Raw genomic sequence first — 72,089 nt, forward strand, 5'->3', positions numbered from 1 at the left:
TGAATCCGGCGCAGACCTCTTCCTGGCACCTATGGCTATCTCACATGTGTGAGTTCCAATGGAGGATACGCCCTAGATCAGGAGATAGACGGGCGCCAAATCTGGCTTGTCTCACTGCCCACACCGCGACAAAACTGATGCCAAACCCTGTCAAACGTCAAAGTCTCGGTTGCCACTTTTTCCAGGGGGTGCCTTAGGTGGTATACCACATTTTTGGTATAGAACCTAAGTGGTTTTGGTGCCATCTTCAAGGTGAACACGGTTGGTCTTTGGATTAGGGTTAGAATTTGACTTAGAGGGAAATAGAGAGCTCTAGCTCTCTCTCCACTTGGAGATTTGAATTGGGGTTTCTCCAGGGGTCTTTGTTGGGAACTTGTTCTCAAATGCTAAGAGTTAAGAACAAGGCAACATAGAAAATGTTAATCGTTAATGTCCTTCGTCCTCCGAAGCATTATTTCCCTTAGGACGTAATGACTTGCGGACGAAGGTTATAAAGGACATACCTTCATAAATTCATCAAGCAATGACGAAGAATGAAATATAAAGAATGTAGAAGAAAACATGAACAATCATTTATTATTATTGAGCATAGACAAAAATATTATTGAACTACAAGTGTACCTTCAATCGGAAGGAAATGACAATACGAGCGCGACGCAAAAAGCGAATGCCAAGTCAGCGTGAATAGTACGGGGATACTGTTCACCTATTTATAGACACGGGACACAGCCCTTACAAAATTACATTCATGCCCTTTACATTTGATAATAACTCTATAGTAGTCTATCGAGGTCTGAATAGCCTTTTCATCTTTAAGTCGGTTCCACTCTTTGCTGTTACGCCGAAGCTTTCCTGCTCGACACCTTCGGCTCTGTATCAAGCTTCGTATTATTCCGGTCTACTGCAATGCCGACTTTAGTCCGAGGGTACCTGTTCACACATTGTACTACAGAAATACTGTTAAATCCTGTTTTTGAGGACCTTCGGACGCCGAAGGTCCCCAACAGTAGCCCCTCGCAATATTAATTTGTTTGAAATAATAAATTTAGATTGCGATATGGACGAAGGCTTTACGCCGAAGGTCCGAAAAAACACCTTCCCTTTGCTAGAATAGCAACATTCAATGACAAGTGGGGTCTTTCAACTTGCAACGCACCGAGCGTATAAATACGACCATACCGCAAACTCATTTTGCACGCTTTCTGGCCAACCACTCCCGCTCACTCAATTTTTAGCTCCTGTGCACTGTGATTTGCTAAGCTTTTAGCTTTGAAGCTTCGGCTTTGAAAACAGTTTTTTAGTGTTTCCGAAGATGTCTGAAGCTGCTAAGAAGGCTGCTGCTGAGATGAAGCTGAGTCTTGATGAAGAGAAGAACTTAGGATTTCTTATAGCGATGTCGAAGACCAACACAGAAAAAATCACCAAGGAGATTCTGGAAGGGCTGTCTGAAGATACTGGTGACAGTGAAAGTTATGATGTGGACAGTGGTGGCGAAGACTCCGAAGATCGCCCCTGGCGACCAAGCCATTCAGTTTATGGTAAATCAACTATCAAAGAGAATCATCTTGTTAACATGAGAGGAAGGTATTTCCGGGATTTGTCCGTTGTGAGGGCCGATGAAGGGGAGAAGACTTGTCCACACCCCGAAGAGAATGAAGTCGTAGTGTTCCGAAGCTTTTTGAAGGCTGGGCTGCGATTGCCCTTGAGCAGCTTCGTCGTGGAGGTGCTGAAGATTTTTGAAGTCTATCTTCACCAACTTACCCCCGAGGCAATCATAAGGCTGAATATCTTCGTGTGGGCCGTGCGAAGCCAAGGTCTGAAGCCTGATGCAAAAAGTTTCTGCAATATGCACGAATTATCATACGAGACAATACCTTGGGGTAAGGAACAGTATCACAATAACTTTGGCTGCTACAGTTTTGTTTCTCGGTCTGGGTCAAGCTGCCCCGTGCCAACTTTTCGGAAAAGATGGCCCAGCGGCTGGATGACAGAATGGTTCTATGTAAAAAATGATCTGAAAGCACGAGAAGATATCAAGGGTATAATTATGCGCCCTATTTGGCAAAGCTTCGGCCTTCGCAGGCCGAAGGTTGAAATGAATGAAGCTGCCGAAGAATGCCAGAGAGCCTTCGGCATTGTCTGCTCTTTTATAGGAACAAGGGACTTAGTACAAGAGCACATCGCCTTCAGGGTGTGGCCGCTTGCAGAGAAATGGGAAATGCCACAAGAAACCATTAAAGAGGCCGACGAAGGTGGACTTATCAGGTTTAAGTACACTTTTAAGTTTGGAGACAAATTTATTGAGCCAGATGATGAGTGGTTGAAAAGCATTGATAATTTAAGTGATGAGCTGCTTGGGACCTACTCGAAGGCCGAAGATACTGCAATGTCAGCAGCCTTCGGAGGCCGAAAAAAGAAGAGGCTGAATCGGGTATTTGATGCCATCGGGTTTGTCTACCCTGACTATTGCTATCCCACCCGAAGGCAGAAAAGAAAAAACACAACCTCTGCAAAAGAAGAAACTGCAGCTGCTCCTAGCGAGCCAGAACTGAAAAGGAAGAAGATAAAGGTTCTTACGCATCGGCCGCGCTATATTGAACCAGCTTCGGTGCCTGAGTTTACCGGAGAAACTTCTTCGGCCACCGAAGCTAAAAAACCAGCCGAGCCAACTTTGCTGCCAGAAGTTGCAGAAACGGCCGAAGTGCCAATAAAGACAAAATTGGAGCAATCAAAGATTTTGTTACCAGAAACGAAAGAGAAGGCCGAAGCGCCATTCACAGAAAAAATGGAAGAGATAAAGGAAACAACTGAGGGCTCCAAAACATCAGAAGTTTTGAGTCCTACAGCAATCATTGGGACAGCAAAAAATGAAAAAGTGCCAGCCGTAACTCCGAAGAGAAAAAGAATGGCTAATGTGCTAGATGTACTAGAAACGATCAAATCTTCGAGCACACCTCCGAAGAAGGCTGCTGTTACTCCTGAAACAACAGTTGAAACTTCTGGTTCTAAAATTCCAGAGCAAGGGGCTGAAGCCGAAGCTGGGCCCTCAGAGCCCGCAAAGGAAAAACCCTTGGAAAGTGAGGCAGAAAAAATAACAAAGCCAACTTTTGTTGAAGAAACCGATGTTGTTGCCCCCGAAGCATCCCCCAAAATTCGTGATTATATTTTCCGTCATGCTTCGGGGAAAAAATTAACAGAAAAAGAAGAACAAGAGGCCCATCACTATGCCCAAAAACTGAAGTATCCAAAGGGGGCGCTAATATTTAATGGCAGTGGAGAAGAAGACTTCTTGTATTGTCTTCCCGACAGCAAGGAGATTTCTGTCTGCCGGGAGATGAGCAAGAGCTTCGGATTCCCGACTTTAGAAGACGGGCTCTCGGTGCTGTCGAAGAACGATCTGGCCGACAGCTTGGCTTACAATAGTTTAAAGGTGCGACAAATGAAATTTTTGTATTTTTCGTTGAGTCCAAAATTTTTCGTTTGTTAAAACTTATTGACACACACATATTTCTTTTTGCAGGGCCTGATACTTAGCAATGCCCTCAGGGCACAGAAAGATGCTGAAGACGAAAGTTGTACTATAGCCCTGAGCAACCTTCGTTCCGAAGTAATTGAACTGAGGAACGAAGGTCTCGAAAAAGACAAAATATTATACTCATTGATAAATAAAATAAAGGAGGACGAAGCTGCTTTTAAAAGTCAAGCTGAAGCTCAAAAACGCGAAATTGAAGACCTTCGGAAACAACTGGCCAGAGCCAAGGAAGAACGCATACTTGAAGAAACAAAGCGTGAACTCAGCGATCAATGGGCAGATCACCTAGAAGTGACTGTTGAAGAGCTTCGTTCGTCCAAAAAGAGATGCTACAATAAATCTATAGATTGTGTTAAGAAATTAAAGGCTAGCTTCGCCAAGGTTGGCGCGTTCTCAAGTGAGGAAAACTTTTCGAGAGGCAATCCCGAAGGTGCTATCGAATGGATTGGCCACGAAGCTGAAGCCTTCGAAGAAATCTTAAATAGCCGAGGAGATATATGTGCCTTCTCTGGCGCCAGAGGGATTGCTACTATCTTAGAGAAGAAGGGCTGTGAACATGTAAAAATTTTAGCACAGTCCGAAGCTGCCTTGTCCTTTGAAGATACAAAAGATCCTTCGGCCGAAGCTAGCATAATTGGTGGAAAATTTTTTACCGATATCTGGGATAATGGTGGCCGAGAAATGGCCGGAGAAATTATTCGAAGAAGTGAGAAGGGCATTCACGATGCTAGAGAAGTAGCCGAGGCTGCTGACAAGAGCGCAGAGGCCGAAGGTCCATTAGGTACTAAATAATAGTTTTTATCGTGTTGTAACCTTTAGGCTTTAAGATTTGTTTGCGATTTTGTAATAGCAATGTAGCCGTGTCCTGTCCTTCCTCAGATCCTACTGAAGTATCTCCGGGTGCTCGGCCTAGGGGTGATGATGAAATTAAAAAGATGGCTGAAGCTATTATGGATGAAGTTGTCGATCGACTGTTGAACGAAGCCGCAGAAGTGGTACTTAGGGAGGACTAAATGCTATTGTAAAAACATTTTAAATGTAACATGTGTAATATCTTGTAATCCTGTATGTAATATATTTGTCTTATTTTTCTTTATGGTTCAATTCTTTACGATGCATGAAACTTTACATACGTACCGTTTTTGAGTCTGGCGAAAAAACACCTTCCCTTCTTTTCATGCTTCGTGAAGAAGTATTACCATTTATCACAACAATATCCGAAGTATCCCGAAAAGTGTTGAAGCTTCGTAGAAACATTCCTCAAGGCTATACTTCAGAGATCAATATTGTTTCTCCTTGTGACTTGGCATGATTTGCTCCTTTTTCAAAGCGTTTTCCCGAAGATTGATATCATATCTCTTTCTTATGCCACATGCAGTATGATGTATGATGCTTATGTTATGCAAAATGATGTGATGATGTTATGCTATGTAAGGTGATATTCCGAAGGTACACGCATATCTGCGCGATAAAACACAATCTTTTTTGCGAACCAGCGTTAACTTTTTGCTATAAGCCTCCCTTAGGAGCTTCTTCGCCTTTTACTTCAGCGGAATCAGCGTTGACTTTTCGCTGTAAGCTCTGCATTCCCTTAGGAACGTCTTTGGAGCTTCTTCGCCTTTTACTTAGGCGGTATCAGCGTTGACTTTTCGCTGTATGCTCTGCATTCCTTTTGGAACGACTTTGGAGCAGAAAACTTACACTGCGCTCCCTTCGGAACGACTTTTTGTGACTTCATCAAACTTACTCTGCGTTCCTTAGAACGACTTTTTGTTGCTTCGAAGAATTTTCGATAGTCCGAAGGTCCTTTTTATTATCACAAGCCTGTGAAGAAAACATATTTTTCTTGTAGGAATCAACGAAACTAATTACATGAAACCTAATCAATGTTCTTTATTACAGAAAATAAAACTGAATGAAAAAGATTGCTATTAAGGTAGGATATTTGTCAATAGATGTGCTTTGATTCTGGCACAGTGCTGTTGACCGTGCGAGCTTCGGACTGTTCTCTGAAGTCCCTTTGATGCGGAGCGTATTGGCTCCCTTCTGGCTGCTGGCCTTGCTGCAACGGAGGTGGAGGCAGAGGCTGTTGCCAGGAAGCTTGAGGCTGACTCGCCGAAGCAACAGAGACTGCAGGATGGTTGCCCACATATTCTGGGATGTAGGGCGAATGATACGAAGTTGTATGCATAACCTGTTTCGACTGAGCTTGTTGTGCTGCTGCTTCAGCTATTTCCTTTTGCTTCTGAATAGTGACATGGCACATCCTGGTAGTATGGCCTTTGTTCTCACCGCAGAATAAGCAAAAGATTCTTCTCGGTTGATCGCCGAATCTTCCTCCGAAGCCCCTGGCGCCTCTGCCTCTTGGAGCTGGAGGTCGGAAGGAACTTTGTTGTTGCCCTGAAGCCTGTGAGGAGTATTGTGGCCTTTGTTGCTGACTCCCTTTATCATCATTCTGAGTGGAATTGTGAATTGACCTGACATGCCTCGGGTAAAACCTTCCTCTGAAGCCCCTGGTCATTTCAGAAAACCTGAAAGCCTCCTCCCTTCTTTGACGAAAATCATTGTCAGCTCGAATGTATTCGTCCATCTTCTGGAGCAGCTTTTCCAGCGTTTGTGGTGGCTTCCTGGCAAAATACTGTGCTGACGGCCCTGGCCGAAGCCCCTTGATCATAGCCTCAATGACAATCTCATTGGGCACTGTTGGCGCCTGTGCCCTCAATCGTAGAAACCTTCGGACATATGCCTGAAGGTACTCTTCATGGTCCTGAGTGCATTGGAAGAGAGCCTGAGCAGTGACCGGCTTCGTCTGAAACCCTTGAAAGCTAGTTAACAGCAAATCCTTCAGCTTCTGCCATGAGGTGATCGTTCCTGGTCGAAGGGAGGAATACCAGGTTTGAGCAACGCTTCTGACAGCCATAACGAAAGATTTGGCCATGACTGAAGCATTGCCACCGTACGAAGACACTGTTGCTTCGTAGCTCATCAAAAACTGCTTCGGGTCTGAGTGGCCATCAAATACGGGGAGCTGAGGCGGCTTGTAGGACGGGGGCCAAGGTGTAGCCTGCAGCTCAGCGGACAGGGGAGAAGCATCATCAAAAACAAAATTCCCATGATGGAAATTGTCATACCAGTCATCTTCGTTTGGAAAACCCTCCTGATGAAGATCTTGATGCTGAGGCCTTCGGTGTTGCTCATCCTGAGCAAGATGGCGAACTTCTTCAGAGGCTTCGTCTATCTGCCTCTGCAGTTCAGCTAGCCTGGCCATCTTCTCCTTCTTGCGTTGAACCTGCTGCTGAAGGATTTCCAGATTTTGAATCTCCTGATCTAGATCATCCTCCGGAGGTGTTGGACTGGTAGCCTTCCTCTTCTGGCTTCGTGCCTCTCTAAGAGAAAGGACATCTTGATTGGGGTCCAACGGCTGCAGCGTGCCAGCCCCTGGTGCTGAAGTCTTCTTCGGCGGCATGACGAAGGTGATGCTTGCCGAAGGTGTTGAAAAAGCTCAAGAAATGGAAGTGAGTTCACCGGAGGTGGGCGCCAATGTTGGGAACTTGTTCTCAAATGCTAAGAGTTAAGAACAAGGCAACATAGAAAATGTTAATCGTTAATGTCCTTCGTCCTCCGAAGCATTATTTCTCTTAGGACATAATGACTTGCGGACGAAGGTTATAAAGGACATACCTTCATAAATTCATCAAGCAATGACGAAGAATGAAATATAAAGAATGTAGAAGAAAACATGAACAATCATTTATTATTATTGAGCATAGACAAAAATATTATTGAACTACAAGTGTACCTTCAATCGGAAGGAAATGACAATACGAGCGCGACGCAAAAAGCGAATGCCAAGTCAGCGTGAACAGTACGGGGATACTGTTCACCTATTTATAGACACGGGACACAGCCCTTACAAAATTACATTCATGCCCTTTACATTTGATAATAACTCTATAGTAATCTATCGAGGTCTGAATAGCCTTTTCATCTTTAAGTCGGTTCCACTCTTTGCTGTTACGCCGAAGCTTTCCTGCTCGACACCTTCGGCTCTGTATCAAGCTTCGTATTATTCCGGTCTACTGCAATGCCGACTTTAGTCCGAGGGTACCTGTTCACACATTGTACTACAGAAATACTGTTAAATCCTGTTTTTGAGGACCTTCGGACGCCGAAGGTCCCCAACAGTCTTTTTGCAATATTTCCCTCCCCTAATTGATGGTTATAAGGTTAGTTAAGGTTTGGGTAAAAATTACTCATGCTTTGCACACTTGTTCACTCTCTTTCCCCTCTTACCTAGGGTTTTGGGAGATAGGGTTTAAGAGAGGTCTTGGGTTCTTCTCCCCTCTTATCCAAGGTAGTATGTGAGCAAGGATTAGAGTAATGCTTCTTAGGTCATTGGCAACTTGATTAGCACATGATCTCCAAAGTTCTTATGTGTTGCCCTAAGCCTTTACCCCATATAATTCACAGTCCTTAGTGCCAAGATGTGCTCTAGCCATGGTAACACCTGGGGTGTTACAGCAAGCCTCTTGTAACACCCCGTCCAATCCCTGGACCGGCGGTACTTACTCCTGGCAGCTGTCTAGGATCATATATTGTCCCCACAGACCAACACGAGTCTTTTGTGCGCACTTTGTCCTCACTCATGCGCACCCGAGAAAACTTCCCGGTCGGTCACCCATCCCAAATTGCTCCAAGCCAAGCACGCTTAACTTGGAGGTTCTTTCGAGATAGGCTTCCGAAAAAGAAGATGCACCTTGTTGGTATGATTACACTATTAATTCTATTAAGCCTTGGGCCAGGACATCCCATCCCAGGGGCCAGGATATCACAATCCACCCCCCTTAGAAGACCGACGTCCTCGTCGGTCAACCCCAATCCAGAAACCTCCCCTCTTAGCCACGTCTGTGTATCTAGTGTCGTCATATGCCATGCCATGTGACCACTCCAGGCCCACATGCGCCATGCGCCATATACCTGAACCCCCTAGCCCACACACGCCCGTGAAACCTCGAGGGTAGGCTCCGATACCACTTGTAACACCCCGTCCAATCCCTGGACCAGCGGTACTTACTCCTGGCAGCTGTCTAGGATCATATATTGTCCCCACAGACCAACACGAGCCTTTTGTGCGCACTTTGTCCTCACTCATGCGCACCCGAGAAAACTTCCCGGTCGGTCACCCATCCCAAATTGCTCCAAGCCAAGCACGCTTTACTTGGAGGTTCTTTCAAGATAGGCTTCCGAAAAAGAAGATGCACCTTGTTGGTATGATTACACTATTAATTCTATTAAGCCTTGGGCCAGGACATCCCATCCCAGGGGCCAGGATATCACATTAAACCTCATTTGCCTCACCAAAATCTTCAAATAAGAGTACAAAAGTGTAGCATCCCAAAAATCCCAATCTAGGTTTGAAACCCTAATCCACTTTTACCCCTCCCTTCATCCTCTAATTCTAAGTTCTCCACTAAGTTTTTCTATCATATGCATACATTTTGTTTGATCACAAGGCACCTCACTTAGATTATATTTTCTAAACACTTAGAATATTCACAAAATATTTTGTTCAAAAGAAAAAGGGGCAAAAAGGGAAATGGGGTTTGAAAAGTAAAAAGAAAAAGGATAAAAACCCTCTCCTTGCCCTGTTGGACCGAATCTCGGCCCAACACCCGCAAACCCCCCTTTTCCCGTGCGCCCGCGCTCCCCGCTTTCGGCCCAACTGCGGCCTGCTTCCGCGCGCGCGACGGCTGCTCCTCACCTCGCCCTCCCTCTCGCTGACAAGGCATCCCCACCCGTCAGCCACCCGCTCTCTCGCTCGCTCGCTCCCTCTGACCAAGTGACCCCACGGGTCAGCTGCTTCGTCGTCCGTCCGCCGTCCCCTCGCCGAAGTCACCTCCGGCCGTCGCCTCCGTCCTCCCCTCTGCCATCCTGCCACACAGGAAAGTTTGGCACCGCTCCGTCCTCCTCCCCTTGACCAGCGTCCTCGCCGGTACCGCCCCGCCGTAGCGTCCCCTCGGCGGCGCTGTGCGCCATTTATGGCGGCACCGGGAAGCTCGCCGGAGTCAGGGAGCTCCACCGCTCCCCTTGCCCCCGCGCGCCTATAAAAAGCTCGCCCCGAGCTCCTTCTTCCTCGCACCGGCCTCGACCACTACCCTCCTCCCCTCGCCCGAGCCCAATTCGCGAAGCGCCGCCGTCTTCCCCCTCTCCGGTGAGTTCCTCCCCCCTCTTCTCTCTCCCTCTCTGTTGGCCCAGCGAGCGATTAAGTTAGCCTAGCAGCTTCCTCACTTTGCCACAAACTCAAAACACCACTTCCCCGCCCCAATCCCTCGCCCAAAGACCACCGGCGGCGATCCCCGCCGCGGAGCTCCGCCACCTCCCCGCGGACAGCCCCCTCCTGTCCCCCTCTAGCCAAATCAAGCCTACCCCTAGGATCGCCAGCCCCTGCCCGTGCTAAGCCACCTCCTCGTGGACCAAGAACCGGGCCACCGACGGCGAATCGCCGTCGAGCCCACCGGCGGCCGGGTTTTCTTCCCCGCGGACGGCCGGTTCGCCCGCGCCGTGGAACCGTGGCGCCGTTTCCCCTCCGCTCTCGCTGACTGGTGGACCCGCAGTAACGCCGTTGCTCCCGCGCGCCCGCACCGTCTCCCCGCCTACGGGCCGCAGCTGGGCCGGCGCCCTCGCGCGCGCGTGCCTCGCGCCTGGCTGGGCTGAAAACCACCCCCCGGCCCACCTGAGAAGAAATTCCTTTTCTTTTTCCTTTTCCTCCCCTTTTCCCATTTAATTAGTATTCTTCAATATTTTATGCACAAAAAATTATCCAAATAATTTCTAAAGGTCTCATACAACAATGATGTTAGAAAATGACACACTATAATTTGTAAATCCCTGTTGATGTATTGTTTTATTGCCTGTTTTCCTAGAAGAAGCGGGGATCGTTGATCCGGAACCCGTAGCCCCGGAAGAGGGACCAGAGCCCGAACTTCCGGAAGTAGGTCTTCTGTGCCAGGAAAGCTTCGACGAAGGCAAGTCCATCCTTCCCTTGATGCATAAATTACCTATTCTCTCTACCACTGCCTAGGCCGGGATCACGGGGGAATATTGCATTGTGAGTGAGAGATGGCCCGCATTAACATATACTTTCTGGATACGTAATGTGGTTTGGAAAGAAGGGCAATGTGTTTTCCCAAATAAAGTCTCTTTTTGAAATATTTCGCGATGAAGGGTACTCACCCTCATCACCCTGGGAGTGGGATGATCAGGGACTCCCTGGTTTAGGGGAGGGCCTAAGGTGTTGGCTCAGCTGGTTTAGGCGTGAGCAGAAGGATTGTCCCCTCATATAAGGACCGGCTTGTCATTTTCACTACCTGTACTCCTTTGTCGTACAACCACTCGAGACTGTGTGGGCAGTCACTCAATCCGAACTCATGCGGTCCAACCCTAGGGTTAAGAAGGCTGGGGAGCACCGGGAGGATAAGGAGGGGGAAAGTTTTGTCCGGTTTGGGCATGGTGGTGGCCTGACTCCTTCCGGATAACCGTTAAGGTTAGGACACACGAGTAAGGAAAGAGATCCGGCATTCGGGTCTCGCGACGGTGAGATCGCAGAAACCGGGCTAGTGGGTAAAGTGTACCCCTCTGCGCAGAGTTAAAACCTATTCGAATAGTCCGCGTCCACTGGTATGGATGAGTATGGTATGGTATGGCAATTAGAGCTTTTCACTAAGTTCTTAACAAGGGAAAGGTGTGATTATATGGGGGTTGAAAAAGAAAAATAAGGCCACGGGAGCGGGAAGCTCCGTGGTGGTTGAATTTTTGGTTACTTGTAATACCATGGGAAAACCTTCAAGCAACTGCCTCTCTCTAAGAAAATGATGAGTGACTACAACTCCACCAAATTGAGCATGTACATCATAGGTCTCTTTCTCTCTACGGGAGCGGGGTGGGCTTGCGGAATACCTAGTGTATTCACCCAGATTTATTTATGTTTTTCAGCAGCCGAGGACTTCTTTTCTGCTATGCTTGATTAAGAGGGCTGTGTCTGCACCCAGTTCTGCCTGTGGCTTGGGCTAGTGTATTTTCCTCCTGCGCTTCTCTATTTGGCTCTCTCGAGCTTGTACCCCGGTATTGTAATAAATTTATCTAAACTCTGTACTATTTGAAGTAAGGAATGTGTTTACTAGCCTCCTGGGACTAGTAATTGTTTCACATTTGAGTCCCAAAGGATCGGGACGCTTCAGGTGGTATCAGAGCCCATAGGACTAGCCGTAGGTCGCAGCCCTTACCCTAGAACCTACCTTAAAAAGAAAATACCTCTTACCTCAAGAAAAGTTTTCTCTTCCCTTCCCCGGTTTTAACAAGACCCTTCTTTTCCTATTCCAGATGGAAGACTCTCTGGCCATTAAGTCATCCTACTGCTCAGAAGTGGAAGGGTTCCCACGCCTCTTGCGAAGCTGTGCGCTCCGCATGGGAATCCGCAAGAAGCCGGAATACGTCTGGACGGAACATTTCGAGAGCGGAATGATAAGATGCTCTATGGCAGTCTACCTGGGGGAAAGCCAAAGCTATCCCAACCAACGTTCCTTCCAAGTCACTTTTACCGGAGTCCATTTCCTAGATGCTTGCCAAAATGTCGCCCGAAAAGCCCTCCGACAGCTATGTCAGAACTACAACAAAGTAATCATTGAAACCCCCCTTCGCTACTTTCCACCCAGCAACAAGAATACCCCCACCTGGAGGAAAAGACTTCAGGCCCTATCAGGAGGAGATCCTATTGAGAATGATCCCACCATTGTCTACATGGCTGGATACCTTCATACCCTTGATAACCAATATGATGACCTCGCACTCCACTGCACCTCCCTAACCTCCCGGGTGGAAAGCCTGGAGCAGAAAGTCAGGGAACTTTCAGAAGAAAAAGCGTCCCTCCAAGAGAGCCTCTCGTTAGCTGAAGGCGAAGAGACCAATACCCGTGAAGCTTACCGCACCCTCAAAATGGACTACGACAAGAAACTGAAGAAGCTCGCCCCCGCAAGGAAAATCCGCAAGAAGACCAAAAGCCAAGGATGTCAGACTGAGCAGCAGGAAGAGAACCCTCCCAGGAACCAGTCCGACACCGAGGACATGTCCCTGGCCAGCCTTGATGACCTTCTCAAGGAATTTGGGGACACTTTAGAGAAAGAGTTCAGGGGTACCCTAGGTAGCACTCGTGTGTGATGAGCTTGTGGTAGTAGTATGCTATGTAATGTAATGGCTTGATGTGATGAATAAAATAACTAGTTAAAAAAATGGCATGTGCATAATAGTGACTCTCTTCCCATGGCAGATGGCTTCGGATAGAACCACGCCTACCGCCTCCGGGATTGGAGCAAGACTTCCTCTAGGAGCTGAGGGAGAGGCTGGCGGAGAAGGGGGTGAGACCCACCTCCCCGCACCTCCAGAACTACCACTAGACCTAGCCCAAATTCTGGCCAATCAAACCAGACTCATTGAAGTCCTCACTCGAAGTCTGGAGAACCAGCGCCCAGGCGGTGGAAGGCCCCAGGACAGGATGGGAGAATTCCTGAGACTGAAGCCGCCCACGTTCGCGGGGTCCAGCAATCCCCTCGATGCAGATGACTGGCTTCGCACGATCAAGAGGAAGTTGGAAGCCATCGCTTGTCCTGAGAATCAGCGTATTCAGCTGGCAGCTCATCAGCTTTCAGGAATGGCTTTAGCATGGTGGGACACTTTCAGTGAAGCCATCAGAGACGCCACATGGGCAGAATTTGAAGCAGCCTTCCGTGAGCACCACGTACCCCAGGGGATAGTTCAACTCAAGGAGGATGAGTTCCGAGAGCTAACTCAAGGCGGGAGAACAGTCAGTGAGTATGTGCACAAGTTCACAGAGCTGGCCCGCTACGCTCCTGAGGATGTCAGCACCGAGTCCAGAAAGATGGCTCGTTTTCTGAGAGGGTTAAGACCCGAGCTTAAGACCATCCTCGCCAGCCAGGACTTCCACAGCTTCTCTCACCTTTCCAACAAAGCTATTCAAGTGGAAAGAGCAAAAGAGGAAGAAAAAGGGCACATCAAGAGAAAGTTCCAGGTCCTCCGAGCACAACAGCAAGAACGTCACCAGAGAGCTCGACCCTTTGGGCTCCCACCCAGAGGTCCAAGCTTCCATAAACAATCTGGACCCTCTCCATCGCGCTACAGTCAGCAGAGTCAGAGCTCCCATCAGGCACCCTCCGTTGCAAGCAACCAGCCGCCAGCAAACGCCTGTTGGCACTGCGGGGACCCCAGTCACTTCAAAAACAACTGCCCCCAGTTGAAGGCACCAGGACCAACCTACTCCAACTCGGTGAATGGCCCCAAGATTCCATCAGCACCTACCCCCAAGGCGTTTCCTTCCAGCAGCCAGCAGAGCAGGGCTCAGTACCAGGGCAGGGCCCGGGTCAACCACGTCGACGCTCAGGAAGCCCAGCATGCCCCGGGAGTATTGCTCGGTGAGTTCCTCGTTGAATTTACTCCCGCTTCTGTGCTTTTTTATTCAGGAGCATCCCATTCATTTATAGCCGCTAAGTTTGTGGAAAAGCATGGCATACCCTCTACACCTCTAGTTATCCCTTTGGTCACCCGAACCCTGGGATCAGACCTCCTGTGCAAACTCAGGTGTTCCCAAGTCAGAATTCTTTTAAGTGGGGTAGTGTTCCTGGCAGACTTAACCATCTTGCCATCCCAAGGAATTGATGTAATCCTAGGAATGGATTGGCTAGCTAAGCACAAGGGTGTTATCAGCTGCGCAAGCAAGACTGTTCTTCTCATAGATCACCAAGGAAAGGCAGTTTCCTGTCAAGCCCAACCGCCCGCAAATGATCCAATGATATTTAATCTGGCAGTAGAAAGCATGTCTGTAATCAAGGAGTTTGAAGATGTATTTCCAGAAGAGTTGCCCGGGATGCCACCAGAAAGAGAAGTAGAGTTCTATATAGATCTCATTCCCGGCACCGCACCCATCGCAAAGAGACCATACCGCATGGCCCCCACTGAGTTGGCAGAATTGAAACTTCAGATTTCGGAACTACAACAAAAAGGGTACATCCGTCCCAGTTCGTCTCCCTGGGGAGCACCCGTTCTTTTCGTTACCAAAAAGGATGGGAGTATGAGGATGTGTATTGATTATCGATCCTTGAATGAAGTTACAATCAAGAATAAGTACCCTCTTCCCCGGATCGATGACCTCTTCGACCAACTGCAAGGAGCCAAATACTTCTCCAAGATAGACCTCAGGTCAGGGTATCACCAACTCAGGATTAAGGAAGCAGACATTCAGAAAACTGCATTCGTCACCAGATACGGGCAATATGAATTCACAGTGATGCCATTTGGACTAACCAACGCACCCGCCTTTTTCATGAACCTCATGAATAAGGTATTTATGGAAGAATTGGATAAGTTTGTCGTGGTTTTTATCGACGACATCCTCATCTATTCCAAGAGTCGCAAGGACCATGAGCAGCACCTTCGAACCGTCCTCGGAAGACTCAGAGCACATCAACTTTATGCTAAGCTCAGCAAGTGTGAGTTCTGGTTAGAGAAGATAGCCTTCCTAGGGCATATCTTGACTGCTGAAGGGATAGAAGTGGACCCATCTAAGGTAGAAGCTGTTTCAAATTGGAAGCAGCCATCCAACGTCAGTGAGGTACGAAGCTTTCTGGGAATGGCAGGGTATTATCGCCGCTTTATCAAGGGATTCTCAAGCATAGCAAAGCCCATGACTGAACTTCTCAAAAAGGACAATAAGTTTGTATGGACTCCCAAATGTGAAGGAAGTTTCCAAATCATCAAGGAGAAACTTACAACTGCACCAGTCCTGACCCTGCCAGACATACACCAGGATTTTGTCATCTTCTGTGATGCTTCCAAGCAAGGCTTAGGGTGTGTCTTAATGCAAAATGAGAAAGTCATTGCTTATGCATCCCGATTACTCAAGCCGCACGAACAAAACTATCCTACCCACGATCTGGAATTGGCAGCCATAGTGCACGCCCTAAAAATTTGGAGGCATTATCTGATTGGGAACAAATGCCACATCTTCACTGATCACAAGAGTCTAAAGTACATCTTCACGCAACCGGACCTCAACCTCCGTCAAAGAAGGTGGCTCGAATTGATCAAAGATTATGACCTCGAAATCCACTACCACCCCGGAAAGGCCAACGTGGTAGCAGACGCCCTCAGCAGAAAACCCTTCGGGGTTAAGGGAGCAAACTTTCTGGAAGATTGGAAGAAAGAATCAGCTCAGCTAAATGCATGTCTGGGAGACAACGGTGGCCTGGAAGTCAAGCCAAATCTAGAAGATCTCATATGCAAGGCCCAACGCCTGGACGCAGAAACAACCAAACTTATGGAAAGAACACGAAAGGAGCAACTTCCGGACCTCAGGACAGATAATCAAGGAGCCCTCTGGTTCAAGGATCGCCTGTGCGTGCCAGTGGGAGAAACACGAGAAACCCTGCTCGATGAAGCCCACAACTCAGCTTACTCTATCCACCCAGGGACCACCAAGATGTACTTAGACCTTAAGACCAGATATTGGTGGAAAGGGATGAAAAGGGAAATAGCACAGTATGTGGCCCGATGTGACACCTGCCAACGAACAAAGGTCGAACATCAGAAGCCTGCAGGCCTGCTTCAACCCCTCCCAATACCCGAATGGAAGTGGGAAGAAATAGGCATGGATTTCGTCATCGGACTGCCCAGATCACAAAGAGGAAATGATTCCATATGGGTAATAATCGATCGTCTCACCAAGGTGGCCCATTTCATTCCAGTAAAGACCACTTTTGGAGGAGCAGCTCTCGCCCGATTATACCTTAAAGAGATAGTCAGGCTACATGGCATTCCACGGAAGATAGTATCAGATAGAGGAACGCAGTTCACTTCAAAATTTTGGAAGGGCCTTCAGCAAGCAATGGGCACCAAGTTAGATTTCAGCACTGCTTATCACCCCCAGTCAGATGGTCAAACAGAGAGAGTCAACAAGGTCCTTGAAGATTTACTCAGAGCCTGCGTATTAGCCTTCGATAGAGATTGGGAGTCTAGTTTGCCGTACGCCGAATTCTCATACAACAACAGCCATCAGGCCAGCATCAAAATGTCACCATTCGAAGCACTGTATGGAAGAAAATGCCAAACTCCCCTAATGTGGTCCAATGTAGGGGAAAGGACACTAGAAGGACCCGACTTTGTTAAAGAAGCCGAAGAAAAAGTTGCTTTGATCCGCAGAAGGTTACTTGAAGCTCAGAGTCGACAGAAGAGTTACGCAGACAATAGGCGAAGGGAACTCAGATTTGAGGAAGGAGATTTTGTTTATCTCAAGGTTTCCCCAATGCGTGGTGTCAAAAGGTTCCAGATGAAAGGAAAGCTAGCACCCCGTTTCGTCGGTCCTTACCCTGTCATTTCCCGAATAGGACCCGTGGCATACCGTCTTGAGCTACCAGAATCCATGTCAGATATTCACAATGTGTTCCATGTGTCTCAACTCCGCAAATGCCTAAAAGTACCAGAAACCCGTATCGAGGCAGAAGCAATTCAGATTAAAAAAGATCTCCAGTACCGGGAAAAGCCAGTGAAGATTCTCGACTCAACAGTCAGAAGGACCCGCAATTCAGAAGTGAAGCTCTGTAAGGTTCAGTGGAGCAGAGATGGAGAAGAGGAAGCCACCTGGGAAAGTGAGGACTCTCTGAGGAAGGAATACCCTTACCTTTTCTCGAACCCCGTCTGAATCTCGAGGGCGAGATTCCTTTAAGTGGGGTAGGTTTGTAGCATCCCAAAAATCCCAATCTAGGTTTGAAACCCTAATCCACTTTTACCCCTCCCTTCATCCTCTAATTCTAAGTTCTCCACTAAGTTTTTCTATCATATGCATACATTTTGTTTGAACACAAGGCACCTCACTTAGATTCTATTTTCTAAACACTTAGAATATTCACAAAATATTTTGTTCAAAAGAAAAAGGGGCAAAAAGGGAAATGGGGTTTGAAAAGTAAAAAGAAAAAGGATAAAAACCCTCTCCTTGCCCTGTTGGACCGAATCTCGGCCCAACACCCGCAAACCCCCCTTTTCCCGCGCGCCCGCGCTCCCCGCTTTCGGCCCAACTGCGGCCTGCTTCCGCGCGCGCGACGGCCGCTCCTCACCTCGCCCTCCCTCTCGCTGACAAGGCATCCCCACCCGTCAGCCACCCGCTCTCTCGCTCGCTCGCTCCCTCTGACCAAGTGACCCCACGGGTCAGCTGCTTCGTCGTCCGTCCGCCGTCCCCTCGCCGAAGTCACCTCCGGCCGTCGCCTCCGTCCTCCCCTCTGCCATCCTGCCACACAGGAAAGTTTGGCACCGCTCCGTCCTCCTCCCCTTGACCAGCGTCCTCGTCGGTACCGCCCCGCCGTAGCGTCCCCTCGGCGGCGCTGTGCGCCATTTATGGCGGCACCGGGAAGCTCGCCGGAGTCAGGGAGCTCCACCGCTCCCCTTGCCCCCGCGCGCCTATAAAAAGCTCGCCCCGAGCTCCTTCTTCCTCGCACCGGCCTCGACCACTACCCTCCTCCCCTCGCCCGAGCCCAATTCGCGAAGCGCCGCCGTCTTCCCCCTCTCCGGTGAGTTCCTCCCCGCTCTTCTCTCTCCCTCTCTGTTGGCCCAGCGAGCGATTAAGTTAGCCTAGCAGCTTCCTCACTTTGCCGCAAACTCAAAACACCACTTCTCCGCCCCAATCCCTCGCCCAAAGACCACCGGCGGCGATCCCCGCCGCGGAGCTCCGCCACCTCCCCGCGGACAGCCCCCTCCTGTCCCCCTCTAGCCAAATCAAGCCTACCCCTAGGATCGCCAGCCCCTGCCCGTGCTAAGCCACCTCCTCGTGGACCAAGAACCGGGCCACCGGCGGCGAATCGCCGTCGAACCCACCGGCGGCCGGGTTTTCTTCCCCGCGGACGGCCGGTTCGCCCGCGCCGTGGAACCGTGGCGCCGTTTCCCCTCCGCTCTCGCTGACTGGTGGACCCGCAGTAACGCCGTTGCTCCCGCGCGCCCGCGCCGTCTCCCCGCCTACGGGCCGCAGCTGGGCCGGCGCCCTCGCTCGCGCGTGCCTCGCGCCTGGCTGGGCTGAAAACCACCCCCCCGGCCCACCTGAGAAGAAATTCCTTTTCTTTTTCCTTTTCCTCCCCTTTTCCCATTTAATTAGTATTCTTCAATATTTTATGCACAAAAAATTATCCAAATAATTTCTAAAGGTCTCATACAACAATGATGTTAGAAAATGACACACTATAATTTGTAAATCCCTGTTGATGTATTGTTTTATTGCCTGTTTTCCTAGAAGAAGCGGGGATCGTTGATCCGGAACCCGTAGCCCCGGAAGAGGGACCAGAGCCCGAACTTCCGGAAGTAGGTCTTCTGTGCCAGGAAAGCTTCGACGAAGGCAAGTCCATCCTTCCCTTGATGCATAAATTACCTATTCTCTCTACCACTGCCTAGGCCGGGATCACGGGGGAATATTGCATTGTGAGTGAGAGATGGCCCGCATTAACATATACTTTCTGGATACGTAATGTGGTTTGGAAAGAAGGGCAATGTGTTTTCCCAAATAAAGTCTCTTTTTGAAATATTTCGCGATGAAGGGTACTCACCCTCATCACCCTGGGAGTGGGATGATCAGGGACTCCCTGGTTTAGGGGAGGGCCTAAGGTGTTGGCTCAGCTGGTTTAGGCGTGAGCAGAAGGATTGTCCCCTCATATAAGGACCGGCTTGTCATTTTCACTACCTGTACTCCTTTGTCGTACAACCACTCGAGACTGTGTGGGCAGTCACTCAATCCGAACTCATGCGGTCCAACCCCAGGGTTAAGAAGGTTGGGGAGCACCGGGAGGATAAGGAGGGGGAAAGTTTTGTCCGGTTTGGGCATGGTGGTGGCCTGACTCCTTCCGGATAACCGTTAAGGTTAGGACGCACGAGTAAGGAAAGAGATCCGGCATTCGGGTCTCGCGACGGTGAGATCGCAGAAACCGGGCTAGTGGGTAAAGTGTACCCCTCTGCGCAGAGTTAAAACCTATTCGAATAGTCCGCGTCCACTGGTATGGATGAGTATGGTATGGTATGGCAATTAGAGCTTTTCACTAAGTTCTTAACAAGGGAAAGGTGTGATTATATGGGGGTTGAAAAAGAAAAATAAGGCCACGGGAGCGGGAAGCTCCGTGGTGGATGAATTTTTGGTTACTTGTAATACCATGGGAAAACCTTCAAGCAACTGCCTCTCTCTAAGAAAATGATGAGTGACTACAACTCCACCAAATTGAGCATGTACATCATAGGTCTCTTTCTCTCTACGGGAGCGGGGTGGGCTTGCGGAATACCTAGTGTATTCACCTAGATTTATTTATGTTTTTCAGCAGCCGAGGACTTCTTTTCTGCTATGCTTGATTAAGAGGGCTGTGTCTGCACCCAGTTCTGCCTGTGGCTTGGGCTAGTGTATTTTCCTCCTGCGCTTCTCTATTTGGCTCTCTCGAGCTTGTACCCCGGTATTGTAATAAATTTATCTAAACTCTGTACTATTTGAAGTAAGGAATGTGTTTACTAGCCTCCTGGGACTAGTAATTGTTTCACATTTGAGTCCCAAAGGATCGGGACGCTTCAAAAGGCAATTTAGAATACATGAGATGAACTTGGAATAAGTTACCCTCTCATCGGAGTGCAGTGGAAGTCTTTCATGGTCCAAGTCCACCTTTTCCCTTTCAAACCTCCTTTGAGACTAAATCAAACAAACTCAAGCACACGGTTAGTCTCAAAGGGTCAAGTTGTAGCACATCTCCCCCTAAATATGTGCATCACTTGCAAAAGGACTTGTGAGGTCTGGGGAGTGTTTGTACAACTTGAGCACCACAAGTAAACAACAAAATGCATAAGGAACATGATCAAAGCATAATACACATGTATGCTACAAATCAATCCAAGTTCCGCGAATCTAAGACATTTAGCTCACTACGCAGCCTGCAAAAGGTCTTCTCATCTAGAGGCTTGGTAAAGATATCGGCTAGCTGGTTCTCGGTGCTAACATGAAACACTTCAATATCCCCCTTTTGCTGGTGGTCTCTCAAAAAGTGATGTTGGATGTCTATGTGCTTTGTGTGGCTGTGTTCAACAGGATTATCCGCCATGCGGATAGCACTCTCATTATCACATAGGAGTGGGACTTTGCTCAGATTGTAGCCAAAGTCCCTGAGGGTTTGCCTCATCCAAAGTAGTAGCGCGCAACACTGTCCTGCGGCAACATACTTGGCCTCAGCGGTGGATAGGGAAACAGAGGTTTGTTTCTTAGAGCTCCACGACACCAGGGACCTTCCTAAGAATTGGCACGTCCCTGATGTATTCTTCCTATCGACCTTACATCCAGCATAATCGGAGTCTGAGTATCCAATCAAGTCAAAGGTAGATCCCTTTGGATACCAGATCCCGAAGCAAGGCGTAGCAACTAAATATCTAAGAATTCGCTTCACCGCCACTAAGTGACATTCCCTTGGATCGGATTGAAATCTAGCACACATGCATATGCTAAGCATAATATCCGGTCTACTAGCACATAAATAAAGTAAAGACCCTATCATAGACCGGTATGCCTTTTGATCAACGGACTTACCTCCTTTGTTGAGGTCGGTGTGTCCGTCGGTTCCCATTGGAGTCTTTGCGGGCTTGGCGTCCTTCATCCCAAACCTCTTGATCAAGTCTTGCGTGTACTTCGTTTGGGAGATGAAGGTCCCATCCTTGAGTTGCTTCACTTGGAACCCAAGAAAGTAGCTTAACTCGCCCATCATCGACATCTCAAACTTTTGAGTCATCACCCTGCTAAACTCTTCACAGGACTTTTGGTTAGTAGAACCAAATATTATGTCATCGACGTAAATTTGGCACACAAACAGATCACCATCACAAGTCTTAGTAAAAAGAGTTGGATCGGCTTTCCCAACCTTGAAAGCATTAGCAATTAAAAAGTCTCTAAGGCATTCATACCATGCTCTTGGGGCTTGCTTAAGTCCATAGAGCGCCTTAGAGAGCTTACACACGTGGTCGGGGTACCGTTCATCCTCGAAGCCAGGGGGTTGCTCCACGTACACCTCCTCCTTGATTGGCCCGTTGAGGAAAGCGCTCTTCACATCCATTTGGAACAACCTGAAAGAATGGTGAGCGGCATATGCTAGCAAAATATGAATGGACTCTAGCCTAGCCACAGGAGCAAAAGTCTCCTCAAAGTCCAAACCTGCGACTTGGGCATAACCTTTTGCCACAAGTCTAGCCTTGTTCCTTGTCACCACCCCGTGCTCGTCTTGTTTGTTGCGGAACACCCACTTGGTTCCCACAACATTTTGCTTGGGACGAGGCACCAGTGTCCAAACTTCATTTCTTTTGAAGTTGTTGAGCTCCTCCTGCATGGCCAACACCCAGTCCGGATCTAGCAAGGCCTCTTCTACCCTGAAAGGCTCAATAGAAGAGACAAAGGAGTAATGCTCACAAAAATTAACTAATCGAGACCGAGTAGTTACTCCCTTGCTAATGTCACCCAAAATCTGGTCGACGGGATGATCCCTTTGAATCATCGCTCGGACTTGAGTTGGAGGTGCCAGTTGTGCTTCTTCCTCCATTAAATGATCATCTTGTGCTCCCCCTTGATCACACGCCTCCTCTTGATGAACCTGTTCATCTTCTTGAGTTGGGGGATGCACCATTGTTGAGGAAGAAGGTTGATCTTGCTCCTTTTGTTCCAGTGGCCTCACATCTCCAATCGCCATGGTGCGTATTGCGGCCGTTGGAATGTCTTCTTCATCTACATCATCAAGATCAACAACTTTCTCTCTTGGAGAGCCATTAGTCTCATCAAATACAACGTCGTTAGAGACTTCAACCAAACCCGATGATTTGTTGAAGACTCTATACGCCTTTGTATTTGAGTCATAACCTAACAAAAACCCTTCTACAGCTTTGGGAGCAAACTTAGAATTTCTACCTTTCTTCACTAGAATGTAAAATTTGCTCCCAAATACACGAAAGTAAGACACATTGGGTTTGTTACCGGTTAGTAGCTCATACGAAGTCTTCTTGAGGAGGCGATGAAGGTAGACCCGGTTGATGGTGTGGCAAGCCGTGTTCACGGCTTCCGACCAAAAGCGCTCGGGGGTCTTGAACTCTCCAAGCATCGTCCTCGCCATGTCTATAAGCGTCCTGTTCTTCCTCTCTACCACACCATTTTGCTGTGGTGTGTAGGGAGCTGAGAACTCGTGCTTTATTCCTTCCTCCTCAAGATACTCCTCTACTTGAAGGTTCTTGAATTCGGACCCATTGTCGCTTCTTATCTTCTTCACCTTGAGCTCAAACTCGTTTTGGGCTCTCCTTAGGAAGCGCTTGAGGGTCCCTTGGGTTTCAGATTTATCCTGCAAAAAGAATACCCAAGTGAAGCGGGAAAAATCATCAACTATAACAAGACCATACTTACTTCCTCCTATGCTCAGATAGGCGACGGGTCCGAAGAGGTCCATATGAAGTAACTCCAGGGGTCTTGATGTTGTCATCATATTTTTGGCATGATGAGAGCTTCCCACTTGTTTCCCTGCTTGACAAGCTGCACAAGGTCTATCCTTTCGAAAGTAACATTAGTCAGACCTATCACGTGTTCTCCCTTTAGAAGCTTGTGAAGGTTCTTCATCCCCACATGTGCCAAACGGCGATGCCACAGGCAGCCCATGCTAGTCTTAGTGATTAAGCATGCATCTAGACCGGCCTCCTCTTTTGCAAAATCGACTAAATAAAGTTTGTCGTCTAATACACCCTTAAAAGCTAATGAACCATCACTTCTTCTAAAGACAGACACATCTATATTTGTGAATAGACAATTATATCCCATATTACATAATTGACTTACAGATAACAAATTATATCCAAGTGACTCTACTAAGAATACATTAGAAATAGAGTGCTCATTTGAGATTGCAATCTTGCATAAGCCTTTAACCTTACCTTGATTCTCGTCACCGAAAATGATTGAATCTTGGGAATCTTTATTCTTGACGTAGGAGGTGAACATCTTCTTCTCCCCCGTCATGTGGTTTGTGCATCCGCTGTCGATAATCCAGCTTGATCCTCCGGATGCATAAACCTGCAAGGCAAATTTAGGCTTGGGTCTTAGGTACCCAACTCTTGTTGGGTCCTACAAGGTTAGTGACAATATCCTTAGGGATCCAAATGCAAGTTTTATCTCCCTTGCATTTTGCCCCTAGTTTCCTAGCAATCACTTTTCTATCCTTTCTACAAATCGCAAATGAAGCATTGCAAGCATGATAAATTGTAGAAGGTTCATTTATTATTTTCCTAGAAACATGAGAAATATTTCTTCTAGGCATGTGATTAATAACATTTCTCCTAGCTAAATTTCTATCATGCATAATAGAAGAACTAGAAGCAACCATGGCATGAGAATCAAAAGCATCATAACTTCTATAAACATTTCTAGAATGTATCCTATCATGATACATGAAGGCATGGTTCTTTTGAGCACTACTAGCCATAGGGGCCTTCCCTTTCTCCTTGGCGGAGATGGAAGCCTTATGGCTTGTTAAGTTCTTGACTTCCCTCTTGAAGCCAAGACCATCCTTAATTGAGGGGTGTCTACCAATCGTGTAGGCATCCCTTGCAAATTTTAGCTTGTCAAATTCACTCTTGCTAGTCTTAAGTTGGGCATTAAGACTAGCCACTTCATCATTTAATTTAGAAATGCAAGCTAGGTGTTCACTACAAGCATCAATATTAAAATCTTTGCACCTACTGCAAATCATAACATGTTCTACACAAGAGTTAGATTTATTTGCTACTTCTAGTTTAGCATTTAAATCATCATTAACACCTTTTAAAGTAGAGATGGTTTCATGACAAGTAGATAGTTCACAAGAAAGCATTTCATTCCTTTTAACTTCTAGAGCAAGAGAATTTTGTGCACTAACAAATTTATCATGCTCTTCATATAAAAGGTCCTCTTGTTTTTCTAGTAATCTATTCTTATCATTCAATGCATCAATCAATTCATTAATCTTATCAATCTTAGTTCTATCTAATCCCTTGAATAAGCATGAATAGTCTATTTCATCATCATCACTAGACTCATCCTCGCTTGAAGAAGCATAAGTGGTATTGTTTCGAGTACATACCTTCTTCTCCTTTGCCATGAGGCATGTGTGATGCTCGTTGGGGAAGAGGGATGATTTGTTGAAGGCGGTGGCGGCGAGTCCTTCGTTGTCGGAGTCGGACGAGGAGCAATCCAAATCCCACTCCTTTCCAAGATGTGCCTCGCCCTTCGCCTTCTTGTAGTTCTTCTTCTTTTCCCACTTTCCACTCTTCTTTTCCTGGTCACTATCATTATCGGGACAATTAGCGATAAAATGACCAATCTTACCACATTTGAAACAGGAGCGCTTCCCCTTCGTCTTGTTCTTGTTGGGGTGCTCCTTGCGACCCTTTAGCGCCGTCTTGAATCGCTTGATGATAAGGGCCATTTCTTCCTCATTAAGCCCGGCCACCTCAACTTGCGCCACCTTGCTAGGTAGTGCCTCCTTGCTCCTTGTAGCTTTGAGAGCAACGGTTTGAGGCTCGTGGATTGGGCCATTCAATGCATCATCCACGTATCTCGCCTCCTTGATCATCATCCGCCCGCTTACAAATTTTCCAAGAATTTCTTCGGGCGACATCTTGGTGTACCTAGGATTTTCATGAATATTGTTTACCAGATGTGGGTCAAGTACAGTAAAGGACCTTAGCATTAGGCGGACGACGTCGTGGTCCGTCCATCGCGTGCTTCCATAGCTCCTTATCTTGTTGACGAGGGTCTTGAGCCTGTTGTACGTCTGGGTTGGCTCCTCCCCTCTTATCATCGCGAATCTCCCGAGTTCGCCTTCCACCAACTCCATCTTGGTGAGCATGGTGACGTCGTTCCCCTCATGTGAGATCTTGAGGGTGTCCCAGATCTGCTTGGCGTTGTCCAAGCCGCTCACCTTATGATACTTGTCCCTGCACAATGAGGCTAACAACACAGTAGTAGCTTGTGCATTTTTATGAATTTGTTCATTGATAAACAGAGGACTATCCGAGCTATCAAATTTCATTCCACTCTCTACTATCTCCCATATACTAGGATGGAGAGAGAACAAGTGACTATGCATTTTGTGACTCCAAAATCCGTAGTCCTCTCCATCAAAATGAGGAGGTTTACCAAGTGGAATGGAGAGTAAATGAGCATTGGTACTTTGAGGAATACGAGAGTAATCAAAAGAGAAGTTAGAGTTAACCGTCTTCTTTTTCTCGTAGTCGTTGTCGTCATCCTTTTGGGAAGAAGGGGACTCGTCGCTGTCGTCGTAGTAGACGATCTCCTTGATGCGCCTCGTCTTCTTCTTCCCATATTTTTGTTTGTGGCCCGAGCCCGAGTCGGTAGGCTTGTCATCTTTAGGCTCGTTGACGAAGGACTCCTTCTCCTTATCATTGATCACAATCCCCTTGCCCTTAGGATCCATCTCTTCGGGCGATTAGTCCCTTTCTTGAAGAGAACGGCTCCGATACCAATTGAGAGCACCTAGAGGGGGGGGTGAATAGGTGATCCTGTAAAAACTTGAAACTTAATCCACAAAACTTGATTAGGAGTTAGCACAATTAAGCCAAGTGGCTAGAGAGGAGAGCTTGCACAACACAATAACCACAAAGAGATCAACACAGAGATGGCACAGTGGTTTATCCCGTGGTTCGGCCAAGTCCAACACTTGCCTACTCCACGTTGTGGCGTCCCAACGGACGAGGGTTGCAATCAACCCCTTTCAAGCGGCCCAAAGACCCACTTGAATACCATCGTGTTTTGCTTTCACTTTACTATATCCCACTTGCGAGGAATCTCCACAATTTGGAGCCTCTCGCCCTTACACTTTGATGTTCACAAAGAAGCACAAAGTAAGGGAGGAATGAGCAACACACACAAGACACAAAATCAGAGCGACAACACGCACACAAGTCGCAACAAGAGCTCACAACACAACTCGACGAGTTCACAACTCAAATAGAGCTCTAATTGCTATAACAAAGAATCAAATGCGCGGAATCGAGGTCTTGGTGCTTAGGAATGCTTTGAGAATGCTTGGTGTTATCTTTCATGCGCCTAGGGGTCCCTTTTATAGCCCCAAGGCAGCTAGGAGCCGTTGAGAGCATTCCAGGAAGGCAATTCTTGTCTTCTGTCGCCTGGCGCACCGGACAGTCAGGTGCACCACCGGACACTGTCCGGTGCGGATCTCTTTCCTTATTTGGCGAAGCCGACCGTTGCAGTCTTGGAGCCGTTGGCGCACCAGACACTGTCCGGTGCACACCGGACAGTCCGGTGCCCCAACCGACCGTTGGCACTTGCCACGCGTCGCGCGCGGATTCCGCGGCCGACCGTTGGCCCGGTCGACTGTTGGCTCACCGGACAGTCCGGTGCACCACCGGACAGTCCGGTGAATTTTAGCCGTACTTCGTTAATCACTTCTCGAGAGCAGCAAGTTCGCCTGAGCCAGCCTAGCGCACCGGACACTGTCCGGTGCACCACCGTCTAGTCCGGTGCACCCAGACAGAGCAGACTCTTGGCTGCTTCAAGCCACTCTTTTTCAATTGCATTTTCTCTGATTCTAACACTTAGACAAACATTTTAGTACACAAAACCAATGTACTAAGTTTAGAATCATACCTTTGTATTGATTTGCACCTTGTCCATCAATTGGCATAGATTTACACTTAAGCACTTGTGTTGGCACTCAATCATCAAAATACTTAGAAATGGCCCAAGGGCACATTTCCCTTTCACACAACAACAGGCGTCTAGCTGCCTCACCGTAGATGAAACATACCAAGCGGCAGCGGCATAGCGGGGGCGGGGGTCAGGTGTTGAGGAGGAGGCGGAGGAACTCCGCTGCGGTGAGGCTGACAGCGCGGTGGTGAAGCTGTGTTAGGGTTTAGGTGGAAGAGAACCTGCATCTCGCGGGGATCCAGGACTGGCGGGGCTAGCGTCACCTAGGGTGGGGGTTGCGGTTAGGGGCGTGGACGGGGGCGGGGTCCTAGCAGGCAGGGCTCGCGTTGATGGCGGATCGACGTTGATGGCGGGGAGCAGAGGGGAGGTGGGTGAGGGATCTGTGACGCGACAACCAGACTTGGCAGAACCGTGCACCAAAGTGACTGTGGACGCCTACACTCCGTTCTTAAGGAATAGTAGAGATTTATTTAATCGTCCACTATTAAAATAGTAAGTTAGTCAGATCTAAGTAGTAATTTTAATTTATATTTGATATAATAATGTCAATTCATGTAATTATAATTATGTCGAACTAATATTCTAATTAATATTCTAATTAGTAATGTCAATTCATGTAACATTCTAATTAATACTTGTCGACCGTAGCTCCGACCGACGCGTTTCTTATCCTCACGTAACCATAGAAGCGTTCTCTATTTTTATTTTGCTCGTTTTTATAATATTTTATCTTGTATGGTGTAATGTTTTTATGCAAGTATATGTTTGTTTGCTTGCGCCTATTCGTTTTCGCTTCGTGTTGCAATTAGATCGTTGTTCATTTCCGAGCTTCAAGGAATCAAAGAATCAAGCATTGGCGACCAAGTGATCTGGTTCTTTGAGTTCTGCAAGGTTGAAGACCCTGAGCATCTGTTTGGTGAAGGCAAGTGTCCTCTGACCCATTATGTCCCATTCATTTTTAATTCACTGTCCCGCCTTACATTATTTAAACCTAAGGATTGACTAGTCTGTATTTACCTTATCCTTGTTCACCTTTTTGGGTTATCATGGTTAGCTTTAAGCTATTGCTTTAACTTAATCAATGAACATGATGTGATTATTCATGATACGATGATGTTATCCCGATGATGATATTGTGATACTCTATGGGGCTCGGGCCATTTTCCCTGAGTACCTCTTCGTAAGGACCTATTCGTGGAGTGACCACCCGGGATAACAGTGCAGCCATGAGGGTGGAATGGGACACCCTTAGCTGATTAATTAGATGAACCTGGGGGTATAGTTGGCTTTGCCAATGGGGGCCGAGGCGTAGTGCTCGCTCTGCCAAGGGGGGTGCAGAGGTTCATTTGATTTGGTTTTGTTAGTCACCCAACTTGGGGAGGTGTACTGCGTTTGTACGACTGGCGAAACCTAACGAGCAGCTATGCACCAGGGGAGTCTTTGTAAAGGCTACGTAGTGATACCCTGCCAGGCCACCTAGGTAGTGGTCAATGGGGATTAGCTCTCCCCGGGCAGATAGGGAATCATGACTCGTGGGTAAAGTGTACAACCTCTGCAGAGGAATAGAAACTGATATATCAGTCGTGCTCGCGGTTATGAGCGGCCTTGGGATCCTCTTTGATTAGAGATACAGATGGTTCGAGATACAATGGTTCTATTCATTATTTTGGTTCGATGATGATAATGATGGTTCCTCGATGAGGAAATGGTTCATGGGTTGGTTATATGATAAAACTTGGCTCCCACTAATAATAAATACTTAACCAACTAAAAGCAACTGCTTTGACCTTAACTCCACATAAAGCTAGTCCACCTCAGCCAAACGGGACATTTGCTGAGTACGTTGATGTGTACTCACCCTTGCTTTCACAAAACACCAGGTTGCCTTTGGTGCAATCTATGCTCAGGTAAAGAAGAAAGCGTCGAGGCGGATCTCCAGGAGTTCCAGGACTTCGACAAGTTCGAGGATTAGGCTAGCGACCTCCCCCAGTCAGCTGCCTGTGGTGGGTTTATTTTCGTTGGCTACGTTTCTATCCTGTGTACTTTGATTATATTATTTAAATGACTCTAGTCTTTGATATTATTACTTACACTCTATTGTTATTCGAAGTATTGTGCTATGATGAGTCATTTATGTAATTGCCGTGTACGTGAATTTCTGATCCTGGCACGTACATGGTTCGCATTCGGTTTACCTTCCAAAACCGGGTGTTACATAAGTGGTATCAAAGCCTTGCTGACTGTAGGACCGCTATCCTAGATTAGCACTGGCCGTTTTAAGGACTTATTGATTATTACTTCACCTCATCCTTGATTCTGCTTCAAAATATTAGTCATCTCGACTAATTCTATGTTGTGCTCCTATATGCCCCCTTGCCAAAAGTATTTTATTCTAGTATGATCTATACTTCTCTCAATCTATTAGATCTGATCTCACTCTTGTGCTTACGACATCTTTGTAGATGCCCCCTGACCATAACCTTCTTGTCTTTTTGGGATTCTTTCCTCTTTCGTCATTAAGTTGCTACCATCTGGCGAACTCTAGTTCTTTGGTATTGACATGCTTGTATCCCTTTAATACTCTTGTTTCAAATACTTGCCTCTAAATTTCTACAGCCTACTTAGACATTTCAGTTAACATGTCCTTAACCACCCCTATTTCTTAATGGTCCATGAGCGATCATTTTATGTTGCACATCCTTGGTGATCTCGTTGTTCCTTTGTAACTTCTCTCGATAATGAGTTCTTACTTCAACCATTCTATTGCACCCTCACATATATTACCCTTGATTGTTTTCTCCACTTCGTCACTTCGCGAGTCTTGCCCTAACTCTATCCTTGGTTATGCTTTTCATGATTATCTTCTTTACCCTTGTCACCTCTATATCTTACCTTGATGCTTATGTTATACCTGTCCTTTAAAATCTTCTCTCTTCCATATCAATTCTATAGTTGTATTTTACCTATTTTCCCTTGGTCGTATCATCTTCCTTGTCACTTGCGAGTTTTCAACTCCATCCTTTGTGGTGCTTTTGGTTGTTGTTGCCTTTACCTTTCTCATCTCTTGATCGTACCTCGGTGATTATATTGTGCATGTTATCTAAAATCTCCAGTCTCCTATCTCATTGTGAGAGTGATGTTTTACTTACCTCACCCTTGGCTATATCCTCTTCTTTACCGCGTGTAAGCTTCGGTGCAACTCCATTCTTTGTTGTACTCATACCACTGGCTCTTCAATGCCTTCATCTTTTCTCTCATACCCTTGTGTGTTATCGCCTTTGACCCTTACGATATTGATTTCTTCTACCTAAACACTTACCTTGGAATTATCCTTTAAAAGCCTCCCCTTTCTTTCAACCCAGTTTGGGAGCTGCGAGTTACCTATCTCTCCCTTGATTTCTTTTCACTCCTTGTCACCTTACAAATTTTGTCCCAATTCCATCCCTTGCTGTGTTTATTTGCTATCATCCTCACCTTGTCGTCCATCGATCTTGCCTTGATACTCATCTTTATTCCTACTCTTTAAAAATCCCCACTCTTCCACCTCAATTTGAGAGCGGCAATTTACCTATCTGCCCTTGGACGTACCCTGTCCTTTTCCATTTACAGGTCCTATCTTAACTCTATCTTTTATGGTACTTATATCCTTTGTCTTATGCCTATTTACCTCCTCTCCTACATCCTTGTCTGTTATCACCTTCAGACCCTCGCGATATCTATTCCCTTGCCCTCCTGCTTACATTGAACATACCCTTTGAAGCCTCCTCATTTCCATCCCTGTTCAGGGATAATGCCTCATCTATTTCATCGTTGACTGCTCCCCCTTCTTTGACGCCTTGCAAGTTTGGTCTAAAATACATCCTTATCGCGTGTTTGTCCGTTATCACCTTAACCCTTGTCATCTCTCGATCTTTACCTTGATGCTCATCATGCACCCATATTTTAAAGTTTCCCCTCCCACTTCAGTTCAAGAGTGTTGTCTTACCCCTCCCCGCTCTTGTTCGTTCCCTACCTCTATCGCGTTGCAAATCTTGTCTTAACTCGATCTTTTGGTGTGCTTTTGTCTGTTACCTCCTTTACCTTTGTAATCCCTAGATCTTTCCATGATGCTTATCTCATGCCTACCTTTTGAAATATTATCTTTCCCATCTCGATTTGAGAATGGTGTTTTACCTATCCCGACCTTGGTTGCATTTTCTCTCTTGCCGGTTACAATGCTTGCTTTAACTCCATCCCTTATTGTGGCCATGCCCACATCATGCATGTCTTATTATTCCACTTGCCTTTCGATAACCTTAGAGTAGCTTCCTCTTTGTAAGGAAAGACCACCATCTAGTTAACATTAACGTATAGAAATGAGATGTTTGTTGTTGTATGCTTGTGTTGTTTGACTTTGTGTGATGACTGATTTGTTTCTTTGTGATGAATGTTTATGTGTTGTGGCCCTTGGTCCGCAATGGCATCCATTTACTAGTTGAGTGTCGTAGAGTTAAGTAGTTGGGTTCTCCCCCTGCTCTCTCTAATCCGTCTATGCTTACCTTTTCTCACTATTCTTTCCTCTTGCACCTGTCCATTTGGCAACCTCCAACCTCTCTTAATCAGTCAAGATCAGAGTCGGCAACATCTTTATCAAGTGCATATCAACGCTCCTGTTAAGGGGGTTAGTCGCTAACCCCAATGAAGACAATGCGATCAACATCAACCAACAAGATTGAAGTGTCGCAGCGGAAGCGTGTGTGGGTCCTAACCCATAGGTCCAAGAGATCCTCAAGAATTGCATCGATCGGTCTCAAGCATCTGAAAGTCAAAGCAAACCAATCCCCAAGTTAAGCTTGTAGAGTCAAAGTCAACTCAAGAAAGTCGTGAACAGCCTATGAACCAACCTCGTCGTTCTGGCTAGCCTCTTCTTGAATCTCGGGGGCGAGATTCCTGTTAAGGGGGTTAGATCTGTAACACCCTGAATTTGGGGGTATAATTTTTCTTTTCTCATATTCACCAAATTCAGGCGTTACTCTCTCATTTACCACTTTTCTTCCTTTTTTTCTTTTCTAAAATTATGGAGAGTTAATTTATTATATAATGAGTATATATATAAGTTGTTAGCGTAGTAAGATAAAATCTTAGAGAAACTTTGATTGTTGCATTCATGCCGATGCATAATGTTTATGAGAGCAAAATGTTATTGTAACAGATTAAAATATCTCGATGGTGTTCCCAAGAGTTTTTGGAATCTTTGGAACGTTTCTTCGAGTATTAAATATGAATTTTAGTTTTTCTAATATTAATTAAATACCTAAAATTTAGTATTTGCGAAAACTATAAAATTCTGGAAAAAAACTCGATAATATATGTATATATATTTTTCTCTCGTCGAGCCCGTTCTAGATCCCATGTCCTTTTCACGGGATCGTTAGAACGTCTCTTCTCGCAAACGTTGTGCTGCTCGCGTCTACCCTCGTCATGCTCGCAACCGCCTCTCTCACTCGGTCGCGACGCAATTGATGACGAATTTGTCAACCACCTCCTGTTTTCTTCTATATACCCACCCCACCATCGCATAACTCCTCGCCTCCCTCTCCTGATCCAGATCGCGCAGAAGCAGACGTCCCTGCACATGGCGGTTTTCAGGTGAGTCCTCTCCCTCTCCTCCCTCCCTCCCCACGCGTTCTCTTCCCTCTACTCTATGCTCGGCCGGCCAGCGGCCATGGTGCCTGCACGGCGGTCTGGCGTGGTCGGCCAGCCCCCTGCCGATCTTGGTCCTACGGCGAGCCCCCCTGCTCACCCCCCATGCCTCGATGAAATCCCCTAGCCCAGGCACGCCCCCTGGCTACCTTCTCCAACGGCGCGACCGCCCGTTCCCTTCCGTGAGCCAACCATCGTCGGACGTCGGTCTTCTTCCTCGGCGCGAAGCCCTCTCTGCCCCTGCCGAACAGTTCTTCTCCTCCTGGCGAAGCCCCTCGCGTGTGCCTCCCCATACCTCATGGCCAAGGTTGCCCTCCCCTGCTGCGCAGCTACAGGCCCATGCACACCGTGAGGATAGCCGGCGGTGCTGAGCCCCTGTGCTTCTGCTCCGGCGAGCCCGCCGGGGTCGGCTTGGCGGTAGCCAGTCCGCCCCTCCTCCCTGTCCCTGTGCGCGACCGGTGGTCTGCTGTCGTCGCGGCTCGTAGCGCGTAGCGAGCCCGGCGCCTCGGCATGCAGGCCCCGCGCGCCTGGTCCCTGCCTCGCCCCCGCCCCAGCCCCATGGTCGCTCCTCCCGGCCTACGAGCTCGCCCCTGGCCGCAGGCAGCAGGGCGCCCGCGCATAGCCCAAGCGGCCCTTGCTGACCGCCCCCTCCAGCGCGCGGTGCTCCTGCCAGCCGGCGGGCGTAGCAAGCCCCCATCCCTCCGAGCGTGAAGATCAGGCCGAGCTAGCCCCTGCAGTCCCCATAGCAACCTATGTTCTTGTGTGTGTGGGCAGTTGCAGAGAGGAGGAAGAAATGCCACGCTCGACCCCACCTCTTTTCCAATTCTCCGTGGCTAAGTTTTATGTGGCCTAGTGTGTGACTTGTTTGCAACCAATAGGAATCGGCCACATCACTTTAAATCCGTGAATCGCTAATTACATGTTAGCTCTTGCGTTATAAATATGTTTTGTTTTGTTTCGGTTGCGTTAGAATTGTAACGACGTTGCCCACATGTTTTAGTTGATTAATTAATTGTTGGTTTGTTCGAGGGTTATTAAAATAACAATTTGATTAGAACAAGTCTATAGTTTTAACTTGTGCTTTTATAAATATAAATGTTAATTAGCTTGATTGATACTAGATTAAATACTTTTCATTAATTATTTGTTTGTTGTTCGCATGATTTGCGCGTCATCGTGTTGTTCGCGTATGTAGTCGCGTTGGCTCGCGCGTATCGTGCGCTATCACGCGTGTTGGTTCGCATGTCGTCCACGCGCTGTTTCGCACAGTGTCGCGTGTCGTCGTGCGTCATTCGCGTGAGTCGCGCGTTGTTCGCGCATGCCGTTCGAACGTGTTGCTCTCATCGTCGTCACGTCTGGTTCGCGCGTGTCACGCGTGCTGTTTCGCGTATCGTTCGTGCGTGTCGCGCGTGCTATTTCTCGTATCGTTCGCACGTGTCGCGCGTGCTGTCTCGCGTGTCGATCACGTGGGTCACGCGACGTCTTCTCGTGATAATAAATTGTTTTTGCTTATAATCATTCATGTTAATAACATTAATTTATCAGGTCACATATTCTAATTATTTTATTTAATGGTTGCTCGACTAATGCTTATTAGATTACTATTAAATATATAGTTGTTTACTTGCGCCTTTATAAGTAAACATTAACATGGTTAATATTAACTTAAATATTTATTTATTTATTTGATACTTGTTTAGTTTGAACACAGCATCTAATTAGTTTTTGTCTGCCTATCGCGTGGGCTGTTTAGCATGCGGTGGCATGCTGTTTCGCGTGTCATTTGTGTGTTGCGTGTACGTCGTCGTTCGTTCGCGCCATGCGTATGGTTCGCGTGTTGTCGCGCGCGTTGTCACGCGTCAGTTGCACATGGTCACGCGTTGTCGTGCGCGCTATCCGTGTGCTCCTTCAAGTGTGTCGCGCACGTTGTTCACGCGTGTTGTGCGCGGCGTCGCGCTGTTCACGCGTCGTTCGTGTATGTCGCACGTGCTGTTTCGCGTGCCACGCGCGATATTAAACCGTTTGATTATAATCACTCATGTCAATTAATTAACTATTTATTTAATCATCCACTATTAAAATAGTAAGTTAGTCAGATCTAAGTAGTAGTTTTAATTTATATTTGATATAATAATGTCAATTCATGTAATTATAATTATGTCAAACTAATATTCTAATTAATACTCGTTTAGTGTTAACGCGATAACTTGTCGACCGTAGCTCCGACCGACGCGTTTCTTATCCTCACGTCACCGTAGAAGCGTTCTCTATTTTTATTTTGCTCGTTTTTATAATATTTTATCTTGTACGGTGTAATGTTCTGATGCAAGTATATGTTTGTTTGCTTGCGCCTATTCGTCTTTGCTTCGCGTTGCGATTAGATCGATGTTCATTTCCGAGCTTTGAGGAATCAAAGTGTCGGGGACCATAATTAGGGGTACCCTCAAGTCTCCTAATTCTCAGCTGGTAACCCCCATCAGCATAAAGCTGCAAAGGCCTGATGGGTGCGATTAAGTCAGGGATCGGTCCATTCGAGGGACTCGATCACGCCTCGCCCGAGCCTAGCCTCGGGCAAGGGCAGCCGACCCCGGAGGATCTCCGTCTCGCCCGAGGCCCCCCTCCAGCGACGAACATACTTCCGGCTTGCCCGAGGCCCTGTCTTCGCCAAGAAGCAACCCTGACCAAATCGCCGCGTCGACCGACCAAATCGTAGGAGCATTTAATGCAAAGGTGGCCTGACACCTTTATCCTGACGCGCGCCCTTCAGTCGACGAGCCGAAGTGACCGCAGTCACTTCGCCGCTCCACTGACCGACCTGACAGAAGGACAGCGCCGCCTGCGCCGCACCGGCTGCAGTGCCACTTGACAGAGTGAGGCTGACAGGCAGTCAGGCCCGACCTCAGGCACCATAGGAAGCTCCGCTTCGCCCAACCCAGGGCTCGGACTCGGGCTAAGCCCCAGAAGACGGCGAACTCCGCTCCGCCCGACCCAGGGCTCGGACTCGGGCTAAGCCCCGGAAGACGACGAACTCCGCTCCGCCCGACCCAGGGCTCGGACTCGGGCTAAGCCCCGGAAGACGTGAACTCCGCTCCGCCCGACCCAGGGCTCGGACTCGGGCTAAGCCCCGGAAGACGGCGAACTCCGCTCCGCCCGACCCAGGGCTCGGACTTGGGCTCAGCCCCGGAAGACGACGAACACCGCTCCGCCCGACCCCAGGGCTCGGACTCGGCCCTGGCCTCAGCTGACGATCTCCGCCTCGCCTGACCCAGGGGCTCGGACCCGACCTCGGCCACGGAAGACAGACTCGACCTCGACCTCGGAGGAGCCTCCACATCGCCCAACCTAGGGCACAGACCAGCCACGTCAACAGGAGGCGCCATCATCACCCTACCCCAAGCTGACTCAGGCCACGGGGAACAAGACCAGCGTCCCATCTGGCTCGCTCCGCCAGATAGGCAATGATGGCGCCCCGCACGCTCCCTGACGATGGCAGCTCTCCGCCCCCTTACGGAAGCAAGAGGACGTCAGCAAGGACTCGACAGCCCCGACAGCTGTCCTTCCGCCAGGCTCCGGCGCTCCTCCGACGGTCACGACATCACACGAACCGGGTGCCAAGACCTCTCCGGCTGCCACGACGGCGTGTACTTAGGGCGCTAGCTCTCCTCCGCTAGACACGTAGCACTCTGCTACACCCCCCATTGTACACCTGGATCCTCTCCTTACGCCTATAAAAGGAAGGACCAGGGCCCTCTTACAGAGGGTTGGCCGCGCGGGGACGAGGACGAGACAGGCGCTCGCGTGAGGCCGCTCGCTCCCTCTCCCGCGTGGACGCTTGTAACCCCCTACTGCAAGCGCACCCGACCTGGGCGCGGGACGAACATGAAGGCCGCGGGATTTCCACCTCTCGCACGCCCATCTCCGGCCACCTGATTTCCCCCCTTCGCGCTCGGCCTCGCGCCGACCCATCTGCGCTAGGGCACGCGGCGACATTTCACTCGTCGGCCCAGGGACCCCTCGGTCTCGAAACGCCGACAGTTGGCGTGCCAGGTAGGGGCCTGCTGCGTGTTGACGAACAGCTTCCTGTCAAGCTCCAGATGGGCAGTCTCCAGCAACCTCTCCGGCCCGGGACGGTGCTCCGTTTCGGGAGTCTTGAGTTCATGTCCCTCGACGGCAGCTACGACATGATACTCCTTCCTCCGCCGTGCGACCGCGATAATGGCGACCGACAGCCCGCCCGCCGGCGGCGGAATCGACGACGTCTTCCCTGCGTGGTGGAAGAACAACATTCGAGCTCACCCCGTCCTCTCCCCCGCCGACGGAGGAGGAGGCGGGGCAACCAAGGCCAAGCAGGAGGCAGCGCCTCGTCGGCTGTCGAGCGAGTCGACGGCGCCAGCGCCCCAACGGGGGGCGCGTCGGGCATCGACCTCGCGTTTGAGACGAAGACGAGCGTCGTCTCCCCGCGACACGCCAATTCCGAGCAAACGGACGACGCCAGCACGCTCGCGAAAGGCTTGCTGGATGTCACCCTCGTACCTAAGACGACGGTGCAGTCAGTCCCCGACGTGACTCCATCACCGCCCGTCGACCAAGAGGTACCGACTGATTCCCATCTCTCGCCTCTCGGATTCAGCCTCGACCCGCCAAGCGGCTTCGCTTTGGCGGACGCTCTCGTAGAGGCGAGTCCAAACCCTCTGGGGTTTCGTGTGCGGTCACCCTGGGACCGGCTGACGGACGTCTCGACCTACGGGCCCCCGGGGTCCGAGGAAGATGACGAGCCCGACTTCTGTTGGGATTTCTCTGGACTCGGCGACCCCAGTGCCATGCGGGACTTCATGACCGCATGCGACTACTGCCTTTCCGACTGTTCCGACGGTAGCCGCAGCCTCGGCGACGAGGACTGCGGCCCAAGCCGCGAATGTTTCCACGTCGATCTAGGGGGTCCCTCTGAAGGCAACCATCTCGGTATGCCGGAGGACGGTGATCTCCCTAGGCCGGTGCCTCGCGTTGACACCCTACGGGAGCTAGCTGTGGTCCCCGCTCAGGCGGGGGGCCATGACCCACAGCTCGAGCAAATCCGCGGGGTGCAGGCCAGGCTCGACGAGGGAGCAGGAGCGCTTGAGCCGATCCGCCAGGACTTCGGGCAGGAATGGGCGGGCCAACCTCCGACCGGAGAAATGCGTCATCTACCCCAGGGCTTCCAGCACCGCATCGCCGACGATGTCAGGATGAGGCCGCCACCCGCTTCCAGTGGGGTCGGCCAGAACCTGGCTGCAGCAGCAATGCTTCTCCGTGCGATGCCAGAGCCATCAACCACCGAGGGGCGGCGAATCCAGGGAGAGCTCAAGAATCTCCTGGAAGGCACCACGGTCCGATGGGCCGAGAGCTCTGCCTCCCGAAGGCAGGGGTACCCCTCGGAACATCATGCCGCGACTTCCCGATTCATGCGGGAAGCCTCGGTCCACACCGGGCGCACGCGCAACACAGCGCCTGTGGCCCCGGGTCGCCTCGGCAACGAGCACCATCACCGCGACCGTCGGGCCCACCTCGACGAGAGGGTGCGCCGAGGCTACCACCCCAGGCGTGGAGGACGCTACGACAGCGGGGAGGATCGGAGTCCCTCGCCCGAACCACCCGGCCCGCAGGCCTTCAGCCAGGCCATACGACGGGCGCCGTTCCCGACCCGGTTCCGACCCTGACTACTATCACAAAGTACTCGGGGGAGACGAGACCGGAGTTGTGGCTCGCGGACTACCGGCTGGCCTGCCAACGGGTGGAACGGACGATGACAACCTCATCATCCGCAACCTCCCCCTGTTCCTCTCCGACACCGCTCGCGCCTGGTTGGAGCACCTGCCTCCGGGGCAGATCTCCAACTGGGACGACCTGGTCCAAGCCTTCACCGGCAATTTCCAGGGCACGTACGTGCGCCCTGGGAATTCCTGGGACCTCCGAAGGTGCCGACAGCAGCCGGGAGAGTCTCTCCGGGACTACATCCAGCGATTCTTGCAGCAGCGCACCGAGCTGCCCAACATCACCGACTCGGATGTCATCGGCGCGTTCCTCGCCGGCACCACTTGCCGCGACCTGGTGAGCAAGCTGGGTCGCAAGACCCCCACCAGGGCGAGCGAGCTGATGGACATCGCCACCAAGTTCGCCTCTGGCCAGGAGGCGGTCGAGGCTATCTTCCGGAAGGACAAGCAGCCCCAGGGCCGCCCACCGGAAGATACCCCCGAGGCGTCGACTCAGCGCGGCGCCAAGAAGAAGGGCAAGAAGAAGTCGCAAGCGAAACGCGACGCCGCCGACGCGGACCTTGTCGCCGCCGCCGAGTACAAGAACCCTCAGAAACCCCCCGGAGGTGCCAACCTCTTCGACAAGATGCTCAAGGAGACGTGCCCCTATCACCAGGGGCCCGTCAAGCACATCCTTGAGGAGTGTGTCATGCTTCGGCGCCACTTCCACAGGGCCGGGCCACCCGTGGAGGGTGGCAGGGCCCGCGACGACGACAAGAAGGAAGATCACTAGGCAGGAGAGTTCCCCGAGGTCCGCGACTGCTTCATGATCTACGGTCGGCAAGCGGCGAACGCCTCGGCTCAGCACCGCAAGCAAGAGCGCCGGGAGGTCTGTTCGGTGAAGGTGGCGGCGCCAGTCTACCTAGACTGGTCCGACAAGCCCATTACCTTCGACCAAGCCGACCACCCCGACCACGTGCCGAGCCCGGGGAAATACCCGCTCGTCGTCGACCCCGTCATCGGCGACGTCAGGCTCACCAAGGTCCTCATGGACGGAGGCAGCAGCCTCAACATCATCTACGCCGAGACCCTCGGGCTTCTGCGTGTTGATCTGTCCTCGGTCCGGGCAGGCGCTGCGCCTTTCCACGGGATCATTCCCGGGAAGCGCGTTCAGCCCCTCGGACAACTCGACCTTCCCGTCTGCTTCGGAACACCCTCCAACTTCCGAAGGGAGACCCTGACGTTCGAGGTGGTCGGGTTCTGAGGAACCTACCACGCGGTACTGGGAAGGCCATGCTACACGAAGTTCATGGCCGTCCCCAACTACACCTACCTCAAGCTCAAGATGTCGGGCCCCAACGGGGTCATCAACATCGGCCCCATGTACAAACACGCGTTCGAATGCGACGTGGAGTACGCCGAGGCCCTTGCCAAGTCCGAGGCCCTCATCGCTGACCTGGAGAGCCTCTCTAAGGAGGTGCTAGACGTGAAGCGTCACGCCGGCAACTTCGAGCCAGCGGAGACGGTTAAGTCCGTCCCCCTCGACCCCAGTAGCGTCGCCTCCAAGCAGATCCAGATCGGCTCCGAGCTCGATCCCAAATAGGAAGCAGTGCTCGTCGACTTTCTCCGCGCGAACGCCGACGTCTTCGCGTGGAGTCCCTCAGACATGCCCGACATACCGAGGGATGTCGCCGAGCACTCGCTGGATATCCGAGCCGGAGCCCGACCCGTCAAGTAGCCTCTGCGCCGATTCGACGAAGAAAAGCGCAGAGCCATAGGCGAGGAGATCCACAAGCTAATGGCGGTAGGGTTCATCAAAGAGGTATTCCATCCCGAATGGCTTGCCAACCCTGTGCTTGTGAGAAAGAAAGGAGGGAAATGGCGGATGTGTGTAGACTACACTGGTCTAAACAAAGCATGTCCGAAGGTTCCCTACCCTCTGCCTCGCATCGATCAAATCGTGGATTCCACCACTGGGTGCGAAACCCTGTCTTTCCTCGATGCCTACTCAGGGTATCACCAAATCAGGATGAAAGAGTCTGACCAGCTGGCGACTTCTTTCATCACACCCTTCGGCATGTACTGCTATGTCACCATGCCATTCGGCTTGAGGAATGCGGGTGTGACGTACCAGCGGTGCATGAACCATGTGTTCGGCGAACACATTGGCCGGACGGTCGAGGCCTACGTCGATGACATCGTAGTCAAGACGAGGAGAGCCTCCGACCTTAAAGTGACATTCCGATGTCTCAAGGCGAAAGGCATGAAGCTCAATCCCGAAAAGTGCGTCTTCGGGGTACCCCGGGGCATGCTCTTGGGATTAATCGTCTCCGAGCGGGGCATCGAAGCCAACCCGGAGAAGATCGCAGCCATCACCAGCATGGGGCCCATCAAGGACTTGAAGGGCGTACAGAGGGTCATGGGATGTCTCGTGGCTCTGAGCCGCTTCATCTCACGCCTTGGCGAAAGAGGTCTGCCTCTGTACCGCCTCTTAAGGAAGGCCGAGTGCTTCACTTGGACCCCTAAGGCCGAGGAAGCCCTCGGGAACCTGAAGGCGCTCCTCACGAATGCGCCTATCTTGGTGGCCCCAGCTGCCGGAGAAGCCCTCTTGGTCTACGTCGCCGCGACCACTCAGGTGGTTAGCGCCGCGATTGTGGTCGAGAGGCAAGAAGAGGGGCATGCATTGCCCGTTCAGAGGCCAGTCTACTTCGTCAGCGAGGTACTGTCCGAAACCAAGATCCGCTACCCACAAGTTCGAAAGCTGCTGTATGCGGTGATCCTGACGCGGCGGAAGCTGCGACACTACTTCGAGTCTCGTCCGGTAACTGTGGTGTCATCCTTCCCCCTGGGGGAGATCATCCAGTGCCGAGAGGCCTCGGGTAGAATTGCAAAGTGGGCGGTGGAAATCATGGGCGAAACAATCTCGTTCGCCCCTCGGAAGGCCATCAAGTCCCAGGTCTTGGCGGACTTCGTGGCTGAATGGGTCGACACCCAGCTCCCAACGGCTCCGATCCAACCGGAGCTCTGGACCATGTTCTTCGATGGGTCGCTGATGAAGACAGGAGCCGGCGCAGGCCTACTCTTCATCTCACCCCTCGGGAAGCACCTGCGCTACGTGCAACGCCTCCATTTCCCGGCGTCCAACAATGTGGCCGAGTATGAGGCTCTGGTCAACGGGTTGCGGATCGCCATCGAGCTAGGGGTCCGATGCCTCGACGCTCGCGGTGACTCGTAGCTCGTCATCGACCAAGTCATGAAGAACTCCCACTGCCGTGACCCGAAGATGGAGGCCTACTGCGATGAGGTTCGGCGCTTGGAAGACAAGTTCTACGGGCTCGAGCTGTACCACATCGCCCGACGCTACAACGAGACTGCGGACGAGCTGGCTAAAATAGCCTCGGGGCGAACAACGGTTCCCTCGGACGTCTTCTCCCGAGACCTGCATCAACCCTCCGTCAAGATCGACGACACGCCCGAGCCCGAGGTACCCTCAGCCCAGCCCGAGGTACCCTCGGCTCAGTCCGAAGCACCCTTGGCCCAGCCCGAGGCACCCTCGGCCCCCGAGGGTGAGGCACTGCGCGTCGAGGAGGAGCGAAGCGGGGTCACGCCTAATCAAAACTAGCAGACCCCGTACCTGCAATATCTCCACCGAGGAGAGCTACCCCTCGACCGAGCCGAAGCTCGGCGGTTGGCGCGGCACGCCAAGTCGTTCGTCTTGCTGGGAGATGGGAAGGAGCTCTACCACCGCAGCCCCCCAGGCATCCTCCAGCGATGCATCTCCATCACCGAAGGTCAGGAACTCCTCCGAGAGGTACACTCGGGGGCTTGCGGCCATCACGCAACACCTCGAGCCCTTGTCGGAAATGCTTTCCGACAAGGTTTCTACTGGCCGACGGCGGTGGCCGACGCCACTAGAATTGTCCGCACCTGCGAAGGGTGTCAGTTCTACGCAAGGCAGACCCACCTGCCCGCTCAGGCTCTGCAGACGATACCCATCACCTAGCCTTTTGCTGTGTGGGGTCTGGACCTCGTCGGCCCCTTGCAGAAGGCACCCGGGGGCTACACGCACCTGTTGGTTGCCATCGACAAATTCTCCAAGTGGATCGAGGTCCGACCCCTAAACAGCATCAGGTCCGAGCAGGCGGTGGCGTTCTTCACCAACATCATCCATCGCTTCGGGGTCCCAAACTCCATCATCACCGACAACGGCACCCAGTTCACCAGCAGAAAGTTCCTGGACTTCTGCGAGGATCACCACATCCGGGTGGACTGGGCCGCCGTGGCTCATCCCATGACGAATGGGCAAGTAGAGCGTGCCAACGGCATGATTCTACAAGGACTCAAGCCTCGGATTTACAACGACCTCAACAAGTTCGGCAAGCGATGGATGAAGGAACTCCCCTCGGTGGTCTGGAGCCTGAGGACAACACCAAGCCGAGCCACGGGCTTCACGCCGTTCTTTCTAGTCTACGGGGTCGAGGCCATCTTGCCCATAGACCTAGAATACGGTTCCCCGAGGACGAGGGCCTATGCCGACCAAAGCAACCAAGCTAGTTGAGAAGACTCGCTGGACCAGCTGGAAGAGGCTCGGGACAAGGCCTTACTACACTCGGCGCGGTACCAGCAGTCCCTACGACGCTACCACGCCCGAGGGGTCCGGTCCCGAGACCTCCAGGTGGGCGACCTGGTGCTTCGGCTGCGACAAGACGCCCGAGGGCGGCACAAGCTCACGCCCCCCTGGGAGGGGTCGTTCGTCATCACCAAAGTTCTGAAGCCCGGAACATACAAGCTGGCCAACAGCCAAGGCGAGGTCTACATCAACGCTTGGAACATCCAACAGCTACGTCGCTTCTACCCTTAAGATGTTTTCAAGTTGTTCATATACCTCGCTCCCATGCAAAGTTTAGTCACCAAGGAAGGGTCAGCCTTGCCTCGGTAAAGCCCGACCCTCCCTCGGGGGCTAAAAGGGGGGGAACCCCATTTGCGTCGAAATTTTCCTCGAAAAAAGATCTTTTCTGCCAAAATGTCTTTCGTGCTTTTCGACTACTTCGAAAGTGGATCCTGAAAACGACGGAGTACACGTAAGCAGCCAAGGCTGACCGAGCCGAGGGACTCCTACGCCTCCGGGATACGGATACCTCACTCATCACCTTCTGCGATAAGTAACTCACGTTCGGATAAGTGATTCCGCGGACCGAACAAGTCTTCACGTTCGAAAGCTCCTCTGCCGAAGCGATTCTTCGAGCCTTCTCGACTGCGTCGGTGGCAGAACCCTATGGACGGATAAGAGTGCGTGTAAGCGGCAAGGCCGACCGAGCCGAGGGATTCCTACGCCTCCGGGATACGGATACCTCACTCATCACCTTCCGTAAGAGGCAACTCTTGCTCGCACAGACAATTCTGCTACCGACGAAGAAGTCCAGATACTCGAAACAAGAGGAAAAGAAACACAGCTTTACAACACGGCGAGGGTGTGTTTGGGCCTCGGCGGCCACAGAAAACACACACTTCAAGATAATCCGATCCTGCAGGCTCGGATCTTGACGGTTGAAGGGAGCAGCAGCACCCTCGGTGTCGGCTACACCTTCGGCAGGGTCCGACCTAGCCTCGGACGGCGACGCGGTCTGAGGATCTCCACTCTGAAGGACGACGTCATCACCACGCCTGGGCCATCGCCACCAGGGTCTTCTCCGAGAATCCGGCCCGAGCAGGCGGCTCGGCTGGTCACCCCGAGGCCTCGGCCAGCTGTCCTCCGAGGACATCAGCCCGGCCCGAGGCCTCGGCAGATCAATTCCGGCGTCGGTCCCGCTAACGGACGACTCGGCCAGGCTCCGGCCGACCAGGTCTTCTTTTCGAGCCAACTCTGCCTCTGTTCACGCTGACACCGCTACCCCTGGCCTCGGCTCATCAAAGAGCGGCCGAGGGGTTCCTTTAACTAAGCAAGAGAAGCCTCGGACAACAAGGCTGACCGAGCCGAGGGACTCCTACGCCTCCGGGATACGGATACCTCACTCGTCACCTTTACACGGGGCGACTCACGCTTGGTGAAGCGGTTCAGACAACCAACGGGCGAGTCTTAGTCTCGAAAATGAGGAAAAAACACGGCTCTGTGCCAAAAATACATACATGTTCAGGCCTCGACAGCCACAATGAACAAAAACACCGGCATTCAAAGTGCCATTACAAATGGAACTCTGGTTCCACCTCCTCAGGTACGAACAACCCCACTCGATGGGGGGGGCCTGCGGAGCAACAGAAGACCGACGAACGGCACGCCGTCACTCGCTCCAGCAGCGGCGACAACGACGACTTCTGCTCCGGGGGGCCGAACAGCGGCAGCGATGACCTCAGGGCGGATGCTGCTGCCAGGGCCCCCCGCCCATGCCCAAACTCGTGAGGCAAGGACGGGCAGAAGGTCGTAGAGTTGGAGGTCGGTCCGTAGGCGGCCCCAGCTATCTCGTCGGTGGAAGAACCTCTTCCAGCTGCCGTGGCGGAAGCCGGCGCCGAGAGCGGCTCCGAAGCCACTCGGGTTCGAGAGCCAGGCACGTGGCAGCTGCCAGCGCCACGGACAGCAACCGCCCTTCCCCTCGATCACTGAGGGAAGGAGCGGGCCACCGCCCACGCAGGGGCCGACCCCAACTCGACACTCTCCCCTCCCCAGCACTGGTGATGAAAATCCTTGAGGCTGAGGGAGGGGCAGAGGCCGCAGCCCGGCTTGCTTTCCCCCACCATCAAACTGGAGGTCACCGTCTTGGGTGACCATCGGCGGAGGGGTGCAGCCGGGCTGCGTGATGAAAATCCTTGAAGCCGAACGATGGCTGAAAGGTACCAACTCCCATGGAGTTGTGTTCCTCCAATGACAAGGCGGAAGGACTGCGGGCATCCCCCATCCGGGGGCTTGGAAGGTGGAAAGACACGATGCATAAGGGAGCGCGAAGACATGGTCACCTTTCAAGGGGGGTCATCCTCCTTTTAAAGGCGACTCTCCCTACTTGCGTCCCCAGCCGTCACGGGCTGAGTCTTCTCCAGCACGCCCCAAGGTCCTCCCCCTGCGGCGCGGGGGCTGGGTCCCACGCGTCATGCAAGCCGGCCCAGGGCGGAAGAAGCCAAACCGCCGCGCGCGGTGCATGCAACCGTCCAGCGGTTGCAAACGTCCCTCCACTTTCGCCCAGACCAGCGGGTGAAAGGGCAGGCAGCCATGCAGGCGGCATGCAAACGTGCCAAGTGGGCGCACCTCTCCGACTTCCAGCGCGCCCAGCATGGAAGCCCAGGCCCACGCGTCATGCAACCGGTGCGCCGGATGCTACGTGCGGGCAACTGCACCGCCACTCGCGCTACTGCCACACCTCCTCGACTGCGGAACCAGTACCGCGACTCGAGGCAACCCTACGCACGACCCAGCAGCGCCAGCCTGGCGCGATGGTCAATACGGCCAAAAATGGGCCGGCAGTAATGGCGGTGGCAGGCGGGTAGGAGCAGCGGTCACGTCGTCAGCCAAGCTTACGTCCTATCCGGGGGCAGCGAGAGAGCCCTCTCTCACGGCGTGAAGACGACGCGCCCGTGTTCCGTTCCTCGAACGACTCGCGCACGCGCAACGGCTGCCTCGCGAACCGCACGCCTCGTCGCATTAACTCCGCGGCGGGAAAGGCGGCACCTCTGGCGGGGGAAGCGAGCAACGTTTCGCCTTCGCCATAATGGCCGCGTCAAAAAAGGTACGCCGCGTCGTTCAATTTCGTATCCTTTTCCTTTTCCTCTTTCTCTCTCTTACAACAGGGACCGGGAAAGGGGGATACCCCGAAAAGGATCCTTCTCTGTGAAGGAACCAGGCTCCGAGCCTCCCTACTGATCAGAGGTTCGAAGGTTGGCCCCTCGAAGGATTCAACAGCCGCCTCAGAGCGCGTGGGCTCTACACCCACTACTGGTCAGAGGTTCGAAGGCCGGCCCCTCGGAAGGGTTCAATGACCGCCTCAGGCTACTCGGGCTCCGCGCCCACTACTGATCAGGGGTTCGAAGGCTGGCCCCCGAAGGGTTCACAGCCGCCTCAGACACAGAGCGAGGGATGACCATGGGTACGTTCGATACATAACCAAGGCTCAGGCTGCGTCCCGAGGTACCCTAGGACATTTCCGAGACCAGCGGGAACGATCTTGTAACGGAATCCCATCAGAGGGAGGCATCGAGCCCTCGGACCCCGTCGATAGGGGACCGGGTCCGGCAGATCACCCGCAGGTACTTTTGGGCGCGCCTCTAGGCCTCTAGCCGACCCCTAGCGAATGGGGCACGAACGTCCGCTCGGATTACCCGCCAGCAGCTCACCGGAGACACCATGTTCGGCGCCCTCCGAGGGCAACATGGCGCTTTCCCCCCTCCTCCTTGCGGAAAGGCGACGCAGGGGCGTATGTAAAAAAAGTCGAGTCTGTCCCTGACCGTCCTCTCGCCCTGTGCGGAGGCTCGGGGGCTGCTCTCGCAAACCCGGCTCCGGCCAAACCGTTGACAGCGTCAACATACCAGCCCGAGAACATGGAACCCGACCGTGCACCCGGGCTACGGCCAGCTCGCATGAGGGAACGATCAGACCAGTTGAAGCGTTACGCGAGGCATTAAGACCTCGGAGGAGTCAAACCACTCCTCCGAGGCCTCGGGGGCTACACCCGGCGGGTGCGCTCGCGCGCACCCACCGGAACAAAACGCAACCGAGAAAGGCTGGTCCCCTTGCAAAAAAGTGCGATGAAAGCCTCCAAGCGAGTGCTAACACTCCCTTCGAGGCTCGGGGGCTACTATCGGGGACCATAATTAGGGGTACCCTCAAGTCTTCTAATTCTCAGCTGGTAACCCCCATCAGCATAAAGCTGCAAAGGCCTGATGGGTGCGATTAAATCAGGGATTGGTCCATTCGAGGGACTCGATCACGCCTCGCCCAAGCCTAGCCTTGGGCAAGGGCAGCCGACCCCGGAGGATCTCTGTCTCGCCCGAGGCCCCCCTCCAGTGACGAACATACTTCCGGCTTGCCCGAGGCCCTGTCTTCGCCAAGAAGCAACCCTGACCAAATCGTCGCGCCGACCGACCAAATCGTAGGAGCATTTAATGCAAAGGTGGCCTGACACCTTTATCCTGACGCGCGCCCTTCAATCGACAGAGCCAAAGTGACCGCAGTCACTTCGCCGCTCCACTGACCGACCTGACACAAGGACAGCGCCGCCTGCGCCGCACCGGCTACAGTGCCACTTGACAGAGTGAGGCTGACAGGCAGTCAGGCCCGACCTCAGGCGCCATAGGAAGCTCCGCTTCGCCCGACCCAGGGCTCGGACTCGGGCTAAGCCCCGGAAGACGGCGAACTCCGCTCCGCCCGACCCAGGGCTCGGACTCGGGCTAAGCCCCGGAAGACAACGAACTCCGCTCCGCCCGACCCAGGGCTCGGACTCGGGCTAAGCCCTGGAAGACGGCGAACTCCGCTCCGCCCGACCCAGGGCTCGGACTCGGGCTAAGCCCCGGAAGACGGCGAACTCCGCTCCGCCCGACCCAGGGCTCGGACTTGGGCTCAGCCCCGGAAGACGACGAACACCGCTCCGCCCGACCCCAGGGCTCGGACTCGGCCCTGGCCTCAGCTGACGATCTCTGCCTCGCCCGACCCAGGGGCTCGGACCCGACCTCGGCCACGGAAGACAGACTCGACCTCGAAGGAGCCTCCACATCGCCCAACCTAGGGCACAGACCAGCCACGTCAACAGGAGGCGCCATCATCACCCTACCCCAAGCTGACTCAGGCCACGGGGAACAAGACCGGCGTCCCATCTGGCTCGCTCCGCCAGATAGGCAATGATGGCGCCCGCACGCTCCCTGACGACGGCCGCTCTCCGCCCCCTTACGGAAGCAAGAGGACGTCAGCAAGGACTCGACAGCCCCGACATCTGTCCTTCCGCCAGGCTCCGGCGCTCCTCCGATGGCCACGACATCACACGAACCGGGTGCCAAGACCTCTCTGGCTGCCACGATGGCGTGTACTTAGGGCGCTAGCTCTCCTCCGCTAGACACGTAGCACTCTGCTACACCCCCCATTGTACACCTGGATCCTCTCCTTACGCCTATAAAAGGAAGGACCAGGGCCCTCTTACAGAGGGTTGGCCGCACGGGGACGAGGACGAGACAGGCGCTCGCGTGAGGCCGCTCGCTCCCTCTCCCGCGTGGACGCTTGTAACCCCCTACTGCAAGCGCACCCGACCTGGGCGCGGGACGAACACGAAGGCCGCGGGATTTCCACCTCTCTCACGCCCATCTCCGGCCACCTCACTTCCCCCCTTCGCGCTCGGCCTCGCGCCGACCCATCTGGGCTGGGGCACGCGGCGACATTTCACTCGTCGGCCCAGGGACCCCCCCGGTCTCGAAACGCCGACACAAAGAATCAAGCGTTGGCGACCAAGTGATCTGGTTCTTTGAGTTCTGCAAGGTTGAAGACCCTAAGCATCTGTTTGATGAAGGCAAGTGTCCTCTGACACATTATGTCCCATTCATTTTTAATTCACTGTCCCGCCTTACATTATTTAAACCTAAGGATTGACTAGTCTGTATTTACCTTATCCTTGTTCACCTTTTTGGGTTGTCATGGTTAGCTTTAAGCTATTGCTTTAACTTAATCAATGAACATGATGTGATTATTCATGATACGATGATGTTATCCCGATGATGATATTGTGATACTCTAGGGGCTCGGGCCATTTTCCCTGAGTACCTCTCCGTAAGGACCTGTTCGTGGAGTGACCACCCGGGATAACAGTGCAGCCATGAGGGTGGAATGGGACACCCTTAGCTGATTAATTAGATGAACCTGGGGGTATAGTTGGCTTTGCCGGAGGGCCATCAATGGGGCCCGGGGCGTAGTGCTCGCTCTGCCAAGGGGGGGTGCAGAGGTTCATTCGATTTGGTTTTGTTAGTCACCCACCTTGGGGAGGTGTATTGCGTTTGTGCGAGTGGAGAAACCTAACGAGCAGCTATGCACCAGGGGAGTCTTTGTAAAGGCTACGTAGTGATACCCTACCAGGCCACCTAGGTAGTGGTCAATGGGGATTAGCTCTCCCCGGGCAGAAAGGGAATCATGACTCGTGGGTAAAGTGTGCAACCTTTGCAGAGGAATAGAAACTGATATATCAGCCGTGCTCGCGGTTATGAGCGGCCTTGGGATTCTCTTTGATTAGAGATACACATGGTTTGAGATACAATGGTTCTATTTATTATTTTGGTTCGATGATGATAATGATGGTTCCTCAATGAGGAAATGGTTCATGGGTTGGTTATATGATAAAACTTGGCTCCCACTAATAATAAATACTAGACCAACTAAAAGAAACTACTTTGACCTTAACTCCACATAAAGCTAGTTCACCTCAGCCAAACGGGACATTTGCTGAGTACGTTGATGTGTACTCACCCTTGCTTTCACAAAACACCAGGTTGCCTTTGGTGTAATCTATGCTCAGGTAAAGAATAAGGCGTCGAGGCGGATCTCCAGGAGTTCCAGGACTTCGACGAGTTCGAAGATTAGGCTAGCGACCTCCCCCAGTCAGCTGCCTGTGGTGGGTTTATTTTCGTTGGCTACGTTTCTATCCTGTGTACTTTGATTATATTATGTAAATGACTCTAGTCTTTCATATTATTACTTACACTCTATTGTTATTCGAAGCATTGTGCTATGATGAGTCATTTATGTATATGCCGTGTACGTGAATTTCTGATCTTAGCACGTACATGGTTCGCATACGGTTTACCTTCCAAAACCGGGTGTGACAACCAGGTTTGAAACCCGGTTGAACCTGGATTTTCTCCGTTTTGACTTGAACTTTTTTGAGAGCTTCCCTACGACTTAGACACGCATTATTAGCACATAATCAAATGAACCAAGTGTTGTAAACTCAACTCCTTCTCAACTTTTCACAGATTTTTTGTTTAACCCCAAACAGAGCCCCAAATGACACTTTCCCTACAAACATGGTTAGAGAGCAAAACCTAAGTGCCACATGCATAGTAGATGGTATATGCAACTTAGTTAAATGCTCAAACCTTGCATACTTAACCTTCTTCATTGTATTGCCGTTTTTGGCATGTTTGAGTTCGGGGTTGGACTCCAAAACTCCAAGTCTCCACGACTTGACCATTATAGCTATCTATGAGCTCCAACACTCTGCAATGGTCACATAAAACATATCCAAACACAAGAACAATCCAAACAAAAGGTCAGATTGAACTTAGTGTTGGGGGTCTGCTTCGTAGCCGAAGGTCCTGTAAGAAGAAACACCTTCGGAAGATCAGCACAGAAATAACGCCGAAGCTACCTTCCAGGGAACTTCGGCATAACGACATGCCTTAAGACGAAAGGTTGCACCGACTTAAAGAAGAAAAGACAGATTAACCCATGATAGTTCGTGTCATGATTGTAATCAATTGTAAAGGGTATAAATGTAATTTCACACAGGTTGCGCCCTGTGCCTATAAATAGATGAACAGTACCCCCGTAGTGTTCACGCTGATTTGCACTCGCTCATGCGTCACGCTTGTACTTTCTCCTTCTGTCAAGCCGAAGGTACAAATGTAACTCTATATTATTTCTGTTTATCCATGATAATATAAAAAAGTTGAATTAATAATGTTATATGATTATTCACATCGTCTCTTATATTTCACATGCTTCTTCTTTCGTTAACATATACTGCAATGATGAAGGTACGTTCTTCATGACCTTCGTCTGAAGATCATTAAATCCTAAGGGAAATAATGCTTCGAAGGACGAAGGGCATTAACCTTTAACATTTTGTGTTGCCTTGTTCTTAATTCATAGCATTTGAGAACAAGTCCCCAGCATTGGCGCCCACCTCCGGTGAACTCACTTCCACTTTTGAGCTGATGGCTTCATTCAACAACCAAGCCGAAGCATCTTCGGCTATGAAGTTGGTGTTTCCGATAACAGGCGGCTCAGGTTTAGAGCCAGCTAACAAAAAGCAGAAGAAGGAAGCACAGAGAAGGGTGCAGCATGTTGGGGTGCAGGGACCCTTCATCAAGTCAAAATGGTCCCACATCCCAATCACCTTCTCCCAGGAGGACCTTCAGCTCAAAGATTACCCTCATAATGATGCTATGGTCATATCTTGTGTCATTAAGGGATTTCTAGTCCATAATGTTTTGGTTGATATAGGCAGTGCGGCGGATATCATATTTGCTAAGGCCTTCAGATAGATGCAAGAACCAGAGGATAAGATTCATGATGCTACACATCCTCTATGTGGCTTCGGAGGAAGGCAGATTGTAGCACTCGGCAAAATCACAATACCAGTGACCTTCGGCTTTGTTCATAACACAAGGACTGAACAGGTTGTCTTTGACATTGTTGACATGGAGTATCCCTATAATGCAATCATTGGTCGTGGGACACTTAATGCTTTCGAAGCGATACTTCATCCAGCATATCTATGCATGAAGATACCTTCGGAATAAGGGTCAATTGCTATTCATGGGAGTCAAGAAGCTGCTAGGAGGGCCGAAGGAAACTAGACAGATTCAAAGGCAATTCATAACATAGATGGAGCCAAAGTCTGTGAGCAGTATCGATACAAAAGAGAGAAGGCTGCTTCGACGGATTAGCCGAAGCCTATGCTTCTATGTGAAGATATAGCAGAACAAAAGGTACTGCTGGGGTCTCAGTTATCTTAAGAGCAGGAAAAGAATTTGCTAAGATTTTATTCAACAACAAAGATGTCTTTGCTTGGTCAGCCAATGATCTTTGCGGTGTCAATAGAGATGTCATTGAGCATTCACTCAATGTGGATCCATCTTTCAGGCCAAGAAAACAAAGGCTTCGGAAAATGCCCGATGACAAAGCTGAAGGTGCTCGGAACGAAGTGAAGAGGCTTCTTAGCGCTGGCGTTATCAGAGAGGTCAAATACCCAGAGTGGCTAGCTAACACTGTTATGGTGAAGAAGGCCAATGGTAAATGGAGAATGTGCATTGATTTTACAGATCTTAACAAGGCTTGTCCAAAGGATGAGTTCCCATTGCCAAGAATAGATTCTCTAGTAGATGCAGCAGCTTCGTCAGAGCTCATGAGTCTACTAGATTGTTACTCAGGCTACCACCAAATCTGGATGAAGAAGGAAGATGAGCCAAAGACTAGCTTCATAACCCCCAGTGGCACATATTGCTATCTTCGGATGCCTGAGGGGCTTAAAAATGCTGGAGGAAGCTTCAGTAGAATGACAGCTAGAGTCCTTCATTCTCAAATAGGCAGGAATGTGCTGACTTATGTTGATGATATTATAGTTAAAAGCACAAAGCAAGAAAATCACATTACTGATTTGCAAGAGACATTTGCCAACTTCAGACAAGCTAGTTTTAGGTTAAATCCAAAAAATGTGTTTTTGGGGTAAAGAAGGGTAAGTTCCTTGGTTGTCTAGTATCAACAAAGGGAATTGAAGCCAACCCAAGCAAGATTGAAGCTATCCTTCGGATGGAACCGCCAAGCACAAAGAAAGGAGCTCAACGGCTGGTAGGTATATTAGCATCATTAAACAGATTCATATCCAGATCAACAGAAAGAAATCTCCCATTCTTTGAAATACTAAAGTCAGCCAAAGTCTTTCAATGGGGCCCAGCTCAGCAAAAAGCCTTCGAAGAGTTGGAACATTATTTGATTGATTTAACAACATTAACTCCACCTTCGCCAGGGGCTCCATTGATCCTATATGTTGCAGCTTCGCATTCTGCAGTGAGTGCGGCACTTGTACAGGAGAAGCTAGATGGCCAAGTCAAAAAGCAAGCTCCAGTGTACTTTGTCTCCGAAGTTTTAAGCCTGTCAAAGAAAAATTATACAGAATTGGAGAAGGTGCTATATGCTGTGTTAATGGCTTCCAGAAAGCTTTGGCATTACTTTCAAGCATATCGCATAATTGTTCCTTCATCACAGCCTCTGAAGGACATTATGAGGAACAGAGAAGCTACAAGAAGGATTGGGAAATGGGATGCAGAACTTAATGAATTCACCATTGACTATGTGCATAGATCCTCAATTCAGTCCCACGTGTTGGCAGACTTCATCGCTGATTGGACGCCAGGGGCTCAGGAAGAAGAAATAAACAAAGACGCCGAAGCTTGGACGGTGTTCTGTGATGGATCCTTGGGAACCTTCGGTGCAGGAGCGGCTACTGTCCTAGTGGCACCTTCAAAAGTTAGAACATGTTATGCAACCAAGCTTGACTTCAGTTGCACAAATAATATTGCTGAGTATGAAGCACTTTTGTTAGGGCTTCGGAAGTTAAGGGCAATGGGAATAAGAAGGGCCATCCTGAAAACTGATTCTCAAGTCATTTCTGGCCATGTAGGCAAAAGTAGCAATGCAAGAGATCCGAAGCTTGAAAAATATCTGGATACAGTTCGAAGGTTGGAGGCTTCTTTCGAAGGTTTTTCTGTCAAGAATATTCCAAGAGGTGAAAATGAGCATGCATATTTGCTAGCCAAATCGGCGGCTCAGGGGCTCCCTCTACCTTCGGAAGTATTTTTTGAAGCAATAAAGGCACCTTCGATTGAACTCATGGAGAGAGTAGTGCTTACTATTTCTCAAGTACATAGTGAAGATTGGGGACTAAAATTATATCTTTCCTCCAAGGTAATTGTCTTTCAGATGACGAAGCTTATAATAAGAGAATGGAGGCAAGGACAAGACCATATGTGATAATAGAAGGGGAATTGTATAAACATGGAGTCTGTTCTCCACTTCTCAAGTGTTTATCAAGAGATGAAGGTATTGAATTAATGAAAGAGATACACGCAGGTCTGTGCGGATCTCACATTGGGTCTAGGCCCTTGCTAGGAAAAGTGTTTCGACAAGGATTTTACTGGCCGAAGGCAGCTTCGGATGCAGCAGAGCTAGTCCAAAAATGTGAAAATTGTCAAAAATGTGCAAGAGACCAGAAACAACCTTCATCTCTCACTCAGCTAATACAGCCCACCTGGCCGTTGCAAAGATGGGGCCTCGATTTGCTAGGCCCACTTCCACCATCACAAGGCAATTTAAGGTATGTTGTGGTGGCAGTAGAATATTTTTCTAAGTGGATTGAAGCGAAGCCTTTGGCCACAATAACTTCGGTCACAGTCCAGAAATTCATCTGGCAAAACATTGTTTGTCGCTTCGGCGTGCCGAAGGCTATAACTGTGGACAATGGAACACAATTTGATGCCGAAACTTTCAAGGAATTCTGTGATCAAATTGGCACGAAGATTCATTTTGCATAAGTCAGGCATCCGGAGTCAAACAGACTTGTCGAAAGAGCAAATGACATTATAATGATGGGAATAATGAAGCTAATCTTCAATCAGCCCAGAGGAAAGTGGTCAGATGAGTTGATTAAAGTGGTGTGGAGCCACAATACAACCATATCAAGATCAACAGGTTTTACGCCGTTCAAGTTATTATTTGGTGATGAAGCTATAACCCTAGAAGAAGCTAAAGCGGGGTCAATAAGAATAGCAGCTTCGGCAGAAGACGAAACTGATTATCATGTAGCAAAAGATACTATAGAAGGGACCAGACTTCAGGCTGTGGAGAATATCAATAAATATCAAGCCGAAACAATAAAATGGCGCGATAGAAAAGTTCGGTTGAAAAATATTAAACCAGGGCATTTGGTGCTTCGGAGAGTGGCTAATCCGGACACAGTAGGCAAACTACAGCTGAAGTGAGAAGGACCTTTTCTGGTGGTATCTTCGTCAAGGCCCGGTTCTTACAGATTGAAGGATATGGACGGCAACGACATTCCTAGATCTTGGAATGCAGATGAGTTTCGACGATATTATGTGTAATTTGATGTAATCTTTTTTCATTTTTTCCTATGGCACCCTTTTCCTTTCCAAAGGGGGAGAAAGGTTTTTAATGGGGCCATAGCTTGTAATTTTTCTTTTGTTATTCAGCTCCACGAGAGCAAAATCCCCCAAAAGAATGTAAAATGTAACATCTGAGCACGCACCATCGAGTGCAGAGAGAAAAAAACCAGGGAGAAGCTCAAAAGTCATCCCTAAGGGGATGCAGAGCATGACGAAGCTACAAAAAGTCGTTCCTAAGGGAGCGCAGCGTAAGTTTTCTGCTCAAAAGTCGTTCCTAAGGGAATGCAGAGCCAAATACCGCCGAAATATAAGGCGAAGAAGTTCAAAAGACGTTCCTAAGGGGATGCAAAACTTATACCGCCGAAATAGAAGGCGAAGAAGTTCAAAAGACGTTCCTAAGGGAATGCAGAACTTACACCGAAAAATAAGCGGTGAAGCCAAAAAATAAACGGCAAAGAGATTTCAGTCGTTCCTAAGGGAATGAAGAGTCTGGATGTAGCTTCGTAAGCGTGTGTATGGACATTCATTTGCACAATACATCACATCACTCATTGCATTCATATACATTCATTTAGACATTCATAAGATCATCATCATCATATCATAGAAGTACAGACAGTTGCTTCCGCTCTAATTACAAGGCTTCGGCGAGAGCAAAAAGAAGCAGATTTATGCTTCGTTGTGTACGAAAAGAAGAGAAGGTGTTTTTCGCCTTCAGCTCAAAAAATACAAGTTTTGTCCACATCCAAGCAGTTCATACACAGATGGAAAGGTAAAAATATATTACAAGGTATGGACAAATTTATAGAGTAATGTTTGATTCCTAAATTACAGTACTTTTTACAAGGTTAATTCAAAAAACTCTCTAAGCTTTTTCACAGCAGTGTCTTCAGCTTCATCACTTCATCACTATCCGCCAAGCTTCGGATCATTGCTCTTCGGCTTCGTCATCCTGTACATAACAAAGCGTTATAAGGTAAACTCAAGTTTCAAGGAGAAGGTAAGCACCGGGTATGAGTTTATTACCGGTTTGAGGTGACTTCGATCTTCGTCACCAGCTAAGCTTCACCCACCCTTCGTCCAGATTTGTGTTATGAATCTATTTCCTATGCTTTGGTTCAGGCAAGGGATATCAGTTAAATCTGCTGGTGATAAGATGAAGTTAGGCCTATTGACGATCTTCCCATGCGTGCAACCAGTTTTCATGAAAGCAACAGCTGTGCCCCGAGAAGCTAGAAGAGCACAGAAGTCACCATGCCCAGCTATAACTTTGTCAAGTGCATCAACTTCGCCCTCAATATGTTTGAAGGTGCCTGGCAGGTCTTCAACTGAAGGTTCAAATTTCTCAGAATTGGCTCCAACCGAGTTGAAGACCTGCTTCAGCCGTTGCACGCATCGGTTGCCGAAGTCTAGGCATTTATCCTGAAGCTCCTTCAATGATTTCTGCAAATTTGAACTCTTTTCGACTTCGGCTTTAAGCTTCATATCAAGATTCTTCTTTTCTTGCTCAAAATTTTCTGATTTCAGGAGTAGTTCACTGTTTAATCTGGCAATTTCGGCTTGGGCTTCTGCCAGTGAACCCTCCATTGTTTGAAGAACAAAATCCTTCTTTTCAAGATCGGCTTCATGATGTTTAATTTTCTTTTCCAAGCCTTCAATTATAACCTCAGTTTTCTTATCCTCGAGGTCTTGTTGCATCCTTAAGGCTTTACTTAATAGCATACTCTGTGCAAAATAACCTTCATCAGCAATTACCTTCATCGTAAAATAATGAAAAGCCGAAGGAAAAAAGTTTTACCTTGAAATTAGAATAGAACAAACTACCGACGATATGCTGACGTTGGTAGCGGCTGATGTCGGCCTCAAGCTTCGGGAAACCAATACTCTTCGACAGAGTACTGATAACCTTCGCTCCAGTTCGGTCTCGGAGGCATCCTAAGCTTTCATCGTCAATACCACCGAAGAGCAACGCTCCTGGTTTGTAATCACAGGATATAGCATAATCTCTCAGCTCCTCTTTTTCAGCCTTAGATAACTCTTGGCCAATTATGTTTTAAAAATTGAAGTCCTTTCCCTCCGAAGTATCTTCGGTGATCTCCTTCCCTTTTCTAGGCACTATGGCCAGGGTCTCTTCGGCGGCTGCAGCAGCTTCCTCCGCGGCCATATTCAAAAGCATTTTATCAATATCAGAAAATGTGCTCTCCAGATTTGTATCTTCGGCCGTTGCAGCCTCGGCAGTTGTAGCTTCTACGGAAGCAGCTTCGGTAGCTGTAGCAACTTCGGCAGCAGGTGTTATCTTTGATGCTGAGGCCGGCGGTGGTGTTTCTTCAATAGCTTCAATTACAGTAATAATCCTTCGCCTTTTTGGCCCAGCAGACTTCTTGGCTGTTGGAGGCTCCTTCTTCTTCTGTAAAAGCTTCGTCAGATGCGGCCCTAGTGGACTTAGCTTGATAGGTAAGGATTCAGTCATTACCTTTAGAATTTCTTCTATGTCAGCAGCAGAAGGTGTTGGAGGAGTCTCTTCCTCTATTTCAATTGTCTTTGGCTTCGGAGCCGCAGCCTTCCTCTTCTTCGGAGCAACCACCTTCGGCTCAGGGCTGGATTTTTTTTCTTTTTCAGAATTTCTTCATCTTCTTTCACCATTCTAGCAGCTTGTCTGCTTAGAACACTAACAATCCTCTTTCTCTTTTGGCTTTCGGCACTTTTGTTCATTTGCTCATAGTCAGGATATTCAAAATTCAATGCATCCATCACCCGATTCAACCTTCGCTTCGGTCGGGTGCTGAAGGCCGCAGTCATCAGCTGATCTTCTTTTTTAGTGTAATTACCCAAAATTTCGTTGCACATGGTTTCTATCATTTCTAACCATTCTTGGCATGGCCCTTTAAACTGTTTCTCAAATTTGAACCGATAAGGCAGTCGCACAAGTTCATTCTTCTCTTTTGTCCCCTTTAGCTTCAGCATGTTCCATTCACTCAGTGTCGGGAACACCTTATAGGCCAGATATTCTTGGACTAGATCTCTGGTGCTGATCTGCTCGGCTACCACCCAGAATTCTGCCACAACTTCTTGGCACGGTGACCCCGTTGACATGCGGCACAAGGGCCTAGTCAACTCGAAGCTTAAGCTCAGCGGGCTCAGTACTAGCGTCTTGAGCTTCTCCCTATTCTTCTCATCGGCCTTAACATAAAACCACTCATTCTTCCAACCGGTTGGCCACTTGGTGCGATAGCTCACCACCGGAAACTTCATATCTTTGCGGTAAGCGAAGTTGTAACAACCAAAATTCTCATGAAGACCATCTTCTGTGGCTTTCGTCTAATAATGAAGCTCATGCACTCGGCAAAAAGCTTCGGCATTCGGGTCCATTCCTTGGCTTCGGAGTGCCTAGATGTAGACGCTGAGCCTAACGATAGCGTTAGGAGTCAGCTGATGAAGATAGATTTCGTAATTTTCCAGAACTTCCCAATCATTTAGTTCAAAGGAAATCTCAATCCCACTCTAAAGAAACTCCTGAAAACTACCACCTCATCATTTTCCGGTGTCGGAGTGGTTTCTTCCCCGGCGAAGCGAATTAGCTTCTTCTCAGCTTCTTCGAAGTAGCCTAGCTTTATCATCATGGGCATGTCAGCCTCAGAAACGATAGATTTCCCAAAGTCCAAGTGGCTGGGTTTGGCTGGCATGGGAGTGTTATAATCTTCCTCTTCTTCATCAACAACATCTTCTTCGATGTCATCATATTCAGCTTCGGCAGCAGATGCACCTTCGTCAGCAGCTCCCTCTGTCACAACCATTCCCGATTGTTTCATCACTTCAGAGATCGGGGCAGTCTCTGTGGCTTCGGCCTCCTCTCCATCACGGGTCACCCTAGCAGTTGAACAAACTCTGGCCATCAGGTGTTGAATCCCTTACAGTTCTTACGAATGTTGATGATTTTTATAGTTTTGACAAAGCTCCCTCTTATGACGAAGCTAGATCAAAATGATGCTTTGCTTGAGAATGCGATGAGAAAGCTTCGGCTACGGTTAAATTTTTCAGCAGCACAACAGTGCAATGGCAATGAATGCTGTGGTAACTTCACACCTACCCGTCTGTTTATATAGTGCTGCAGGTGTGAAGGTGAATCGTCAAGTCACCCGCACCCGCTCAACAGTCACCCGCACCCACTGAACGGTGGACCATGATGCGTGGGAGATGAATCGCCAGATCGCGCGTACCCGCTGCATGGTGGGACCACCTCGTGCTCGGATTATTTTAATCGTTTCTCAGCAACGAGCTCGGGGAAGGTGTTTTTGGACCTTCGGCATTCCGAAGTCTAGGACAATTTTTCACGGATCAAGCTCGTTACGAAAAATGATCTAGCACCGCGAAGGGTCTACTGTTGGGGGTCTGCTTCGTAGCCGAAGGTCCTGTAAGAAGAAACACCTTCGGAAGATTAGCACAGAAATAACGCCGAAGCTACCTTCCAGGGAACTTCGGCATAACGACATGCCTTAAGACGAAGGGTTGCACCGACTTAAAGATGAAAAGACAGATTGACCCATGATAGTGTGTGTCATGATTGTAATCGATTGTAAAGGGTATAAATGTAATTTCATACAGGTTGCGCCATGTGCCTATAAATAGATGAACAGTACCCCCATACTGTTCACGCTGATTTGTACTCGCTCATGCGTCACGCTTGTACTTTCTCCTTCTGTCAAGCCGAAGATACAAATGCAACTCTATATTATTTCTGTTTATCCATGATAATATAAAAAAGTTGAATTAATAATGTTATATGATTATTCACGTCGTCTCTTATATTTCACATGCTTCTTCTTTCGTTAACATATACTGCGATGATGAAGGTACGTTCTTCATGACCTTCGTCTGAAGATCATTAAATCCTAAGGGAAATAATGCTTCGAAGGACGAAGGGCATTAACCTTTAACATTTTGTGTTGCCTTGTTCTTAATTCATAGCATTTGAGAACAAGTCCCCAACACTTAGCTCTTTTGGGTTGCTTCCACGGTCTAGCTTTGACACTTCTCCTCTTTAATGTGAAGATAAATAAATAAATAATTACCATACTATGTTCAAACTGAACATTTAATGTGAAGATGAGTTTGCTACACATTTTGAATTTAAAGTGGAATTGAAATTGGATTTGGTAATAAAACTGAAGAGAAAAGGCGCAGAAAATAAAAAGGAAATGAAATAGGAATTGGAAAAGGGCGCCTCGGACTAATCTCCTTTCGGCCCAACCGAACCAGACTCCGCACGACCCATTAGCCCAACAGACATGCCGACTGGTGGGACCTGCCGAACAGCCTCTCTCACGCTCGCTTCAGTGACCGTTCGCTGGCGTGTGGACCTGGTGCCACGTCCTCGTTTCTCCGCAACTGACCGGTAGGCCCTAGTAGTCAGCTCCATCTTCAACCTCCGTGCATGGCGGGTCACGGCGCACCTTCCCCTTTCTTCGGCGTTTAGCTGGAACGTGCTGCCAACCCCGTGTGCCCAGAGGCTAAATACGGACCCCCTCCTTCCCTGACTCCCTCGCCCATCCTCGCCCGCACCACGATTTGAAATTCGCTCTGAGTGCCGCCGGGCAGGAAGACTATCACCGCCGCCGAGGAAGAATCCTGCTCACAACGTCGGCCGCGCTTGAGGGGTGGGCAGATGCCTCTTCAACGCATGTGTAACCTATGCGCTGCGGATTGACCTAAAGATCTGACCAACCTTGGGCGGAATTCCTCATCGACGGTAGGGACCTCACGGATTTCCGTCGAGCGCCGCGAGCAGGGCGTGACACCACTCAGATTCTGGTAAGAACCCCGCCAACACATCCTCAACATTGTTCTCTTTGTAAAGTAGCGTTTCGTGCAAGAACCGAGAACTAGGAACGTAGATCGAGGGCACCGGCGATGGCGCCGCTGTGCTAAATGTGGCGCCGCCGTGCGGGATTGGCTGGATTCAGGAATGGGGTGAAAAACGCCCGTGTACAAATCCTGACCACCTGATCAGAACGAACGGCCCCGATTAAATACTGAATGCCTTTCATCCGGATTAGATCCGTGCCGTTGAGGTTCGATCGTAGGGCTGTATGGGGTTCGGGCTCAAGGAAATCTAGTTCATCGAATTTGGATCCAAGGGTGGTCCTGGCGTGTGACTTCTGTAAGGGCGCGATCAAATCCTAGATTTTAGAATTTGATCCAACAGCCAGACACATCTGATACCCCTTCGCCGCGCTCTTTTGCTAAAGAGACCCTGAACTCCCGCGGAATCAACCCGCAATACATCCCGGGCGCACACTGAGTCTAGGGAATATTTGTATATCAATCCCTATGTTTTCCAGAATTTAGCGCCCAATCCAGAGATCAGAAAGAATTAGAAAATAATTATAGAAATTGATTTTTAATACAAAACAATGGAAGGGAATTCGTAGTCACTTTTTCCTGTCGCGTAAAAAAAGGCTTTACGCGAGAGCAATAGAGGTTGGGATACATCTATCTCTTCTGAGCAACCTCTTTTGGATTCTTAAGACCACCCTCTCTTTCAATTCACTCTTCCCTTAATCATCATGATAGGAGGATCCTATCCTTTCCGAATCTGCCTTTCGCCTTTGACCCACGAACTCGAGTCGGACTCATTCACTGCTTACTTTTTTTAGGATCGTTCGTCCTTCACTCTCTTGCTATTACCCGCAGGGAGCGCAGCAATCTTCCCAGTCAAGCGTAGCGTTAGGTTTCGTTCAGGCTCGCTCTCGTTCTGAGGTGGATTCGAACCACTCTGTTAGGATTTTGAGTCCTAAGCAAAAGAGGATTTTAAGTCCTCTGCTCTAACCAACCAGAACAAAAAAGGAGGAGATTGTGAGACTGAACACCCACTTCCTCCTGAATAAATGTCAGCTCTAACTTCTTCTGAGGGGAGCAAGTGAAAAAGCGCAAGTACAGATTCGTAGGTTTAGCTTTAAGCAAAGTGCTCTCATTTATGTGTTTTGCATTGTGAAATGAGTCCTACTTCCCGTTCCTAATTCCTCTTTTAGAAGAGATGTAGCTTGCCTTTAGTGGCTGGTTCCATCATTTCATTTTGGGGCAACATAAGATTTTAAAGATGGACTCCCTTTTTTTCTCGAAGGTCGATTCTTCTTCGGACTCTTTTACTTGGGTGGGACTTTTATAAATAAATAGTGGAGACACTGCTGCTACAACTCTATTTCCTCGCTGATGGATTCTTTCCAATCTTCTGAGGGGCGAGGGCGTATGCGTGTGAACGCTTGGTTTGCTTCTGTTTTCAGTTGAACATTCTTCTTTTCTTTGATTTCCAATCAACGAGTACGGGAGACAATGGCTCTTCTTTGCTTTGGCAAAAAGAGAAGGAGCTCTTCTTGCCCATATGGGAGTGGAAGCTTCAGTGTAAGCATTTCCTCACACTTGTCTTCGTAGGCCACTTTATGTTGAGCAGGAGGCGCTCATCCCAGCACGGGAAGATATCTCTAAGCAATTGAACTAGATCTCAGTACCGTCTCTCCACCTAGGCGGCAATATCCTCAAAGCTCAAGGAGATCTGCCTAATCATTTTGGTAGATGAAGTAGTGGGATGGGAGGTCACGAAGGAAGTAAGGGGGCGTGTTAAGTTGATAATTTCGAACATTGTAGCATCCTTTTGACGGTTGGGCTTTGAGTTGAGTTCTTTTGACTCTCCACTAAAGTAAAGTCAAGTAGTGACTCGCCCCTTAGCTCTCCATAATAATAGTCTCAGCTTCATTCCCTGGTGGAAACTATTCACTCGGGGGCGTTATTGTACTCGTTCGGTGAGCTATTCGAAGATTGCCCTGATAATTGACGAGTCCAAAGGTAGGGTAAGAAAGGGTTTAGCTAATGGAGAAATTGACTCTTCCGGGAACCAGTAACGCGTAAACCATGTCAAACCAAGACCGATCAATATCCGAACAGAACGGATTCGAACTTCTCCTAGAAAAGTTTCCACTGCGAAATTCCATTCAATGAGTAATTCAAAGGATAAATGCATTTTCGGCATGCGGTCGGTAGGGCTGATACCTTCTTTTTGTGCTTATACTCTCTGAAATGGAGACTAGGATCTTTTTCTTTCTTCCGGCACCTTTCTTTAAGCTAGTTGACTCTCCCTCGATGGAAAGTGGATGACCGGAGGATAATTTCTGTTTTGATCGCCAGTCTGGCGAGTCACTCTTTGATTCCTTTATTCGGGGGAGTTCCACAGATCCATTCGACTTTCTTATATATTCCCACTCCACTTTGGCAGTAGATCAATTCCAACAAGGTCTCTTGGCACAGCCACTCTTATTGAGGAAGCTTCTTACGTAGTTGATATTCCTCTCCTCGAGTATTTTCTCCTCTCCCATTCCATTATAGTAGTTCCCATTATAGTTGTGCAAGAGGAAGTAGTTTTGAATCAACCACCAACAGGGCAAGGAAGTAACTCAATCTCAAAAGGGCGAGAGTTTGATTCAATTAGAAATCTCAAATCAAGGCAAATCCGTTCATTGAAGGAAGTGAGCTAGCTCCCATCACTTCATCTGTTGCCTGTTCAACTAATCGAATTCACCCTTTATTCCGATTGGAATTCCTTTTATCGAATATCCCTGCTCGTACTTCGAAGTCGGATTGTCCTCCCGGCGGTTGCATCTAACCTGCTCCCAATATGATCCCTATCCTAGTTCTGGCTCCGGCCCACTTTCATCAGCAGATCCTGCCTTTTCCCTCGGTCCAGTAGATTGCAGTAGTCAAAAGTCCATCTCGCTATATGGCAAAAGTCGTGTTTTTCTATTTCCCTTGACAAGAATCCAGGCAGTAATCACATCATTAGCATTGATCTACGCATTTCGAGAAAATAAGACGGGGCTACTTCACTTCCTAATTAATAAAGTAGGAGCGAGTACAGAGGTACTAGACCGTGATTCTGGTCCTGATGCGGACACACCTGTCGAGTGGAAAAGGGTGGAATTTCCTAATCCCGTGTCCAAGTTAGTCTACCGAAATCTGACAATGGCTAAACAGGGCTTTTATCTTGAGCTGCTTCAACATACTATACTACTACGATCAAGGCGGAAAGTCCAGTGCTTAGCATACCACATTATCTCCATTCCATACTGAGTCCACAGCCCAGGGCTTTCTTTAATAGCGGCTATCCCCCGGAGAATCCTTGCATTTTGATGCGGACAGTAACAATCGCGTAAAGGAGGGCCCGCTTACTAATACGGAGAGGGTTCCGCATGAAAAAGACAATCCTAAACTTCTTCGTTTCGTTGGTTTTTCCAAGGTCTTTTAAATTATCTTTTTTTTGAACATGAACGGAAGTAGCGTAGGACACCCAATCCTCGGTCAAACCTCTACTTCAAAGCGCCAGGTTATGGGGAAGTCAGAGTCGAAAAAGCATAGGCATTTCCCATTTCCATAAGGTCAGATCTCTATCCAATGCCTGCCGTGCCGGGATTGTCTAGAAAGGTTTTAGAAACTTGTATAATTCATATTAAATTCATTTTAATTCCAAATTGACCCATTCCAATGTCAATAATTTTGTTTTAATGTTGTCTATCATCTAGTGTTTCTGTTTAGCCATGAAACTTGAATTAAAATTGTTCATTTGAATTAATCTATTCTAAGTACTTGATAACTTCAGAAATTCATAACTAAATAAATATAACTCCAAATTTAGTGGTTCTTGTTCCTATGATCTCATTACACAGTGATGGATATTATCATGCATTCTGTTCTATTGTTTGGTATGATGTTAATTTTTGCTATACTATGTATGTTTGTATTGATGCGAGTAGACGAGCAAGCCACAGAGGATCCAGGGGTTCAGCAGGTGGAGACTGTTGTGCAGGAGCTCGTTGAAGGCAAGTGGTGCCCTTGATCACCTCCTTTTTACCCAGTCATGTTCTTATTAATCATAATGATATGCATAGGTTAATTTTGATGGGACCCAATAGGTCACCCTAGTTTGGCTATCTTTATACCTTGTTTTACCACTGATTTTTTGGGTAGTACATGCTATTACTTTATGTGGTTTTGGGTATGGAGATATACATTACTCATGTTCACACTTTTGTTATCAATTTATTATTTACTATTCATGATAAGATCATTATGTTAATGGGAATATGGAGAACCCCCCCGGGAAAACAGTGCTGCCACAAGGGTGGTATGGGACGCCCTTGGTTGATTAACTAGGAAAGCTAATAGATGACTACCTTACCCGATAGGGGAAAGGGAAGTAGGGGAGTGGTCAGTGTAGGGAGGTCCTTGGGTTGATTTTGCTGCGATGGCGGTCAGGCGAGGGATCCTTGCACTGGAGCTTCCTATAATCTATAGCGGGTTTTCTAAAGCTAGTGGAACTTTGTAATGGCCTCGTAGTGGTACCCTGCCTCGATTCCTTGGTAGAGGTGTATGGGGTCTGATCAACCCCGTGACAAATGGGTAACATGACTTGTGGGTATAGATACACAACCTCTGCAGAGTGTAAAACTGGTATACTAGTCGTGCTCACGGTCATGAGCAGCTCGGGCACTAACATGATTAATGTATGGAATTAAATTCAATTTGTCATTTGCATCGCATTGGGATTATTTACTATTACTTTTATTTATTATTACTATGGTTTGATATTTACTTACACTTAGTAACTGCTAATAAAATTTTGACCAACTTATAAAAGCAATGCTCAGCTTCAACCTTTATTTTGTTGATCAGTCTTACACCTCACATGAACTCCCACCTTTGGTGAGTTCATGCACATTATTCCCCACAACTTGTTAAGCGATGAACATATGTGAGCTCACCCTTGCTGTCTCACACCCCCACAGGAGAAGAACAGGTGGTCGAAGAGGAGCTGCCCAACAGTGAAGATTTCGACTTGATCTAGGTGGCATCTCCCAGTCAGCTTTGTGGCGCCAGGGAAATAATAATAGTTCGCTTTATTTTATCATTTATTTTGTAAGACTTACACTATGTATTAAGTACATTTATGATATTTCTGACATTTATCTCTATGCACTCTGTTATTATATGTGTTGTTCTTTCTTGGCGCACATATGAGACGCACCCGGCTTTGTCCCTTAAATCTGGGTGTGACAAACATAAAAGCGCCCTTACGAGCACCCTACCAGAACACAAAAAATTCATAAATGTTCTGTAACAGTGCAAACAGTTATCCCTGAAAATTGTAAAGACCTTTTGTACACCACACTTGCCATGATCTGTTGTTAGACTTAAAAGACTTGAATGAATAAAAACGACATGTCTGAGGATTTGTACTTCTCAAGGCGAATCATTCTCAATTATCATTCAGCTCTGATGCCAATTTGTGGTTTGCTTTACAGGTCAATATATGTTTCGCTTGTAATGGACTTTTCCTGATATACATTCGTGTCAGCCTATTTTTGATGAATGGTAATTGCTTTTGATAATGAACCAGCAGCACACATATAATATTAGTTAATAAGAGTTTCTTTCCTTCAAGTAGAGAGCTTGGTTATTTCAAGGCATTCACCAGGTTCGATTGCAGGTTTTGCAACAATGGTTGTCCCTAGACATTGGGGCTGCACAAAGGTAGCAGAAGCAGTGCCCACACCTGTAAATTGGAACAAAAGAAGATGATCATCATTTGTACTCAGTGTAATGAATGTTCTATTTGTGAGAAGTACCTGTAGATGATAAATACATAGCCCCAGATCCTCTCCACATATATCTTGTACTTGGGGCACCTCTGCCACTTGCTCTCTTGTTCGACCTTCCTCGACAGCAGGTCCTCTCTGCCCTGCTCATCCTTCCTCAGGTCGTTGGAACTCTACGCAAGTGACACTAGCGTGCCATGGAACCTTACACTAGGCACAGAACATCCGACAACAGTGTGGGCACTCCAAATTTGTTATCACCACCTCACCATGCTTAGGATCATCAACCAACAGAGCAAAGCATTCCCTCAAAGGGCAGTAGAATCTGAGTGAACCCAATGACGAGTCACAGAGTGGAAGGCATTTTGTAGGGGTTTTAGTAGAACCGTTTTATTCTTGATTTCCTGCTAATATACCAACCCATTAACATACATGTGACTCAAATCTTTGTAAAGAAAATAGATAACCGACCAGAGGCATATGAATCTCGATCAAGCAACTAAGATTGTAGCATCTCATAGCCAACAAGAAGAAAATGGTATTCTCTAGAAGTACACATAAATACATGATGATACAAAAAGGAGAAACCCATTCCAAATGCTAAGTTATTGGTCAATGCATGAAAAGGTTGTGACATATAGTATAGGGATATTAAGAAAACAAAAAATACACAATGAGCAGAATATGGAAGTGCTCAAAGCTGATAAAACAAATCGGGTTAGCTCATAATACAATGTGCCTCTGAAGGTGTTTGGCTAATACTCATAATATTTTTAGTTTTGTGTCCTAATATCTACAAATACAAATATCCTAGCGAAAGGGGTCTCATGTTGACTTATCCGAATGAAAGGATATGCAATTTATATTGGAAAATACGACCATTTATTGATTCCATATGTAGAGCTTTCATCTTAGTTTCAGGGGCACATTGTTGAACTTTATTTGTGAGGATAGTCAATATACAAGCGAAGGAAACTAAGTTTCAAGCTTATATGCCATAAATTCTACTAAACTGGTGCCATCTTGTGAAACAACTCTATATCATATCTGTGTTCAAGCTGTTGTGTACTATGTTCAAGAACTAAACAAATTTACATCTGTTTGTATTCTGTTAACATGAGTTAAAAATGACCAAGAGTTTGAAGAGAACAACATATATGTTGTCCAGGTTTTACCTAAGCCTTAGGAAGACTCATTCTAGGTTGATCCATACAGCACAATCTGCATGAGAAAATGTGGCATGTCTTCTTTAGTTCTTTCCAATTTGAGATGGACAAGTAACTCATTTGTAGGAAGGCATTTAATAAAGCAAAAAAACTGAAAGTGTTAACATGGTTCTCAATACTCCCTCCATTCTAAACCATAATCACTCCATTATAAATCATAAGATGTTTTGGCTTTTATAAATGCATAGCTTTTTCTATGCACCTAAATATACACTGTCTGAGAAAATATACACTATGTCTGATACATAGTAAATCGACGTATCTAGAAAATTTTAAATATCTTATAATTTGGAATGAGGGAATACATGACAAAAAACTGACGGACGATAATTCATTTGATGAAGAGTTGTCCAACTGTTTAGTACATATAATTCAAGAATATCAAGCACAACAAAGAGTAATTCCATGAAATTGGTAATATGTTTTTAAAGAACATGAAATTGGTAATCTTAAGGTAGCAACTCAGTGCTCAGATGAGTACTCCAAATGAGTATGTGATGTCATTCTGAAAATGGCACCCCACACATAAATATAGAAATATTATCATATGCACAGTACATGTTAGGAACATCATATCAAGGCCAAGAGTACCAACTTTAGGCATGTAATTCCTCATTATTTTGTATCTTCCCTACAAAATATAACAACCATTGCCTAACGCATATCTGAACAATGAGTTATCAGTCATTTTCCCCAAAGTGTTCAACACATTATTTGGGTAACTAACAAGTCTATATTGTTGTGTCAAAAATGGGAGATGTACCAAAATACAACATTTCTAGTGATAGCATCTCATTTAAGTATTTAACTATATCAAGAATGCTATGCTTAAAAGTCAAAAGAAGCATGATGGTTTGAGGTGTCTGGCGAGCAGTAGTTAACATTCCAGGAATAAAACAAAGTTCAAAAAAATATAAGCTTACAAGGTTAAAGGAGAGAGTTATCTTTGGCATTATTGGTATATCAGTTGGTGCTCATTTTGGTTGAAAGCTGAGCCCTGGAAATCATATTCACATTTCCTCTCCAACTGCTTTGACCTGCAAGAACAGGTAAACTTTGAGGTCATATCCTAGTTGCATTGAAATGCAGTCTTGTAGAAACAATACAGTTTAGTGGCATGCAATTTTGAAAATTTCCCATAAGACCCTAGTTAGTGTGTTAAAACAAATACAAAATAAACTCCAACAAGATGCTCGAGTTGAAGGTATAGTTTTCATCAAGAATTACTTAATTTTTTGGTCCAAGACGTGTCCTAAAGTGTTTGTTGTGTTGTTCAAATCTAGAATCCCATCCTGAGCCTCACTGAGTAGATTGGCAAAAAAAATCAATAGTGCTGGACAAACATCACATATCCACATAAGTAGGTGTCAGTAAAAGAATTCATGTGAAAAAAAGACAATAGTAAAAAATAATTGTTATGAAACAATGTAACAAAAATGGTATATCAAATAAGCACTGCATGGATTATTGTAGATGTTGCAATACTGCAAGGATAAATACTTCTCATTAGTAAAGGAGTGGAAAATAACAGAAATATAAATGAAATTTAATGATACAAATTGGATCAAGCTTGTTAGCTAGTAAAGATCTGACATTGGATCAGTGGAACAGAGTGGCAAATTATATTGGGTCCACTCTAGAATAATCCAGACATAGAGGTCATGAGAAAGATTCTATCTATTAATTGTTTTAATCTACCACATTATCTGTTCAAGAGATTATCTTCACCGTGCTAACATGACAACTTAACTTTTATCCTATACTTGTATGTGGTAAGGGGGAAACCAGGTCATTAAACAATGACATGTAGAAATTATTATAAATACACTTTAGAAGATAATTTGGCCTCTCCAATAACCTTACAATTAAGAGTATCATCATTCCTAATTCATATCAGGAATCAACAGGAGGGAGAGGAGTCCACCTGAACATAAATACACTTTAGAAGATAATTTGGTCTCTCCAATAACCTTACAATTAAGAGTATCATCATTCCTAATTCATATCAGGAATCAACAGGAGGGAGAGGAGTCCACCTGAACATAAATACACTTTAGAAGATAATTTGGCCTCTCTAATAACCTTACAATTAAGAGTATCATCATTCCTAATTCATATCAGGAATCAACAGGAGGGAGAGGAGTCCACCTAAACATCTCCACTATCTTTAGTGGGGAAGTGTGATGCATCGGCGAAGAGGCAGAGAGCGAGGCCCAACGAGACGTCAACGTGGCATCGAGGAACTAGATAGATTGTAGACCTAAGATGATGAGGAACAAATCACACTCACAAGAAGGCACACAAAACACATGATTTTTACCAAGGTTTGGTCACACCACCAATGTGCCCTACTACTCGTTGAGGTGCCCACAAAGGGTCGGGTCTTTCTCAACCCTTTTCCTCAATGCCGACCACACAGGTCAAGGCGATCCCTTACTCAATTTGCCCATAAAGAGCTGGTGATACAAAATATTCTTGGTGTCATCCACAGATTTGGAGACTCCCAAAGCAAGATCACAAGCGCACAAGGAACAACACGTTCCAAAAACAAATATATCGCAAGTAAGAATGATTTGCACCGACTAGAGAGAGATTGAAGAACTTGAATCAAAATACACGTTGGAATTGACAATTTATCTCACACCGAAGAATCTTCCCACCAGTCGAAGGGGGAGGACTTGTGTCACACCCGGATTTAAGGGACAAAGTGTGACACCCCAGTGTCACCTAGGGTTTCTCTCAAGTGCTAACCCAAGAACCATCATCTTATGTGAACCAAAATTGAGCATGAACATCAAGTTGATTTAAGAATAAATAACCCACTAAGCTTATACTTAAAAGCATCATGTTCAAAACAAAGGGCTTTTCAAAAAGGCAAAATGTGCAACCCCAATAAAAACCCTAATTGAGCCCTATAAACAAAATTCAAGAAAATGGGGAAAAGAGTATGAAAAAATTAGAATCATGGCTTGGGCCAATTATAAACATTAAAGTATACTAATTAAGCAACAACAAAGATTATGGAAGCTTGGCCAAAACAATTTAAATAAAACTCTAAACAAGCCTCTCAAATGACTGAAGCCGAAAGGAAGGTCAAACTAATTAGGAAAAATCTAGAAGCTGCTCAGGCCAGGCAGAAGAGTTACCATGATAAAAGAAGGAAACCTCTCCAGTTCAAGGTGGGAGATTCCGTATACCTCAAGGTATCACCCACCAAGGGAGTGCAGAGGTTTGGAATCAAAGGCAAGCTAGCCCCTCGTTACATTGGACCTTATGAGATCATCGAAGCATGTGGACCCGTGGCATATAAGCTGAAGCTACCTTCAAAACTGTCTGCCATTCACAGTGTGTTCCATGTATCTCAGCTGAAGAAGTGTGTTCGATTGCCGACCGAGATCATAGCAGAGCCAGAATTGGAGATAGAACCAGATCTATCGTACCAAGAGTACCCCTCCAAGATTCTGGATTGCATAGAAAGATCCACTCGGGCTAAATCGATCAAGATGTACAAGGTCCAGTGGAGTAATCACTCAGAGGAAGAAGCTACTTGGGAGACTGAGGAATTCTTGAGATCCAACTTCCCCGATTGCCTACCTAAGGAAACAGGTACGT

The sequence above is a fragment of the Zea mays genome, chromosome 10 (genome assembly GCF_902167145.1).
Source record: "Zea mays cultivar B73 chromosome 10, Zm-B73-REFERENCE-NAM-5.0, whole genome shotgun sequence".
Lineage (NCBI taxonomy): Eukaryota > Viridiplantae > Streptophyta > Magnoliopsida > Poales > Poaceae > Zea > Zea mays.